A 72,089-nucleotide genomic window follows, 5' to 3' on the forward strand; every position below is an offset into this window, starting at 1 on the left:
ATAATAAGTACTCTTTATTTACGACAGACAGTTTCGGCTTTATCGCCATGTTCAAGTATCTGCAATTACAACTGTTGTGCGAACAGGAATGGATGCCAATTTCATTCATACTAAAGTAGCTGTCTTGTACTCACGTCTAGATTGATATGACGTCCATATTGCGTCTTTATTGGCCTCTTTTGTAACTGTCAGTGGCATCCACACGTGTTCTCACCATAATTGTAATTGCAGGTACTTGAAAATGGCGATAAAGCCGAAACAGTCTGTCGTAAACAAAGAATACTTGTTATAAGCAGCTATTTGGTGTATCTACTCCAATAATCATGTCATTTTCAGAAATATTACCCTGCTGACCCTAAAAAAGAAAAATTCTAATTTATTCGTTCTTATCAATGTTTTTATATAACGGCAGGTTGAAAAAATTTTTTTTTCTTCTCCTCCTACGAATGGCAGGCCTATAACCTCGTGGAATCGGTCAGGGCACGAACAAGTTTACCAAGTGCGTTACGATTATATTTATATCCCTGGAGTACACCAGACCTTTCTTTAAATATTTTTGCATAGCTAAATAAACCACTCGATGTACTTCACACTAATGACTAAATATGTAGACGCTTCAGCCTTCCGTTTTATCTCCTCCTCAATACGGCAACAGTAGCTTGTTCTGGTAGCTGTTTAACAGGGAACAACAGGGTGACGGATGAAAATCTTGCTCAAATTCAGGATTATTTTCCTCATTACTTGAATGTAGCAGACAAGTGAGGTTTGCTGGAATGAATAAAGTATACATACTTTTTATTGGTATTTTTTATCGAAAATATTAATATCTTCATTGTTCAATTGGGATTTTCCCAAGGCCGCTCTGAAAGGAAGTAGATAGATGGTTGCCGTTGTAACTCCGTATATGATTATCTGAAACCATGAAATTAACATATCACCCTCATTCTTATAGATGTAATTTTAGTTCACTGTAGGGATTTGAAGGAAAAAAAAAATACGAACATCGCTAAGTTATAGATACCAGTATTTGGGAACAATGGCCATTTTTGGACCACTCTTTTTTGACCAAAAAAGAAATCGGCTTTGATGAACTGAAGAAAATTCAATTTTCTTAAAGGGAGACCAAAAATCATTCAAATTGGATGGAAATTGTAGTGTGGGCGACGACAGGCCTACCGAAAAGCACTTTTAAGAAAAATCTGTTTGAAGTTTGACAAGAATTTATCATATAAAAAAGGGCGAAGCTTAAAACCTACGGGATATCATCGATGCCTGGTCCATAGTAACTATCGCCCCGGCTAGTGGATGGCCACTTTCTGCTACTTTGACCTGATAAGGCCTCATTTTCGTCCTCAGAGCCCTTTTCATCACTGAGCGGATCGCAGAATCGGCGCATTTCATCGCCGATTTTGATTTGAAGGGCATTCAACACATGCATTAATGCAGTACGGCCCACATTGAATAGACAGAGGCCAAATTTGAAGCAATGTAGACAATTCCCCTACGGCTGGACGCTATTTTCGGAGTGTATCTTCAAGTGATACTATTGAAACTTTCGTTCACATTTTGAGTAAAACTGTCCAAACAAAGCTCCAGCAAATCAGGTTTACTCAGATCGGTATAAATAGGGGTGATGGCATCGATGATGACTTCTGGCAATGGCGTTTCACGCTTATAACTTTGAAATTCACCATTTGCTTTAACTTCAAACGCTCACAGAACCGTTACTTTTAGGAGTTCCCACATAATATTTTGGGGAATAATGCTTCAATGTACATACATTTGAATTCCGTAATTTAAAAAAATTCGAGTTTTTCCGACCGTCACCCTGTCGTTCCCCTTAACGATGCATTTTAACTCTCTGCCTAACATTTCGATTTTCAGGCTTTGATAGTATTTGCCATGTTCTATGTTCACTTTAACAAATCTATCTCCACCTTTATAGGCTACTATTAATCACTAACAGGCATTTCCCCTGAGAGACGTTGACTGTTGCATTCCTATCTATTATGCAGTCCACACTCAAGTTAATTTACCAGCAGCATCGTGCATGGAATCTTTACATTCCCTAGCCTTATTGGAAGGCAGGATTGACTACTTTCCAAGACCTGGTGCCTAATGTTCCCAGTATTCTGCAGTTACTAACCAGTAAGATAGGTACATGAATCTCAGGTTCACTTTCACAAGTCCCCCTGTTTCCAAATAACTTTTGTTAAGGCATTATCTACGTACAGGTTCATAATAGATTATGTCATAGTTATGTGCCTCATATAACACTTGATGCCATCATAGCACAAATCATCCCTAATGTTGGTATCTTTACCTCTCCTCCTCCATTACGGGATCTATACTGTTGTGGTTCGATTTCATGAGTGGATGTAGAAGACTCCTTTATGTCCCCTACTACATCTATATCAGGCTCTGAACCCACCAGTTCTGATTAGCCTAGATATTCTGTGGCGAGTTTTGGCTATTATGAATGATCTAACCAAGGTTATATCTCACATCCTCTTTGATTAAGTGTATTTAATCCGAGACGGATAAAAATTCCTACAAATGCAAATATGAAACAGACAGATTTCTTTTGGATGTGCATTTGCAAATTCAGCTTCAATATTCACAACACATCTCGGTTCGACATTGTATTAGGTTTGTACCTAGTTCTGTAACTCTTTTTCACTAACATAAACATGGAAGCGGCACAGCCTTAAGCTACACAATGTATCACGCAATCATGTACAAGGGATGTTCAGTAGATAAAACACTTTTTTGCTGAAAGAAGCTTGGTTTTATTCAAGATTCCAATACACCATATTATTCCCCGCTCTTTCGGCTACAAAACCTTATTTTTAAACATAATCTCTGTGCAATGTGACTGCCTTACGCCATCTTACTGGGAAGGTCAGCATCATGCATGGTACTACACTACCGGTCGATGTAGGAGCCGCCATCTTACTGCGTCAGTAACGTCCCCATCATCCACATACTGTTTCCTGTAGAGTGCAGCCTTCATTAAGCCATACAGTTGGAAGTCAGTAGGTACAAGGTCGGGCCTGCAGCATGGATGAGGAAGAACAATCCAATGAATTCTGTCAGCTCCTGTCTGTTGTGCAGACTTGTGTTTGCCTCGCATTGTCATGAAGAAGAAGTTTGTTTGAATTGTTGTGGTGGCAAACATGCTTAAGTTGTTTTTTCACTTTCCTGAGAGTAGCACAGTGCACTTCAGACTTGATTGTTATACACCATGAGGGAAGACATCAAACAGTGTGTCACCAATACAAATAGACACACCCTGTTGTGCAACAAGCTGTTAATAGTGATCAGTCGATCACCCCAAATGAAAAGTGTCTGCACATTCCAACACTGCTGAAGTTGCAGCTGTGTGCAACCACCCAGCACATCGGATATTGGATAGGTTTGCATAACCCTGTCAGTCAGCAGCTGCTGGTCCACCAACTTCTTTGAAGTGTAGTACATGGACAGCGGTTCCAGCTCCATGTCCATTATTAGAGGCTGCGATAACCATGCCAGAACCAGAAAGAGTGTCATCTTGCCAGCCAGCAGTGACTTGGTAGCTTCAACACCTGAAACGAGGTCCCACAGATGGTATTCTAGCTGCCCCTGTTCAGGCTGATGTTGACATCCATGCATTCTTTCAGCCATCTGTCTCTATTGTCATATGCTTGGCGTGTGTCAACGAAGCAGCTATTTTTCTTCAATGATACAATGTCGAGATGACATTTAGTTTGTATCTGGGTTACCAACTCAGACATATGGCGTGGTCCCCTTCTCTATAATCGGCTATAATCATCTGAAAATGATTGAAACAGGTTAGTTAAATTCAAATCTTATGCAGGATTATTCCAGAAATTATGAAATTCAACTATCATAAATTTTCTTTCGCTTATTGAATCATACACATTTGATTATAACATTAAAAAATCGTGTTTCTTCACAAATCAATTATTTTTGGTTCATAATTCCATCAGTTCATATGAATCAGTTTTCACTTTTGATTTCCTTTCCAGAAACCAAGCCTGATGCTGATAAGACTCTCTGGCAGTAAGGAATACCATTTTATTCTCAGTGAAATAATAAGTTGTTTGAGGGACAGCTGTCATCAGCTAATGGCGCTGCGATACTGAATGCTGACTGGTGCTGCTGGGGAAATGTGGCGCAGTAAGGAAAATAAGTACGAGTATGCAGGACAGAGGCAAATGGGGAATCAATCCATCGAGGATACAAGCTACAATATGGACAATTAACTGATAGGTGGTTTTCACAAACAGTACATTGTTATGGCTCAGCATGTGGGAATGAGGAATCTCTGAATCAGTGAAACTGGTTAGTTGTTCATTTTCTACTGTTCTATTTATGTGAAGTGGTTGAGAGACAGTGAAAACCTATCGAACAATGGCATTGCCGCTACGTCCATACTGTGCAATAAGAAGCGATGCTGCGAGTATTAAATGTTCCTTATGCCTGTTCTGTGGCTCCTTGACCACTCCCTTTTTCCCACAACAGGAAAAGTCACCCAATTTCTCCTTGTATGAGATAACGAGGCATTTCTGGCTCACAAAGTAACCAATTGTATGCTTCAGAAAAGAAGAGTCTATGTAATGCAGAAAGATAAAGAGTGCCACGGAAAACCAAAAGAATGGACAAACTCAAGACACTGCACTGTCACTAATTTCCCTACAACTTCTATATGGATGATCCGTCTGTTCTTCCAGATACAAATGTGACAGTCTAATGGAGAAACTTTGAGGAAGCTGAAGTCAAAGTAAGGACCACACATGAAAATTTGGGAGAGTATTATGGTATGAAACACCAAGCCCACTCCAATATGTGCTTTCCACTTTAAAATGTAGACGCTAAAATAACAGTATTAAGTGGAGAGGATCAGAAATTCACCACGCTGATACCGTAAAATACCTGGGATTACTCTGCACCACACTGTGTTTTACAACGAAGAGGTTACAAAGAAAAAGTCAGCAGTAGAGGAAATATCTTAAGAAATCTGACAGGTTTTGTGTGGGGAGCACACCCCTAAATTCTCCAGTCAGATATATTGGGACTCTTAATTCTGTACGACAGTATGGAGCACCATTCTGAGGTGCATTGGTCCACACTAGGTAGGTGAATATGGCCTTAAACGAGGCAGTCCGCTTAGTTATGGGGTGCCTTAGACCAACTCCATTCCCAAAGGTCTACACCTTGGCCAGCATTGCATCTCCACCCATAAGATGCAGAGTGGCGGCGGAAATTCAATGGAAGGAGGAGACTGAAAACGCAAAACACTTGATATCCAATTAGATGCCTGCAGCATGTCTCCTTAATTCCAGGTTTTTCTCCTTTTTTTGCAGCAAAAACATTAACATTTGACGTCAAACCGGATGTTAAGACATGTTTTCATATAGCGAAGATCTCCTAAGCAAAGAGGCTATCACTCCAAGGCAAGGCATTAGCTGCAGTTACCACCTACCCTATAGTACTTGGATAAGCTTTAATAGATTAAGAAGTTTCAAGATGTAGAACAAACGAAGTCTCATGAGTGTGAGCAGGACGTTACTTGCAGCTGTGAAGCAATTCTGACAGTTACCTACCAGTACGCCAAAACACGAATTAATGATGTAATCAATAAGATTTTTTAAATATCACTGTAAAGGAATTGTGGAGAAGAAAAGTGTGATGTCTTCCTTCATACGAAGTCTCTGCTGTATACTTCCAAGAACCCCCTCTCTTTGCCGAAATGTTTACAAATATATGCAACCATTTCGGCAAAGAGAGGAATTCTCAGAAGGTTTCTTGTGATCCCGTTGAGAGCACTGATGGTTGGGATGCTTCCCCTCGGCCGGTGGTGTGTGAAGAAATATTCTGGATCCCATTTACTGAAAAGCTCCAGAGGGTCTGCTGAAACATCAGTTCAAGCCTCCAAGAGACGCACAGGTGCTGCCCTTGTCATCACCAGGATCTTGCCCTGGTTTGGTGACAGCAGAGGCAACACCTCAAGAAACTTGTTTACGTAATATGGACACACTTAATCGAAGTCATCGACAAGAGAGAGAACTCGTGGGGACTGTAGCAAGGTGTGGTGATACACAGCGTATTCCAGGCTGCCCGGTTCGTCCTTGTTGAAGACTGTCCCCCATAAGATGCCTTCTGAAGCACTCACACCACTGTCTCTATCACAGAAAACTGTATAAAACAGCAGATTAACTCTTAACAGACAGCTAGTATACTCCATTTATTGTACTTGCTTCCCCATGTCACAGCATCTTCGACTTGCTCACTCCCGGTCTCCCTTCGTAGTTGCTAAATTACTGGCGGTGTGTAATGCTTCAAGCCGCTCTTCCACCTGCTCTCTTGCCTACTCTAGTTCGTATCTGCGGGTATGCAAGAGAGCAGGAGAGAAAGCAGCTCAAGAATTCGTCTGTCAGCAGCCACTGGTCCGCATGTTTCCTGGGCATGAAGTACGTGAGCAGAGGTTCCAGCTACTGGAAAACATAAGAAGGGGCAGGATGATAGGACATGTGTTAAGGTATTAGAGAATGACTTCCCTGATACTAAAGGGAGCTGTGGAGGATAAAAGGTGTAGTGGAAGAAGAGATTGGAATAAGTCTTAGAAAAAAAAAACACACCATTAAGAGGGAATTACCCAAATGATATGTGATTTACATGTACAGACAAACAAATGATTACAATTTCATAAAAAACTGATCATCTACACAAGAGAAAAGGCTTCACAAACTGAGCAAGGCCTTATGCAAGTAGTTATTGAGCTTGGAATTGATTGATAAAAGTTGCTGGATGTCCTCCTGAGATATATTGTGCCACATTCTGTCCAATTGAAGCGTTCGATCGTTAATATACCGAGTTGGTGGAAGGCCCCGACCATAATGCTCCAAACGTTATCAAGTGGGTTGAGATCTGGTGACCATTTTCTTGCTGAAATGAAAGCCCATGTTGGCTTGCCATGAAGGACAACAGAAGGGGGATAGAATGTAATGTTTTGCTGTACAGGTGCTGTGCATCACAACCTACAGAGTCCTGCTATGAAAGGAAATGGGACAGCAGACCATTACTCCTGGTTGTCGAGCCATACGGCAGGCGACACCTCGGTCCGCAGCATCTCCAGACACATCTTTGCTGGTAACTGGAGCTCGGTTGGATGTGCAAATCATCATTGAAGATAGTTCTACTCTAGTCAATGAGATTCCAGGTCGAAGACGTGTCTGGGGCTCCCCAGACAGCGGTAGGGTACCAGCCTGATGCTCGCCCGCCATATGGCCTGAAAGCCAGGAGTGATGATCTGGGATGCCATTTCTTTCCATAGCAGAACCACTTCAGTTCTCATTTACAGTGGCATCCTTGCAGCACAGTGGTACGTTGACAATAGTCTACACTGTTTTGTTGCTTTTCATGGCAAGCCCCCCCCTCACAAGGCGAGAGTTTCCACTACTTTTCTTCATGCTTTCCCAACAAAACTTGGCCAGCAAGTTCGCCAGACCTGTCCCCAATCGTGAACAATTGGAGCATTATGGGCAGGGCCCTCTAACCAATCGGTATTGTAATGATTCAACCTGCCAATCTGACAGAATTTGGCACAACATCCCTCTGGAGGACATCCAACAACTCAATCAATGTCAAGAAGAATAACTGCTTGCTTAAGGGCTAGAGCTGGACCAACACATTACTGACTTGCTAAATTTGCGGAACTCTTCCTCTCTCGAATAAATAATCCAATTTTTTGAAATTGTAATCATATACATCATGTACATCTCATCTACTGATTTCCGTCGTATGTGGATAATTCCATCATTGTGCATATTTTTTATGTATTAAGAGTCTATTTTATGTGACTATCACAGAAAAGATTAAATGTACACTAAAAAAAATTAATCTCTTTCAAACTGCCAACACTCTAAAACGTACCAGCCCTCAGCAAAATGGCCCCAACAGAGGAGGATCTGATACCGCAGCTCTCTGAACCTGTCCACAGTGACCATGATGTACGTTTCACGTGTCAGCGCTTGGTGGATCTTTGTAGCAGAGACTGCCACTGTTGCCCTTTCTTGAGGACTCAGCCGCGCCAGGTTGCAGCACTACATGTAGCCCCCAACACCTCTGCCTGGTGGTCTCCATCGCCACTCTGCACAACGAAATCAGTAGAAAGAAATTACATTCAAAATATTTATTTAACATTTGTAATCGTGTCTCATATTGCACAATGAATTTAAATATAAGAACGATTAATGTTATCCATCAATGAATCATCCGCTCACGCAGACAACACAACAATACATCAAGCAACTACAGGGTCACAACTTCAGTATCACTCAGGGTGGCAATAATATCAAACAGAACACTCGACACGAGGTGTTCTGAATGATGGTGGGCAATTTATTGCGCCCTTACTATACCTGGTGTATTAGGGACTCATACGATACTAATTTATGTAATTATCAAAATAAAAAGACGATTGGTACATACACAGCCACCGAGGTGGCACCCTGCAGTGTCAGTATTGGCTCTTGATCAAGAAAGCCACTGTCCTAGAGGAAGTAAGCAGATCCTTAAACTGGGGAAATGGAGAGGGGATAGGTATTAAAGGAACACAGCAGATCATCAGCTACATTGTACTCCGCAAGCCACCTAATGGTGTGTGGCGGAGGGTAATTCTGGTACCACCAACTGATCTCTCCCCCCCCCCCCCCCCGTTCCACTTGCGAATGGCGCATGGGAAGAGTGATTGTCGATAGGCCTCTGTATTGGCTCTAACATTTCGAATATTCTCGTGTTGGTCATTTCGCGAGACGGATTTGGGAAGACGTAGTATGTTGTCCGACTCTTCCTGAAGAGTGCTCTCTCGAAATTTCTCCACAATGCACGACGCCTCTCTTGTCACATCTGCCAAAGGAGTTTGTTGAGCACCTCGGTAACATATTCGAGCCGACTAAACGATCCCTTGACGAAACGCGCCACTCCTCATTGGAATTTCTTTATATCCTTCCTACCTGGTGGGGATCGCATGTTGACGAACAGTACCCAAGAATCGGTTGAACAAGAGCTTTATAAGCCACTTTTTTCGGGGTGAGTTACATTTCCTTTTCTTCCTATGAATCTCAGTATGGCATCTGCTTTTCCTACTATTTGTTTTATATGATCATTCGATTTAATGTCGCTCCAGATACTTACTCCTTGATATTTTACAACAGATACTGTTTTAAACAGTTTCTCATTATTAGCATAGTTTTACTGTAGTGGCTTTCTTTTCCTACATACGGACAATATGTTACATTTGTCTACGTTCAGGGTCAACTTCCACAGCCTGTATCATCCTCAATCCTCATGCAGGTCGTTCTGCAAATCCATATTATCTTCAGTCTTAAAGAGCATCTGACGCTTTCTACTAGATCATTTATACATCTTTTAAACAATAACTGTCCTACGTCACTTCCTTGCGTTACTCCGGAGATTACCTTCACATCTGTCGATTTTCTTCCGTTAACAACGACGTGTTGAGTTCTATCTGCAAGGACATCTTGAATTCAGTAGCAGATCTGGTCCGATACTCGATAAGCTGATTTTTTCACTAAACGGCACTGCGTTCCTGAAGTCAAGAAACAAGGACGGCATCATCCTACAGCGCTGTGGACGTCATTGAGTAACAGAGCGAGCTGAACTTCGCAAGATCTCCGTGTGCTGAATCCATGTTGATTTTTATTCTGGAAGTTTAGTTCTCCAAAAACGTAATAATTCTTGAGCTAAAACATGTTGCATAATTCTACAACAGCTTGACGCCAAGGATATACGTCTATAATTGTGTGCACCTGTCCTATGGCCCTTCCTGAAAACGGGAATGACCTGCTGTTTTTCCGGTAACTAGGAAGCCTTCCCTGCTCCGACGATCTACGATAAACTGCTGCTGGAATAGAAGCAAGTTCTTTAGTATTATTTACATTTTCCTGATGAAATATTGAAATTAAGACAACATCAATCGAAGTTATGGCATGAGGCCAACATATCGCAGTAGGCAGAGTTGATGATGTAGAAGAATCAGATAAATATCTATAACTGCTTAAAAAGAAAAATCACCTCAGGTGAACAACGTTCAGCCGACATAAAAGAGCAGAGCTACACCGGCAAGGGCAGCCTCTTACAAGAAAAAAGTGCCGCTTACAACAAGGAACCTAAATTCAGAGCCTGAACGGAGATATTCATTCATTAGAGCTGCTTCTACGGGGTGGCCTTGCATGATTGAGAAATGTGGACTGCTTGCGCGCGGCAAGAGGCGTCTGGAGGTGCTGGATGTGGGTGGAAAAGATCTAGTCGGCAGCAAAGCTTGCAAACAGAAGAAATTCTTAGAACAGCAGCTTAAAAAGATCCATGCTACTAGCACTATGGAAAAGAATATGTTTTTTATTTATTATTTTATTCCTATTTTATGGCCAACATTTGACCACATTAATCAGTATTATGAGTTAGGTTCTTCTGTTTTTTTGCAGACACAAACTTTTTTCATTCTTTCAGATCATGCCCTTCTCTCCTCATCCGAAATCACGCTTTCCACTCTGTCTTTGTTAATTTTTGTTGGCTGCGTGATATGTCTGTACTGAAGTATCTTGAGTGTGTGTGTCTCGCATTTCAAATCCTCCACTGTAATCTGTAATTTCATCACGTCCTCCTTGATCTCTGTGGTCCATCTAATGCCGTTCTTACTACTCTATAACTTCGCAATTATTCTCCTGCTAATTCTATTTTCTGTTGGTCTCATCAAATGTCCTAGGAAAGTGATCAGTTTCTTTTTCACTGTACTTGTCACTGGTTCTACTTCTTTATAAACTGTTTCATTTGAAGCTGTTTTCCAGAGTCCGTCTTTTTGGTATTTTTTTATTTATACATGTTCTGACTATCCGTCTTTCTATTCTGAGTAGTCTCTCTGTTGCCACAGTGTTGGTTGTTTTAAATATAGTTTCGCTAGCATATGTTATTTGCGTCTGTGTGACTTTTGTAGTGTTTCAGTTTTGTGGACACTCAGAGTAATTTTTTGTTACATGCGTTGTTGATAACATGACGTGCTTTAATCAATTTGTTTGTTCTACTCTGCCATGATGGTTTCTCATTCAGGTTGTTTGTTATTATTTCTCCCAAGTATTTAAAGTTCTCAATCATTTTTATGTCGTGTTCTCCAATTCTAATTTTGTTTGTCAGTGGCGGTTCCGTTAGCATTATTTCTGGCTTTTTTCCAAAAGATATTTTAATGTCAATATTTTGGACTATTCCCTCTAATGATTGTATTTGTTATTTGGTTTCCTGAATGTTGTTGGCGAGAAGAGCGAGGTCATCAGCAAATCCTAAACAGTTCAACTTCATGTCATCTTTTTGTGTTCCAAACTTAATGTCCTTTGGCTTGTCCTTATACCATTCCCTCACTATGTATTCGAGGGTACAATTAAAGAGAAGTGGTGACAGACCGCCACACTGCCTTAAACCAGTTTTTAACAAGAATTATTCAGAAAGTTGCCCTCTGAACATAATTTTCGAATTTGTATTTGTTAAGGTAAGTGCTATCAGTTTAAATAATACTGGGTGGAGTCTGAAATGTCTCAAAATTTTTAATAGTGAGGCTCTGTGGATATAATCTTATGCTTTCTTACAATCTATGAATGTAATTGAGAGAGGCTTGCTTCGTTTGCGGTAACAAGCCATGATTAATTTCAGAGTAATTATTTGTTTGACACACCTTCTCGATGGTCTGAAGCCTCCTTGGTATTCCCCAAGTTCTTTAACCAGTTGTTCTTTGATCCTATTGTGTAAAGTCCTGGAAAAATCTTGTAGATACAGTCCAAGGGCGAAATTCCTCTGGATCACTTTTGTCTCCTTTCTTACGAAGTGGGTTCATTATAGCTGTGGTCCATAATCAAAGAGAGATTTGTAAGTGCATGTATTTCCCTTATCTGTCAATAACTAGGCTTCTATGAATGCATGGTGTCTGTTCTTTTGGACATAGACGGCGCTCTGTGGGAATGTGTGTCAGTCGTGAACCGTGCCGAGATAGTTCGCACAGTTGCGATATCACTGTGTCCCGGATGGCGCAGAGGCTAACGCACCTGCCTAGTAAGCAAGAGATCCCAGGTTCGAATCTTAGTCCGGTATACGTTTTCACTCGTCGCCGCCGATTCCTGATTCCGCGTAATGTCCTGATGCAGCTTCCCTTCACGCCCTCCCCCCTCCATCTTAAATTTACACATAACTGGGCTTCTACCACACAGTTACACATGTAAGAACTTTCTGTATCACTTTATATAATTGTTTAAGAAACCGTTTTTGCTTCACCGGCAAAATTTAACAAAACGGAGTTGCGACGTTTTCACTGCCTACCATCGCCTAAACTAGCGGAAGAAACCCGGCGTTGTCTAGGAATTTATTTTTAGCTGTGCGTCTGTACCCATACCACGCAGCATCTGGCCTTGGGCTTAATGTTTATCGAGTCGTATCTCCCGAAATACATGTCGTACAATAATGAAATTGTGTTGGTATATTCAACGGCAAATGTGGATAATATCTGCGAAATGTATTGCGAATAGAATAAGTAGCAAAGAAGTAATAAATTGAAACATGCATGATGCGGCAGTTTTTCGCGCATCTCATTGTTTATGATGTCATCTCTCCTGCACTACGTGTCGTACAACAATATAACTTTGCACTTACATTCAGGTATATGTGTGCATACTGTCTCGAATACAGTTAGTACAAGGCTGGACTGAAAAGTAATGCCTCCACCTTCGTAACTCTTCAACAGTTGGCAGCATTGGTATGTGGCAGGTACTGACTTTTTCCGTAGCCTGTTCTCTAGAGCTCCAGTTGGGGGAAGCCTTAGCATTTAACGGTTGTGTTGTTAAGGTGTAAAGTGTGGAACCCTGCGCAGACGGTCGGTCAGTGCGATTTAGGCAACGTGCAGTCATTGAATTCCTGAGAGCAAAAGGTGTCACCCCAAAGGAGATCAGAGAATGAAAGCAGTCTATGGTGATTGTGTTGATGTGAGTACTGTGAGTCGTTGGATAAGTAAGTTTAAAGATGTTGAGGCGTGACAAACAAAGAGTTGGACGTCCTGTGACAGCAACCACCAAGTTTCACAAGCAAAATATTGACATACTGATTCAGGACGAACGTCTTATCACTCAGAGAGAAATTGCAAGCAAATCGGCATTTCACAAGAACGTGTGGGTCACATTATTGCTTTGCTTGGCTATCGGAAGATCTGTGCACGATGGGTACCCCGGATGCTTACACCTGAAATGAAAGCGCACAGACTTGAACTTTGCCAGTAACTCCTCTCGCGTTACGAGAATTATGTGACGCCTTTCTACAATCAATTGTGACAGGAGACGAAACGTGGGTACACCATTACGACCCGGAGACGAAACGTCAGTCTATGGAATATCGACACTCGCCCCAGAAAAAGAAATTCAAGGCGTAGCCCTCAGCTGGAAAAATCATGGCCACATTGTTCTGAGACACAGATGGTGTCATCCATGATAATTTCCTTGATCGTGGAACAAGAATAAAATCAGAGGTTTACATCACAACGCTGCGATCTCTGAAACGACGGCAGCATGACAGTGACAAACCACACACTTCACGTGCCACCACAGCAGAACTTCAGAGACTGAATTTCACCATCGTACAGCATCCTCCTTACAGTCCAGATGCCGAGCGGTTCTAGGCGCTTCAGTCTGGAACCGCGCGACTGCTACGGTCGCAGGTTCGAACCCTGCCTCGGACATGGGTGTGTGTGATGTCCTTAGGTTGGTTAGGTTTAAGTAGTTCTAAGTTCTAGGGGACTGATGACCTCAGATGTTAAGTCCCATAGTGCTCAGAGCCATTTGAACCATTTTTTACAGTCCAGATTTAACACCGTCCGACTTCCATCTGTTGGTTGGTTGGTTTGGGGGATTAAAGGGACCAGACTGCTACGGTCATCGGTCCCTTCTTCCATCTGTCCCCGATAATGAAAGACGATCGGCGGGGACATCATTATGCTTCTGATGAAGAAGTTGAGAGAACTGTGAGACTGTGGTTGCGGAAACGGAGTCTTGACTTCTTCCATGACGGCTTCATCGTAGGCAGAAATGTATCCAATTGGCTGGTGATTATGTGGAAAAGTGAAAATTGTTAATTAAAGATCACATTCTAAGGATTATTTCTGCGTTTGATTTATTAAAATATTCCCATAAAACCCAATTAACGAAGGTGTAGGCATTACTTTTCGTTCAACCCTCGTAGTAAAGAAGTAATCAATTATACCATCATGCGTGTTGCGCTGCTTTTACTGCATAAACAGAGGGCAAGCAGAAAGAGATAAACTTTTTTTCCTTTCTTCGTTTTGCTACGCTTCTTTTTCACCCCTCCCCTTTCGGCTCTCATAGGTCTGGATTTCTTACCCCCACAACGATTGTTGCTCGACAGTTAGGTGCATGTGTACGAACTATGATTGAAATCAGTCCGTTAGATTAAGAGGAGATGTGGAACACACACACATTTTTATAATATGTATGGATTACATACCGGTCAGTCACTGGCGAACTTTGGTTGAAATCAGTCTGTTGGGTTAAGAGGAGATGTGGAAAACACAAAAAAATGGCTCTGAGCACAATGGAACTTAACATCTGAGGTCATCAGTCCCCTAGACTTAGAACTACTTAAACCTAACTGACCTAAGCACATGACACACATCCATGCCCAAGGCAGGATTCGAACCTGCGACCGTAGCGGTCGCGCGGTTCCAGACAGTAGCGCCTACAACCGTTCGGCCACTCTGGCCGGCTGGAAAACACACACACACACACACACACACACACACACACACACACATTTTTGTAATATGTGTGGGTTACATATTGGTCACTCACTGGCGCACTGTCAATATACATCATTACCACTGTTAATAGTTTGACATAGACATTGTTAAAATAGTTTCTCAGTCAATAAACTGTTTCCTTCGATTTGGTTGTGTTGTGTAGGTTTTCGTGCTGTTTCGTGAGAGGGAGAGACTTGAGATTCTAAAATACAGAAAACCAACACTATACTGTATCGTAAAACGCAACAGAAAAATTGTGTGGAAGAGAGATCCTGTTTTTGATCTGGAATCAAAAAAACTGTTTTTCCGCTAAATGTGTAGCTGAATATACGTACCGATGTAAGTATATTAAATAATAATTTCGTTCAAGATAAAGTTATCTATTGGGTCGTATGTGCTTACAACAAAGATCCGGCTGTTACGTTCGTCAAATCGTGTTTTTCAAAACTCTAGTACGAGGTGTTCAAAAAGTCTCTCAGCAGTGCCGTATGATTGTTAGCTGCGCGTGCCGTATGCCGCCGTGAATACACCGAAATGAAACTCAGAGAAGTACAAGTTATTAATTTATTGAATATTTATTTTTACTTACAAATCTTCACATGAAATGTTGAAAGAGCCCCCCGTCCCTGTAACCCAGGCAGGCGAACAATCATACGGCACGCGCGGCTAACAATCATACGGCACTGCGGAGAGACTTTTTGAACACCCCGTATAAATGCAGTATGAGTCGGGCATGACTCCATAACTTGGCAGTTTCGCCGACAGAGAATAATGTAGCTAAAAGTATGGATTTTGATGACGCACTTGTACAAAATTTGCGGCAAGAAAAGCTACAACGAAGAGATTCTAAGCTACATGTTAAAGTCACCTATCACTAAAAATATATGTGGTTATTTGTACTGATTTATTAATAATCAGTTAAACTGTGCTATTTATAAAAGCGCGTTTTAGTTATTTACATCCATTGACAAAAACTGTTTACAAGGCAGTTAACATTCTCCTTTGTCAACTCGCCCACTTGTCTCAGAGAATAAAACAATTAATGTAGATGTAATGCAATTTCGAGAATACATTTTTCTAGGTAACATACCAGGGTCACCCCAAAAGAAATGCACTTTTTTTTTTAATCCATCTTTTCTTCTACATGTTTGAAAGTTTTACAGTGTGTAGATACATCCTTTAGGAACAATATTTTCATTTCTCCACATAATTTCCATCCCTCTCAGCTGCCTTCAACATCTCGGAATCAGCGCCTGTATACGCGCACGGTAAAATTCTGGACCAACCTGTTGGAGCCACTGCTGGCAGCGTGCACAAGGATAGTTGGCAGTGACTTCAATCTACCTTCTGTATGTTGACAAAAATACATTTTCAGGCCCTATTGTAGATAGAAAACAACTTCCGTAATTGTTTTAAGTGCTTCCTTTAAATTATTGTGAACAATTAGTTCACGAGGCCATTCAAATAGTAAATGGTTACGAAAGCACACTTGACCTCTTATCCACAAATAATCCTGAGCATCACGACGGATACAGGGATTACAGTCGTAGCGAGGCTCAATTCCGTAACAAAGGAATTCACCAAAACTAAATGCAAAATATATATATTTATAAAAGCAGCTAAAAATTCGGTTGGCGTCTTTCTAAAAGGCAGTCTCCAATCGTTCCAAACTATGTAAGTGAGGACCGAATGTGGCTTAAGTTCAAAGAAATAGTATCAACAGCACTCGAGAGATTCATACCAAATAAATTAATGAGAGACGGAACTGATCCCCCACGGTACACAAAACACGACAGAAAGCTGCTGCAGGAGCACCGAAAAAGGCAAGTATAATTTAGACGAACGCAAAGTCTCCAAGATTGACGAAGTTTTAATGAGGCTCGAAATTTGGTGCGGATTTCAGTGCGAGATGCATTTAATAGTTTCCACAACGAAACTCTCTCTAGAAATGTGGCGGAAAAACCAAAAAGAATCTGGTTCGATGTTAAGTAAACCAGCGGAAAGGCTCAGTAAGCGATGAGGAGGAGGAGGAGGGAGGAGGAGGAGGGAGGAGGAGGATTTTTTTTTTTTTGGTTGGGTTTAAGGGCGCTCAACTGCTGAGGTCATTAGCGCCCAGTCACTGTTGTTAGAGCACATGGAATCTGGCAAAACTCAAGGGGATGGAGGGGACACCAGAAGGACCCGACAAAGATGCAGACAAAATAAGTAAAAAGATTAAATGTCTTTGGACAAGCCAGTTAAAGTTATTAAACGCAGAATACGAGCAGCTGCTCGAGCGTCATCAGCTAAAACATCCGGTAAAGTAGATGGCAGGGACAGGACAACACGAAATTGACTAAAACGGGGACACGACAATAAAACATGGCGCACTGTTAATGCCTGACCACAAGGGCACTGCGGGGCTGGGTCACCGGAGAGCAGGTAGCGGTGGCTAAACTGGCAATGCCCAATCCGCAACCTGGTCAGAAGGACCTCCTCGCGCCGAGATGGTCGGGAGGATGTTTTCCAAGCAGTTGGTAGCGGTTTTACTGCCCGGAGCTTGTTTCCTTGGAGGGATGACCAAGCATCCCACCACAACGACACAAGCCTCTTACAGACATCCCCACGAACGTCGGATGACGGGACACAATGGGAGGCTCGCCGAGGCAGGAGGACTGCAGCCTTGGCTGCAGCATCCGCAGCCTCATTCCCAGGCACTCCCACATGTCCGGGAACCCACAGAAAGCTGACAGAACCACCGTTATCAGCGAAAGAATGGAGGGACTGCTGTATCCGTTGAATCAAGGGATGGACCGGATAGGGAGCTCCAAGGCTCTGAAGAGCACTGAGTGAGTCAGAGCAGAGTACATATGATGAATGGTGGTGGCGGCGGGCATACTGAACGGCCTGATGGAGAGCAAAAAGCTCGGCCGTAAAGCTGGAACATTGGTCGAGGAGCCGGTATTTAAATGTGGCGGCCCCGACGACAAAGGCACAGCCGACACCATCGTCAGTTTTGGAGCCATCGGTGTAAATAAAGGTGTGACCGGCAAGTCGAGCACGAAGTTCGGCAAACCGTGAGCAATACATTGCAGCCGGAGTACCATCCTTCGGGAGTGAGCTGAGGTCGAGATAAATATGAACCGGAGCCTGGAGCCAAGGTGGTGTCGGGCTCTCACCCTCTCTGAAGGTGGTAGGGAGGGCAAAATCCAATTGTCGAAGCAGGCGACGGAAGCGGACTCCGGGGGGCAGCAGGGCAGACACATACAACCCGTACTGACGGTCGAGAGAATCGGCGAAGAAGGACTTGTAAGAGGGGTGGTCGGGCATAGACGACAGCCGGCAGGCATACCGACACAGCAGTACGTCGCGCTGGTAGGTCAACGGTAACTCGGCAGCTTCAGCATAAAGACTCTCGACAGGACTAGTGTAGAAGGCTCCGGTCGCAAGACGTATCCCCCGATGGTGGACGGAGTTGAGCCGGCGTAAGAGGGACGGCCGAGCGGACGAGTAGACAAAGCTCCCATAATCCAGCTTCGATCGGACTATGGACCGATACAAGCGAAGCAGGACAGTGCGATCCGCTCCCCAAGATGAACCGCTAAGAACTCTGAGGACATTAAGGGAACGTGTACAACGGGCTGCCAAATAAGAGACATGTGGAGACCAACACAGTTTCCTGTCCAACGTGAGCCCTAGAAACTTAGTTGTGTCCACGAATGGGAGAACAACGGGACCGAGATGTAAGGATGGCGGAAGGAACGCTTTATATCGCCAAAAGTTGATACAAACCGTCTTTTCTTCAGAGAACCGGAAGCCATTTGCCACGATCCATGAGTAGAGGCTGTCTAGACAACGCTGAAGGCAGTGCTCCAGGAGGCATGTTCTCTGGGCACTGCAGTAGATCGCGAAGTCATCGACAAAGAGAGAGCCTGAGACATTAGGTGGAATGCAATCCATAATTGGATTGATCGCGATGGCAAAAAGGGCTACGCTCAAGACGGAGCCCTGAGGCACTCCGTTCTCCTGGAGGAAGACGTCGGACAATACGGAGCCCACACGTACCCTAAACTTTCGATCCATTAAAAAGGAATCAATAAAAAGGGGCAGGCGACCGCGGAGGCCCCACCTGTGCATAGTGCGGAGGATACCTCCTCTCCAACAGGTGTCATAAGCCTTCTCCAAGTCGAAGAACACGGCTACCGTTTGGCGCCTTCGCAAAAAGTTGTTCATGATGAATGTCGACAAGGTCACGAGGTGGTCAACAGCGGAGCGGCGGCGACGAAAGCCGCATTGGACATTAGTAAGTAGCCGTCGAGATTCAAGAATCCAGACTAACCGAGCATTAACCATGCGCTCCATCACCTTACAGACACAGCTTGTAAGAGAAATAGGGCGGTAACTAGAAGGAAGGTGTCTATCCTTCCCGGGTTTGGGTATAGGAACAACAACGGCGTCACGCCAACGCATGGGGACTTGACCTTCGGTCCAGACGCGATTGTAGGTACGGAGAAGGAAGCTTTTGCCCGCCGGAGAAAGGTGTGCCAGCATCTGAACGTGAATGGCATCCGGCCCCGGAGCAGAGGACCGGGACAGTGCAAGCGCACGTTCGAGTTCCCGCATAGTAAAGGGGGCATTATAGGTTTCCAGATTCAGCGAGTGGAAGGAAGGTCGCCGAGCCTCTTCTGCCTCTTTCCTGGGAAGGAAGGCAGGATGGTAATGGGCGGAGCTTGAAACCTCCTCGAAAAAGCGGCCAAAGGCGTTGGAGACAGCCACCGGATCAACAAGGACCGCATTACCTGAGGTCAGGCCAGGTACCGAGGAGTGGGCCTTAATGCCCGACAGCCGGCGCAGGCTACCCCAAACGACGGAAGAGGGAGTAAAACTGTTAAAGGAGCCGGTGAAAGAGGCCCAACAAGCTTTTTTGCTGTCTTTGATGACTCTACGGCATTGCGCTCGGAGTCGTTTGTATTCAATACAATTCGCCAACGTAGGATGGCGGCGAAAGGTGCGTAAAGCACGTCGTCGAGCACGGATAGCGTCCCTACAAGCCTCGTTCCACCAGGGGACGGAAACGCGACGTGAAGAAGTAGTACGAGGAATGGAACGTTCGGCAGCATGGATGATAACAGCCGTGAGGTATTCGACCTGACTGTCACAACTGGGAAAATCGTGATCCGGAAAGGTCGCCAGGGATGAGTAAAGGCCCCAGTCAGCTTTCAGTATGTTCCAGCTCGAAGGACGTGGGGATGGGGTGTGGTGCAGGAGACGAACGACACAGGGGAAGTGGTCGCTCGAATAGGTGTCAGAAAGGACATACCACTCGAACCGACGGGCAAGAGTGGTAGAACATATCGAGAGGTCCAAGTGGGAGTAGGTATGAGTGGAGTCCGAGAGGAAAGTCGGGGCGCCGGTATTGAGGCAGACAAGATTGAGATGGTTGAAGACATCTGCCAAGAGTGAGCCTCTTGGACAGGATGCAGGAGAGCCCCAAAGGGGATGATGGGCATTGAAGTCGCCAAACAATAAAAACGGCGGGGGAAGCTGAACGATCAGGTGCATCATGTCAGCCCGACTAACAGCAGACGACGGTGGAGTGTAGATGGTAAAAAGTAAAAGCAGAAAGAGTAATGCGGACAGCTATTGCTTGGAGTGGGGTGGTCAATGGGATGGGATGGTAATAGACGTCGTCCCGAATGAGCAACATGACCCCACCATGAGCTGGGACACCGTCCACAGGGGTGAGGTCATACCGCTCCGAGGTATAGTGGGTAAAGGCAATACGGTCAGTCGGGCGCAACTTGGTTTCCTGGAGTCCAAGGACAAGCGGACAGTGCAGGCGGAGGAGCAGTTGTAATTCCTCCCGATGAGATCGAATACCTCTTATGTTCCAATGAAACAACGCCATCGCTAGTCAAAAAGTTGGGGGAACGAGACGGGGGAAGAGCTGGTCACCTCGACGGCCGCGGAGGGCCAGGTTGCGAGGGAACAACGCTACAACCGACGGGAGGCGGATCCGGTTCCATCGACTGGTCGCCAGCTGCGGCCGCTGTCCCTGGTTGTGTAGGAGGGGCAGCATCATTTGCCGACGAAAGGCCAGCTGAGCGCCTGGCAGCAGAGCGTCCTGGCGAAACTGAGGACGGCCGGGAGCGGCGACTCACGGATGGAGCGTCAGTCGAAACGCGCCGGGGTGGAGAGGGGGATAGAGACTTCTTCTTGGAGGCCTCCTTGGAAGGCCGAGGAGGCACAGGGATCGTGGGCTGGACCCGAAGAAGGTCCTCACGCGCGGGGTCCGTTTTGGAACGCCGGACCTCGGAAGCCGGGGTCCGGAACGTTTCCCCGATGGACGCCTGAGAAGAGGATCGCTTCTCAGGTGGCGTGTGGGGAGAAGGAGGAGGAAGGGCGGCCCCTGGGGCAGAGGGGGTGGGGGCCACGGGGGAGGAGGATTTGGAAGGGAGGGATTTGGGAGGCGGAGGCAGAGCCCCCTGATGGGCGGAGGAGGCGGAGGGGGGACAGGAGAGGGGTGAGGATACCGCGGAAGGAGTGGACACAACTGAGGCAAACGAAGTGGTCAATGGCACGGGATGGAGGCGGTCGTACTTCTTCCTGGCCTCAGAATAAGACAGCCGATCCAAAGTTTTGATTTCTTGTATCTTCTTCTCCTTCTGATATGCGGGGCAGTCTGAGGATCTAGGCGAGTGGACGCCAGGACAATTAACGCACCGAGGTGGTGGGGTGCATGTATGTTCCTCACGAAGAGGACGTCCACAATCGCCACAGAGGGGCTCAGCCTCACACCGTGACGACATGTGCCCAAAGCGCAAACACCTACAACAGCGCATAGGAGGCGGAACGCAGGGTCGCACGTCACACCGGTAGCACATTACCTTTACCTTCTCCGGGAGAACGTCCCCCTCGAAGGCGAGGATAAAGGCCCCAGTGTCGATGCGACGGTCTTTGGGGCCGCGCTGGACTCGCCGGACGAAATGCACACCTCGGCGCTCCAGGTTGGCCCTGAGCTCCTCATCAGATTGTAGCAGGAGGTCACGATGAAAAATAACCCCCTGCGTCCTATTGAGTGCCAGATGTGGGACAATGGAGACTGGGATGTCCCCTAGGCGGTCGCACGCCTGGAGCGCCGCCGACTGTGTGGCGGACGTGGTCTTGATAAGAACGGACCCTGAACGCATCTTGCTGAGAGCCTCGATTTCCCTGAAGATGTCCTCAATGTGCTGAACAAAGAACATGGGCTTGAAGGTGGCGAATGTCCCCCCATCGGTTCGAGAACAGACCAAATAGCGGGGGAAGTACTTCGCTCCAAGCCGGCGGGCCTGTCCCTCCTCCCATGGAGTGGCCAAGGGGGAAGGGGCAGGAGAACCAGAACTAGAACTAGAAACGGTACCTTTTCTTTTGAAAGACTCGGCCGCAGAGCGACCCGATACGTGGTGACGTTTCATCTGCGAAACGTCCGCCCCGATACCACCCACTCCGACCAGGGGCTCTCCCCACGGGCGCCACCCAGCCGCAGCAAGGGCCACCTGGCAGGATGACCATTGCCTGGAGTCCTGATGCCCCAAGGAGACGGGCATCTACTCCTTGGCCGACGTGGGGAGGGTGCAGCTCAGGTATCGGCAGTACGATCCCTGTGTTGTCAGGGGGCTACAACCTAGAGGGTACATGACGACCCCACCACAACGGGCTGGCTACCGTGCTGGATTTCTGGTGCCATGGAAAGTCCATCATGATCGCTGGTGCAGATGGAGACGCACTATGGGCGTAACTGGGACAACCCAAAAGGCGTTTAGGCCCAATTTGAGTAATAGTGGGTATGGTTACAACGCCGGTGCAATGCTGAGTGCCAAGGTCTGAGTGCACTAAGGACCAGTGGTACACCACGTAAGGTGTCCTTCCCCAAAAGGCTCGTACTTCTGTAGAAATTTAGAAAAATGGAGGTCAAACCCCAAGGGGGACCATCACATGGAAGGCCGAAACGGTTGAAACTCCTTTTAGTCGCCTCGTACGACAGGCAGGAATACCTCGGGCCTATTCTTACCCCGGACCCGCAGGGGGGGGGGAGGAGGAGGAGGAGGAGGAGGAGGAGGAGGAGGAGGAGGAGGAAGAGGAGGAGGGGGAGACAAGGGACCCAACCATTCGGAGCAGGTGACATCGTGGCAAATGTCCGCTCACCCATAAGTCCAGGTGTCGGTCCACTGTGTCTTGCACGCAGGTTGGTCGCAGGCCGTCAACTGGCACGCTCCTAACCAACACTCGGCCATTACCGGCACTGAGACAGTACCAGCTTTCATCAGAAAGCACAACAGACGTCCAGCCTACCCTCCACTGATCTCTCGCTTGACACTACTGAAGTTGTAAATAGCGCTGATTTGGAATCCACGCTATAGGGCGTCTGGCTCGTAGCTGTGCTTGAAGTAATCGATTTGTAATAGTTCGTTGTGTCCCTATGGCCCCAACTGCTGCTCAAATTGCTGCTGGAGATGCAGTACGATGCGCCAGAGCCATACGACAAAGACGATGCTCTTAATGTCAATGTTGTTGTGGTCTTCAGTCCTGAGACTGGTTTGATGCAGCTCTCCATGCTACTCTATTCTGTGCAAGCTTCTTCATCTCCCAGTACGTACTGCAGCCTGCATCCTTCTGAATTTGCTTAGTGTATTCATCTCTTGGTCTCCCTCTACGACTTTTACCCTCCACGCTGCCCTCCAATACTAAATTGGTGATCCCTTGATGCCTCAAAACATGTCCTACCAACCGATCACTTCTTCTAGTCAAGTTGTGCCACAAACTTCTCTTCTCCCCAATCCTATTCAATACTTCCTCGTTAGTTATGTGATCTACCCATCTAATCTTCAGCATTCTTCTGTAGCACACATTTCGAAAGCATCTATTCTCTTCTTCTCCAAACTATTTATCGTCCACGTTTCACTTCCATACATGGCTACACTCCATACAAATACTTTCAGAAACGACTTCCTGACACTTAAATCTATACTCGATGGTAACAAATTTCTCTTCTTCAGAAACGCTTTCCTTGCTATTGCCAGACTACATTTTATATCCTCTCTACTTCGACCATCAACAGTTATTTTTCTCCCCAAACAGCAAAACTCCTTTACTACTTTAAGTGTCTCATTTCCTAATCTAATTCCCTGAGCATCACCCGATTTAATTCGACTACTTTCCATTATCCTCGTTTTGCTTTTGTTGATGTTCATCTTATACCCTCCTTTCAAGACACTGCCCATTCCGTTCAACTGCTCTTCCAAGTCCTTTGCTGTCTGACAGATTTACAATGCCATCAGCGAACCTCAACTATTTTATTTCTTCTCCATGGACTTTAATACCTACTCCGATTTTTTCTTTTGTTTCCTTTACAATATACAGATTGAATAACATCGGGGAGAGGCTACAACCCTGTCTCACTCCCTTCCCAACCGCTGCTTCCCTATCATGCCCCTCGACTCTTATAACTGCGATCTGGTTTCTGTACTAATTGTAAATAGCATTTCGCTCCCTGTATTTTACCCCTGCCACCTTCAGAATTTGAAAGAGAGTATTCCAGTCAACACTGCCAAACGCTTTCTAAGTCTACAAATGCTAAAAATGTAGGTTTGCCTTTCCTTAATCTATTTTCTAAGATAAGTCGTACGGTCAGTATTCCCTCACGTGTTACAACATTTCTGCGGAATCCAAACTGATCTTCGCCGAGGTCGGCTTCTACCAGTTTTTCCATTCGTCTGTAAAGAATTTGCGTTACTATTTTGCATCTGTGACTTATTAAACTGATAGTTCGGTAATTTTCACATCTGTAGACACCTGCTTTCTTTGGGATTGGAATTATTATATTCTTCTTGACATCTGAGGGTATTTCGCCTGTCTCATACATCTTGCTCACCAGATGGTAGAGTTTTGTCAGGACTGGCTCTCCCAAGGCCGTCAGTAGTTGCAATGGAATGTTGTCTACTCCTGGGGCCTTGTTTCGACTCAGGTCTTTCAGTGCTCTGTCAAACTCTTCACGCAGTATCATATCTCCCATTTCATCTGCATCTACATCCTCCTCCATTTCCACAATATTGTCCTCAAGTACATCGCCCTTGTATAGACCCTCTATACACTCCTTCCACCTTTCTGCTTTCCCTGCTTTGTTTAGAACTGGGTTTCCATCTGAGCTCTTGATATTCATAGAAGTGGCTCGCTTTTCTCCAAAGGTCTCTTTAATTTTCCTGTAGGCAGCACCTATCTTACCCCGCGTGAGATAAGCCTCTACATCCTTACATTTGTCCTCTAGCCATCCCTGCTTAGCCATTTTGCACTTCCTGTCGATCTCATTCTTGAGACGTTTGTATTCCTGTTTGTCTGCTTCACTTACTGAGTTTTTGTATTTTCTCCTATCATGAGTTCAGTATCTCTTCTGTTACCCAAGGATTTCTACTAGCCCTCGTCATTTTACCTACTTGATCCTCTGCTGCCTTCACTATTTCATTCTTTAAAGCTACCCATTCTGCTTCTACTGTATTTCTTTCCCCCATTCCTGTCAATTGTTCCCTTATGCTCTCCCTGAAACTCTATACAACCTCTGGTTCTTTCAGTTTATCCAGGTTCCATCTCCTTAAATTCCCACCTTTTTGCAGTTTCTTCAGTTTTAATCTGCAGTTCATAACCAATAGATTGTGGTCAGAGTCCACATCTGCCCCTGGAAATGTCTTCCAAGTTTTCATTTCTTCTCCATGGTTTTAATACCTACTCCAAATTTTTCTTTTGTTTCCTTCACTGATTGCTCAATATAGAGATTGAATAACATCGGGGAGAGGCTACAACCCTGTCTCACTCCTTTCCCAACCACTGCTTCCCTTTTATGTCCCTCGACTCTTATGACTGCCATCTGGTTTCTGTACAAATTGTAAATAGCTTTTCGCTCCCTGTATTTTACCCCTGCCGCCATCAGAATGTGAAAGACTGTATGAGAAAATAAAAAGCCTACAGGGCCCGATTAAATAAGGTGTGCACTGTGTAATTCAACAGAAGTGTTTACGTCCTGAGAATGCCACTTTGAAAAGTGTAATGAGTATTACTGTGGTAAAGCACGCGAACAGATGCACCGAACATGGACGCTCTAGCAAAAGGGAAAAAGACCAAGACCATCGATAGCGAGGGAGTTAATTAAATATCGTTACGTTCAAATGGCTCAAATGGCTCTGAGCACTATGGGACTACACACCTGAGGTCATCAGTCCCCTAGACTTAGAATTACTTAAACCTAACTAACGTAAGGACATCACACACATCCATGCCCGAGGCAGGTATCGAACTTGCGACCGTAGTGGTCGCGCGGTTCCAGACTGTAGCGCCTAGAACCGCTAGGCCAACCCCGCCGGCTCATCATTACGTGTCTAATGTCTTATTAGTAAAACGAGAAATACATAAAGACCCTTTAAATGAGCAACAGACTATTTTTCGATGTTTTAAATACGTTTATATGAAAGAGATAAGGGGAAAAGAAAGGGAAAAGAGAGGTGGAAATTCGTGACTTGCAAGCGCACATGGCATTGTGGTAATGCAGTGGCGAAAGTTGAAAACTTTCTGTGGGAAAATCTGAGAGACGCTGTCTGCAAGGACACGCCAAACTACACCCGATGATCTGCAACGTCGTACTACTGCAGCCTGCTCGGACATCTCCACTGAAATGCTAGCACGTGTGTAGTAGTCGTTCCATACCAGACTGGAAGCGTGTGTTGCCGCTGCTGGCGGTCATTTTGAACTCAACCTGTGATGGTTAGTTGTCTCGTTACTGGTCAGAATCCACATAACCAATGTATGCTCTTCTGGTGTTCCTTAGTGTGTGCTACCACAGGTACTGTGCAAGTGTCGATGTGTGAACTTTTCAAAATACCGTATCTCGTAAACTACTCTCACTAGAATCCTGCAACAAACACCGGTGACATTCTCATTTACCTTACCTTTAGTCTGTTAATGTCAATAGATATCTCTCCATTTAGAAAGCTGTATGTTCACACAAAATATACACTACTGGCCATTAAAATTGCTACACCAAGGAGAAATGCAGATGATAAACGGGTATTCATTGGAAAAATATATTACACTAAAACTGACATGTGATTACATTTTCACGCAATTTGGGTGCATAGATCGTGAGAAATCAGTACCCAGAACAACCACCTCTGGCTGTAATAACGGCCTTGATACGCCTGGGCATTGAGCCAAACAGAGCTTGGATGGCGTGTACAGGTACAGCTGCCCATGCAGCTTCAACACGATACCACAGTTCATCGAGAGTAGTCACTGGCGTATTGTGATGAGCCAGTTGCTCCGCCACCATTGACCAGACGTTTTCAGTTGGTGAGAGATCTGGAGAATGTGCTGGCCAGGGCAGCAAACGAACATTTTCTCTATCCAGAAAGGCCCGTACAGGACCTGCAACATGCGGTCGTGCATTATCCTGCTGAAATGTAGGGTTTCGCAGGGATCGAATGAAGGGTAGAACCACGGGTCGTAACACATCTGAAATGTAACGTCCACTGTTCGAAATGCCGCCAATGTGAACAAGAGGTGACCAATGGCACCCCATACCATCAAGGCGGGTGAGACGCCAGTATGGCGATGACGAATGCATGCTTCCAATGTGCGATCACCGCGAGGTCGCCAAACACGGATGCGACCATCATGATGCTATAAACAGAACCTGGTTTCATCCGAAAAAATGACGTTTTGCCATTCGTGCACCCAGGTTCGTCGTTGAGTACACCATCGCATGCACTCCTGTCTGTGATGCAGAGTCAATGGTAACCGCAGCCACGGTCTCCGAGCCTATAGTCCATACTGCTGCATACGTAGTCGAACTGTTCGTGCAGATGGTTGTTGTCTTGCAAACGTCTCCATCTGTTGACTCAGGGATGGAGACGTGGCTGCACGATCCGTTACAGACCAGGCAACGCCGGTCAACTGCTGTGTGTGTATGAGAAATCGGTTGTAAACTTTCCTCATGACAGGACGTTGTAGGTGTCGCCACCGGCGCCAACCTTGTGTGAATGCTCTGAAAAGCTAATCATTTCATATGACAGCATCTTCTTCCTGTCGGTTAAATTTCGCGTCTGTAGCACGTCATCTTCGTGGTGTAGCAATTTTAACGGCCAGTAGTGTACATTTTATAAGTATTATGACAACCTGTTGATTGGTTAACATTACGAGCTCCTGATTACCGACCCATTATGTGAAAACCGTAGTATCTGCTGTCCAAGTTTTAGGTGTCTGCAGCCCTTGCCTGGTCGCTCCAGTAGAGTGTTAACAAATAGTAGTGAGACACAGTCCACTGCTGGAAACAACTGGTTATTGAATGTAAACGTTTTTCTACACCCAGAGTCTCATCGCAGCATGAATTTAAATTAAGTATGACACTTCAAATATTTTTATCATTTAGGTTCAAGAACTGTACCTACATGTGCTACATTTTCAGTGTTATGGCAAAAATTGTGAAAACAATGCTAACTACTACTGTTAAGGGCCATCAAAGTAGCAAAATGCTCTTGCTATTTCTATTGATCATCCTTTCATTAATATGCTGCCGCTGAACCATTTCTTATCTCCTGCAAATTTTACGCATACCGCATACTATGTGGTTAAACTTTTTTCTTTTAAGACTCGATGGTTCACTTTTAGCATCTCATTCACTGACGTAAGGAAGTAACGCCCACGGTTGGCTTCGTGGCGCGAAAAGTAATGTCGAACAACATTAAATCGTCGATTTAAACATTTTTTTTAAATTGCTCATACTGAGCGATATTGGGCGATGTGTAATTATTCAACTTGCATGAAGACAACTTCTCGGTCAATATAACATTTGTCTAACCTTTGCACGTCATACCTGTGACTATATTCCTATTGTATCTCTTTTAGGGACTCAGTGAGTTTTCCTCGTCACTGCTGCCATATTATTATTTCCGTTTTGGGATTTCATTGTTTTCCGTTTGTAGTGGTCGCTGATAGTCCACAAACATACGCAGACCTCGGACTACGTATCACTTTGTATACATTACAAGTTTTTTTCGCTCAGATGAGCTCCTGTAACGCGTTCACCGCTACAAGTATATACCGAAGACAATGATGCTGAATGTATTTAACGAAGGCTTGCCTCTACGTCACCTTAATGAGCTACTTCGACTACTAGGTTTCTACTATGCAAACATATTGTCGATAAATGTTACGGGGCGATTATGTTGTCTTGTATCTGGAATTGGACGTTGAATTAGACTTAGGTTGCAGTCTCAATGACATTTCCTTTCTCTCGACTTAGAACTTTACCTCTACATGGCTTCGTATGCTCTTTGTGCCTAGAAAATATTTTAGCTTTTACCTGATACAAAGAAATAGTCCTGCACGTGTTACGAAATATCTATTGAAATTACATATTTACATTTGCTACTGACATAGGATGCAGTCTTAACATGTCTTTTTTTGACATTTTACGTCTGTATGGTTGCATATACTCTTGCTATTCTAGAAAATCTATTACGTTCTACCAGCTACAAAATTTTTTTGCATTTTACACCGGTTACCACATTTTTATTAGTATCACATATTTATATTTTCAACTAACAATGGTTTGGTCGTTCTGTTGTAGAAATATTTTAGCTTTTGCTTTTAGAAAGTTTTATAATTGTATACCTGATACCATAATTTGCAACTGAAGAATTTACGAACGGCCTCTAGCGGCACTGAATGCCAAGATGTTATCTAGCAACTTTCCCCACACGAGAGCTCAGTGCCGATCTTCTATCAGTGACGTACTCTGTTACTTGTAGTATGGAACAGATACAATTGGCGAAACATATTGTACATACTGGTTTTACCTTTGACATACCAATGCATCTTACATCAACTATACGGCTAAGTAAGATATGGAGCACATTTATATCGCAAATTGGACGCTTGTATTAACCTTTACCGAGATTATGTAATATTAATTGACTCTATGCAATATATTTATGACATTCTACGCAGTTTTTCATAATCTAACATCTCTCTCTGCCGGAGCAGGTCTAGGAAGAACCAACGTCACCGACCGGCCGCCGTGTCATCCTCTCACCCCAGGGGCGTCACTGGATGCGGCTACGGAGTGGCGTGCGGTCAGCACACCGCTCTCCCAGCAGTATGCCAGTTTACGAGACCGGAGCCGCTGCTTCTCAGACAAGTAGCTCCTCAGTTTGCCTCACAAGGGCAGAGTGCACATCGCTTGCCGACAGCGTTCGGCAGACAGAACGGCCACCCATCAAAGTGCTAGCCCAGCCCGACAATGGTTAACTGCGGTGATCTGACGGGGACCCGTGTTTACTACTGCGGCAAGGCTGTTGGCATAATCTAACATGCTTTACACTTTTCGTACACTATTCACAGATTAGATTATGGCAACGCTATTTACCAAAACCGGTCATCGTAAACAAAGGTTTTACAAAGGCGATCATGGCTGAGAAGCTGCCTACCTCCAAGTTGGTTAAACATTTTTTTACGTACAAACATCAAGGTTCTTGATCATAGTTGTGTACAAAAAAAAAAAGAAACAGAAGCTTACTGTGGTGTCACCGCCAGACACCACACTTGCTAGGTGGTAGCCTTTAAATCGGCCGCGGTCCGTTAGCATACGTCGGACCCGCGTGTCGCCACTATCAGTGATTGCAGACCGAGCGCCGCCACACGGCAGGTCTAGTCTACAGAGACTCCCTAGCACTCGCCCCAGCTAGAGTCGTGCAACACGATTCTTTTTCCTGATTCGATTCCTACGATTCAATCTCACATTGCGAATCGATTCCTACGATTCGTTCACGATTCTTTCACGATTCATTCTAGTCTGCGATGGCACGATTCTTACGGAATGCAAAAAGTTCTTCATCTTACTCACAGATGGCAGGACAGGTCTAAAATTGTCAAAGGGGTTAGAATCGAACTGATAAGATATGCCAGAAATAGTTTATTTATGAATAAACATGCATATGACGTTACAAGTGCGATTCTCGATTTATACGTATAATGCCTTAATTGTTGAAAGGTCACGTTTGATTTGATTGCATCTATTGTTTTATTTCAGTATGCCAGGAGAGAGGAGTCGATTTGTGCGGAAGGTGGTGCAAAATTACGTGGTATGCCAGTTTGGTTGTGTGGCTTGAACGCGCCTAACTGCAGACGTCTGTTTTATAATAAAATCTAGCAGTGAGGCAGACGTGGTTTGGCTCATATCATTCTAAGTTTTCCTGTGCTAAGATGTCTTTCCAAGTCCACATCACCCTTGTAATTCATAACGCAGCTGACAGCCCTCCCACACAGGAAATTTAGCTTAACTTTCATTTCTTCTAAATACAAAGCATAGGTATTTGGCTTTTAATTTGTCTGAGAACTTGCCTCCGTCACTACTGTTTACGTGAGAAGACGACATACTTCTACACAATAGGATTCAGTCGTATACGTCGACATTACTTCACTAAAATTTAATATGAATGTGAACAGGATAACATTTTAAAACTAGAACTGGAAATTATTACTTAAAAAGCTTTAGTTTAAAGACGGTATGTAGGCTCTGTAATATTGGTCTAGTGCGACAGCCATTTAGTGGCGGGACTGGTGGAACTAACAGAATTAGCAAATTAGCAGTGAAGTAATGTCGCTGTATACGATTGTGTCCTACACTTTAGAAGTATGTCGTCTTCTCACGTAAATAGTAGTGGCAGAAGCAAGTTCTCAGACAAATTAAAAGCAAAATACCTATGCTTTGTATTTCGACGAAACAAAAGTTAAGCTAAATTTGCAGTGTGTGAGGGCTGACAGTTGCTTTATTGTGAAATATAAGGTGCTGTGGAATTGGAAAGAGCACAGAAAAACGTAGGATGATACGAATCCGCGTATGTGCACTATGTAGGGACAGTAAATGGGAAATGCCTTTACGCTCGTTCCCATCAGCCACCGCCAAGTGTCAGCTTGGTTTTCATGTCGAGTAATATTACGGCCCACGAACTTCGTTTGTTCCTTCCGAGCTTCCTTTGTTCACACGCATCCTCCACTTGACTGCCATCTGGCGGTCGTAATCATTCGGCACGACTCGGCATGATTCCGGAAGATGCCTTCGAAGCATAGCGTACTAAGAATCGATGAATCGTTGGAACTTGGAATCGTCACGACTCGGAAACACGCAATCGTTCTTACGATTCTTTTGAACGACGATTCGTCCGTATCACGATTCGATTCTTACGATTCTTTATTTAGAGTCGTTCAAATGAACGACTCATTCACGAATCGCCACAACTCTAGCCCCAGCTGTACACCCGGCTTTGCTAGCGATGGTTCAACTGTCTACATACGCTCTTATTTGCCGAGACGACAGTTTAGCATAGCCTTCAGCTACGTCATTTGCTACGACCTAGCAAGGCGCCATATTCAGTTACTATGTCTTCTGAACAGATAATAATGCCACTCATGTACCGTCAAGAGCGACGTTCGTCGTTGATAGATTAAAGTTAAGTATCAAACTAATTACGTCCGCTTTCTGAATTCTAATTCCTTGTAATGTTACAGACCTCACGTCAGCATAGTTCTTCCCTCCTCACGCCAGCCTGCGTGAGCTAAAACGCGTGCATTTCGGCCTCCTCTAGTAACACAGCAACAGAGTAACAGAGACAGCAAAGGACTTGGAAGAGCAGTTGAACGGAATGGACGGTGTCTTGAAAGGAGGGTATAAGATGAACATCAACAAAAGCAAAACGAGGATAATGGAATGTAGTCGAATCAAGTCGGGGGATGTTGAGGGTATTAGATTAGGAAATGAGACACTTAAAGTAGTAAAGGAGTTTTGCTATTTGGGGAGCAAAATAACTGATGATGGTCGAAGTAGAGAGGATATAAAATGTAGACTGGCAATGGCAAGGAAAGCGTTTCTGAAGAAGAGAAATTTGTTAACATCGAGTATAGATTTAAGTGTCAGGAAGTCGTTTCTGAAAGTATTTGTATGGAGTGTAGCCATGTATGGAAGTGAAACATGGACGGTAAATAGTTTGGACAAGAAGAGAATAGAAGCTTTCGAAATGTGGTGCTACAGAAGAATGCTGAAGATTAGATGGGTAGATCGCATAACTAATGAGGAAGTATCGAATAGGATTGGGGAGAAGAGAAGTTTGTGGCACAACTTGACCAGAAGAAGGGATCGGTTGATAGGACATGTTCTGAGGCATCAAGGGATCACCAATTTAGTATTGGAGGGCAGTGTGGAGGGTAAAAATCGTAGGGGGAGACCAAGAGATGAATACTCTAAGCAGATTCAGAAGGATGTAGGTTGCAGTAGGTCCTGGGAGATGAAGAAGCTTGCACAGGATAGAGTAGCATGGAGAGCTGCATCAAAACAGTCTCAGGACTGAAGACCACAACAACAACTAGTAACACCGTGTTGGCACTTCTACCAACACAACACAAAAAGAAAAGAAACAAATACTTATCTCCTACTCCTCAATGAAAACGCGATTTTTCAGTATTCTTCCTTTTCTAAATTCTGAAGAAACTCAATAGAAATGTAGCCAGTGTAATAAACTAGAATCTAAAACAGAACAGCAGCCACAGTAATACCTAAAATGATAACCTGGGTGGTACGGCATTGTTGAGGAGGAGAGTATAAGGGAATATATCGCCTAAGACGATCAGCGAAATAACTATGCCTTTTCGAAGTCTGAGAGCGGGTAAATGTGCAACAGCCGATGCTTCGTGTAAATGGTGGAAGAGACGGTGATCCTTCGACTGCTGACAAGCGAGCGGTAGTTCGCGCTGAGGCTCTGGCCGCACCTGGCGATTTGAGGTGGAAGGGGGGGGGGGGGGGGCTCCATGGAGGGGAACGGCTGGCGAGCCACGCTTCGCCACGCGTGTCGCCTCTCGTGTTGGCAGAAGTGATAACCTCTAGCGGAAGCAGAGGGCACTGTGTTATCAGGAGCCGACGGAAGGCACCACGCTATTCTATATAACTCGGCGGAATAACTGTTATAACTTGAAAAGAATACACTGAGATACTCGGCAGAATAACTGTTAAAACTTGGAAAAGAATACACTGAGATGCCAAGGATAAAGTATTTACTGGACATAGGCCACAAAAATGAGCAATTATAAAAAAAAAGACTATTTCTTGATTGTTTATGAGAATGAATTAATCCATTAATGACTAGCGTTCATTAATGGCACTAGTGACAGGACTGGCCTTTTATTGATGTTTTGACAACAATGAACAGTTTTGTTGTACTTATTTAAGGATTGTCGTATATCTATTATTGTGTTAGTATTGTCAGACGCAGTCCACTGCTGGGAACAACTGGCAGTTGAATTTAAACATTTTTTTTCTACACCCAGAGTCATCACAGCGTGAATTTAGAATAAGTACAACAATTAATGTATTTTATCATACAGGTTCAAAAACTAAATAGTTCCTGAATAAATCCTCAATCCCAAGCCATTTATTAAAATTTATGCAATAAAACTTGTATCATAGGTACATGTGCTCCATTTTCAGCGTTATGAAAAACAATGGTAACCACTAATGAGAGCAGTGGAATAATTTTTACTTCTATAACATTTTGAGACTGGCAGTTACAAGGAGAGCATTTCTGAAGAAGAGAAATGTATTAACATCGAGTATAGATTTAAGTGCCAGGAAGTCGTTTCTGAAAGTATTTGTATGGAGTGTAGCCATGTATGGAAGTGAAACGTGGAAGACAAATAGTTTGGACAAGAAGAGAATAGAAGCTTTCGAAATGTGGTGCCACAGAAGAATGCTGAAAATTAGGTGGGTAGATCACATAACTAATGAGGAGGTACTGAATAGAATTGGAGAGAAGACAAATTTGTGGCACAACTTGACTAGGAGAAGGGATCGGTTGGTGGGGCATATGCTGAGGCATCAAGGGATCAATTTAGTATTGGGGGGCAGCGTGGACGGTAAAAATCGTAGAGGGACACCAAGAGATGAATACACTAAACAGATCAGAAGGATGTAGGTTGCAGTAGGTACTAGGAGATGAAGCAGCTTGCACAGGATAGAGTATCATGGAGAGCTGCATGAAACCAGTCTCAGGACTGAAGACAACAACAACAATATTTTGACAAGATTTAATCTGTTGATTTTTCCTTTAGAACAAAGTTTTGGAGGTACGGATTGAGAGAGAAAATCATATGCCCCAAAATTTCCCCTCTTCCAAAGAACAAGGCAATGGAGAAAAATGAAAGAGGTACTGATTATTCTGCCATACAAAAGAAGAGTCGCAAGTTTCTGTGTAAATGGCATCAAATACAACTGGCATGATCCACATGGCTAAAGTTGAAAGATATTCTCATTAGTCAAGGCACAACATCAATGTTCTTTGACCTTCCATCCTGACAATGCAACAAGCATGTGGGTGGCACTGATAAAATGGACCAGAATATGAATGAGCACAGGATAAATATCCATAACAGGAAATGGTACGCGGCTGTTTTCAGTTGATAATTGGATGTCATTGCACAGGGTGCTTGGATATTCTCCCACAAAAACAGAAATACAATCCCTCATGTAAATTTTCAAAGACAGAATATGCAGGTGTGCTGGGGAAGGTATGTGACGTCACCGGAAGCATCTGGTCTTACCTTGCACACCAGTATTGCAGCAAGCGAGCAATAAACTGTATGCTGACATCAGCCCATACACAGTGCAAGAAATGTAATGTGACACTGTGTGTTTAATGTTCTGCTGCTTATCATAACAAGTAATTTGTTTCTTGTTTTCGTTTTCTAATTTGTACTCGAATTTATTTCATTCAATACAAAAATATGTAACCTTTCCATACAAACTATGTTTTGCTCTCAGTAGTGCTTAGCGTTACATATTGTTAAAACTAAAAAGGTAAAAAATTGCGTTTTCACTTTAAATGCTTCTTTTTCAATGTTAAAAACCAGGTAAAAGTAATAAATGTAAAAAAAATAAATAAGAATTAACTTAGGCACTAATGAGTGAATGTCGACACACTCTCTGGTGTAATATTATGTTAAAGGTGCGTAGTTACCCTTAGTAATCGTGTTTTAAGGAAAGTATAAAACAAAGGACTGAGTTTGCATGTTTAAATTGATCCTATGCACGCCTTATAATGTTCGTTATGCTATTGCAATATACAGTGTAGGAAGTAGCCTAGAAATATAAGTGAAGCAAAACTTTTTTTTTTCATTCTAAGTAGAATGCGATTCTAGAATTATTTTCTGCCATCATTTTGCAGGCGTTATTTCAATAATGAATAATATGTGTTAGATATCAGTGAGAAAGATAAAAATACTCCGATAGAGGCAGGATTACATTTTAGCAGTGCGCGGTTTACTTTTCTTGTGAAAGTGACGCCGTTCAGCTTTATTAGCAAACAAATAAAGGAATAAATAACTTTTCCACATTTCACATTGATGGTAACTGATCGATCCCAATGCAATAAAACACTTCACTGGCACAGAACGAAGGCATACGGTTTTTTAAAAGTTCTCTCTCCATGTTGCAGGCAGAGCCGCACGCGAATACGTATACAAACATTGTTTCTCTTTTACTCCACTGTCATTTACAAGACATTTTGGTTTGGAGTCGAGCCGGAAAAGTGCAGTCTGATGTCATCAACTGTTATTCGTAACGCAGATGTAGTTACACAGGTAAATGAAATGAGAGTCCTATTAAACAATGACGTATTCATCCAGTGAAAGATAAGAGGTACGTATGTTCATTAGCATTATTTTTCTTTCTACTGAGGCTTTCTCTGTACACCTTTTGTGGTGGCCGCCTCTCAGATTTCGTAATATCCTGCTGCTTGTTGTTTAGGCGACAAGTCTCTGATCATTAAATCTGCGATTCAGTTTACGAGTACTCTTTAGACGTATAAGCAGGCACATAAGGACATAGAATGAAGTAAAACTCATGTTGCATGCAGCGTACTTACATTTTGGTGAGAAGCCGGTCTTGCCATGTGGCACTGACGCCGCAGACTCACGCTATTCCTGTTCGAGATAGCGTCAACGGAAACACTCTGCGCATGCGCGGCGTCGTTCACTCTTGCGTGGCCGCAAGCTGAAGGTCAGTTAACGAACGACTGCTGGCTCATTGCGTCATATTAGCTTAGAGCGAGGCCCACGTGACAGATAGGCCGCAGCCAGAGCTCTTATATAACATGCTGAATCGTCCGCCACGTGTTCCCCATCTCTGAGGAATCGGCAGTGTTTACCTTGTACTGGTTAACCTATTAACGCAACCTTTTACCGTATTTGTTACTAAATATTTGATACTGCAAGTATGAAGTGAACCAAAAAGTAATTCAGGTTTATAGAAATATTTAGAATGCCCTTTTCATACAACAGAAAAATTGAGATGTATTATTACATGGCTACACAAGTGTTGGCGCGGAACTAGCGTTGTTGTTGTTGTTGTCTTCAGTCCTGAGACTGGTTTGATGCAGCTCTCCATGCTACTCTATCCTATGCAAGCTTATTCATCTCCCAGTGCTTACTGCAACCTACATCCTTCTGAATCTGCTTAGTGTATTCATCTCTTGGTCTCCATCTACGATTTTTACCCTCCACACTGCCCTCCAATACTAAATTTGTGATACCTTGATGCCTCAGAACATGTCCTACCAACCGGTCTCTTCTTCTTGTCAAGTTGTGCCACAAACTCCTCCTCAATTCTATTCAATACCTCCTCATTAGTTATGTGATCTATCCATCTCATCTCCAGCATTCTTCTGTAGCACCACATTTCGAAAGCTTCTATTTTCTTCTTGTCCAAACTATTTATCGTCCATGTTTCACTTCCATATATGGTACACTGCATACAAATACTTTCAGAAACGACTCCTTGACACTAAAATCTATACTCGATATTAACCAATTTCTCTTCTTCAGAAACGCTTTCCTTGCCATTGCCAGTCTACATTTTATATCCTCTCTACTTCGACCATCATCAGTTATTTTCCTCTCCAAATAGCAAAACTCCTTTACTACTTTAAGTGTCTCATTTCCTAATCTAATTCCCTGAGCATCGCCTGACTTAATTCGACTACATTCCATTATCCTTGTTTTACTTTTGTTGATGTTCATCTTATATCCTCCTTTCAAGACACTGTCCATTCCATTCAACAGCTCTTCCAAGTCCTTTGCTGTTTCTGACAGAATTACAATGTCATTGGCGAACCTCAAAGTTTTTATTTCTTCTCCATGGATTTTAATTCCTACTCCGAATTTTTCTTTTGTTTCCTTTACTGTTTACTCAATATACAGATTGAATAACATCGGGGAAAGGCTACAACCCTGTCTCACTCCCTTCCCGACCACTGCTTCCCTTTCATGTCCCTCGACTCTTATAACTGCCATCTGGTTTCTGTACAAATTGTAAATAGCCTTTCGCTCCCTGTATTTTACCCCTGCCACCTTCAGAATCTGAAAGAGAGTATTCCAGTCAACATCTTCAAAAGCTTTCTCTAAGTCTACAAATGCTAGATGCGTAGGTTTGCCTTTCCATAATCTATCTCCTAAGGTAAGTCGTAGGACCAGTATTGCCTCACGTGTTCCAACATTTCAATGGAATTCAAACTGATCTTCCCCGAGGTCACCTTCTACCAGTTTTTCCATTCGTCTGCAAAGAATTCGAGTTAGTATTTTGCAGCCGTGGCTTATTAAACTGACAGTTCGGTAATTTTGACATCTGTCAACACCTGCTTTCTTTGGGATTGGAATTATTACATTCTTCTTGAAGTCTGAGGGTATTTCGCCTGTCTCATACATCTTGCTCACCAGATGGTAGAGTTTTGTCAGGACTGGCTCTCCCAAGGCTGTCATTAGTTGTAATGGAATGTTGTCTACTCCCAGAGCCTTGTTTCGACTTAGGTCTTTCAGTGCTCTGTCAACCTCTTCGCGCAGTATCATATCTCCCATTTCATATTTATCTACATCCTCTTACATTTCCATAATATTCTCCTCAAGTTCGTCGCCCTTTTATAGGACATTTGACCTCTAGCCATCCCTGCTTAGCCATTTTGTACTTCCTGTCGATCTCATTTTTGTGATTTTTACCGTATTTGTTACTAAATATTTGATACTGCATGTATAAAGTGAACCAAAAAGTAATTAAGGTTTATAGAGATATTTAGAATGCCCTTTTCATATAACAGAAAAATTGAAATGTAATATTACATGGCTACAGAAGTGTTGGCTCGGAACTAGCGTTGTAGTTTGTAAGTATTAAATGTAATGAGTTAAGAACCTCCCACTAGTGTCTTCAAATATGGTTGTTATGCAGTAACAACCCCTGTGGCTGTTTATTAGTTTTGCCTGTATGCAGGGTGTTTCTGTAGTGACGGTCAATACTGAGGGATGACAAGAACGGTCACTAGAAACAATAAAGTGAAGTAAACAAGGACTCTAAGATGCGTACCTTAAGGGCTGTGAGCAATTCTTGATCTTCGACTCTGTGAAACAAATCTCTTCTACTGCAAGCTCTTTGCTTTCCATATTTTGGGAAGTGGTAGTGTGGACCAAAATAAGAGAAATGTCCAGTAAATATGTACTCTAAAACACATACCTTAAGAGCATTTGTTCATCTTCGCTACTTTGAAATACAGTTCTTCTAATGAACAATGGCTCATAACTTTTAAGGTATGCATTTTAGAGCACATTTTTACTAGATCTTTTTCTTGTTTTGGTCCATACTACCACTTCCGAAAATATGGAGAGCAAAAAGCTTGCAGTATAAGAGATTTGTTTCAGAGTATCGAAGATCAAGAATTGCTCAGAGGTCTTAAGGTAATGTTTACTTGATTTTTTTGCTTCAAATCCCCGTCATGTCCCTGAATGTTGACCATCACTTCTGAAACACCCTGTATAGCCACTTGTAAAAGATCTTTGAATTTTTCTCCAGTCAGTTGACAGGTTTTGGTTGGACAGATGACACCACAGTTACAGGTAGTCTGCGTAAACCAGTAATGTTGGCCACTGATGCGTCGTCCTATGTATTATTCGTGATAACTAAGGCCTGAAGATAATGCACTGAAGAGCCGAAACTGGTAGCTACACAATAAATGACATCTTAAGGGGAGGTTTACCATCTTTGGCCCGAAAAAAGCATGTTCTTTGAGAAATTTTTTCTCCGGATGTGTTATAGATATCAATGTCAATTTGGTCAAAATATTTATTGATATTTCCTCTACGAACTGAAATTTTTACGACCGAAAATGTCGAAGAGCAAAGGCGGAAGTGCCGTCGGAACGAAACAAAATTTCGATGCAGACCTCCACGTGCGGTATGTCACAGGTCAGCCGGTTCGTCTGAAATCAAAATTGAGTTGACGTTAACGAAGCATATAAGATTCTTTAGGAGTTGTACCTCGCATAAGTTATTTGGACGGTAGGTAATAAAATGGCGGCCATCTGACAAAAATAGGGTTTTCTTCATTAAAAATGTTCAAATGTGTATGAAATCTTGTGGGACTAAACTGCTAAGGTCATCAGTCCCTAAGCTTACACTCTACTTAACCTAAATTATCCTAAGGACAAACACACACACCCATGCCCGAGGGATGACTCGAACCTCCGCCGGGACCAGCCGCACAGTCCACGACTGCAGCGCCATAAACCGCTCGGCTAATCCCGCGCGGCTTTTTTTTTTTTCATCGATTTTTCACTTCATCGGCCAAGTAAAAATATTTATAGTTGATGGATCGGAATAAAAGTGGTACAACGTCTAGACAATTTAGTTAGCTTCGTCGGAAACAAAGAATCATGCCCATCGGTTCAGTAGATTTGAAGTTACCATACCGCGCGATAAAAAAAAAAAGTCATTTCGAGATAACGCGTCTGAAGTTTTGACTACATATAAATGCAATATTATGCATTTACGTTCAATCTGCTATTCCGGGTCCATAAACTAGTCCTTCCTCTTCCTCATAGGGGGCGTTCTGCTCGATCTGGGCCATCCTGCGCTGCTCCAGAGCCGCTCGTACGGCCGGTGACAAGCGGTTTTCGGCCGCTTGAATCCGGAGGCCGTCCGAATGCTTGGCGAACTGCGTCGAGTAGAGTCCCAGAGTCCATCGTTGTCATGGTCTTCAGAATTGCTGAATACCCTTCGTTGAAGCTGCTCAGTGCCAGGACAGTCGCAATCTCCACAGTCTTCACACCAGAATGCAAATGCTTGGGGGCTAACTTCCAAACACACTCGCTCAGACTTTCATTTGAATTTTGTGTGTTTCCTCCCAAGCACCGGTACAAAAACTCGTCCTCCGAAAGTAAAAAACTGGTGCGTGAAAAAGGCCGATTTCAAGCAGGTGCATTTTTTTGTTCAACCGCGAATAGCAAACATTTCCGTTCAGTATTCGGAAAAACCGTTTCAGTGATAGAGTCTAAACACTTTTATGGATCCAAAAATGGAATTAAAAAATCGATTTTTCAAGCAAAAGATAGTAAATCTCCCCTCAAGGACGACTGTAAGTGTTTAATTTTCTTACACTTATGAAAGAGGTGTTTATTTTGCATTCAAAATGAGGTACTTTAAGAAATAGCACTTTCTCACTGTAGAGAAGTGGGGGAAAGTATAGTTTCATCTTACAGTGAAACGAGTTTTTATGAATAGTTTCATCTATCATTTAACCACTATTCATTTTATGTACTTCATGACCAATGTTACTTGTTGATTTTTTTTTTTTTTCTTTATTGTATTTCAATTCCCCATCGGGGCGGGCTGGAAGCAGCATATACGCTGCTCTTCAGCCGAAAGACATAGAACAAACAATAGAAGACAGTGAAAAATATACAAAGGAGAGAATATGGGGAACATAGATATAAAAAAGGGGGAACATCATGGAAGGCAATAGACAAAAAAGGGGCGACTGTAAAATGGAGATAAAAAACTGTTTAAAAGTAGTGCACATAAAAAGCCACACACTGCGACAATTAAAAGAACCCAAGGCACAGTATGACTTGAGCATAAAAAGTATCGATGGATGGCGTAGCACATAACAAACACTGACGGCGAACCTCAAGGCAGTACACAATTAAAATCACACCTCTTGACGCACAGGAAAAACAGCACTAAACGCAACAGTGACGTGGCAAACTGACGATGATCAAAACGGAGGATCTGCCAGGCGCAAGGAGATGAGGGAGACCGGAAGAAGGGAGGGGAAGAGAGAGGGGAGATGGGCGGCGGGTGCGCTGAAGAGGGCCAGGTAGGGAGGGATGTGGGAAGGAAAGAGGCAAGGATGGGGTGCAGGGTCTCAGGGGGGGGGGGTAGGAGGAAAATCCGCTGGGAGAAGGAGGGGAGAGGAAAAAGGGGGCCCTGGGGAGGGGGAGGGGAACAAGGCCAGGTTATAGTTGAAAGGAAGGGTAGATGTCACAGCGAAGTTCGTCATCCGGGAGGGGGAGGCGCTGTAAATTGCCCTAATGAAGGAGATGGATGGTGTGGAGGTGGAGAGAGGGAGGGATACAGCGATAGAGGCGCAGCAACGGGTGGGGGGGGGGTGGAGAGGAAGGAGGAAACCAGAGGGTGGGGGGGGGGATCAAGCCTGCAGACAATGTAAAGGATGCGGAGATGTTTGAGGAACAGGAGGAGGTGGGGGATCAGTTCATACAGGAGCCGTATGGGGTAAGGAAGGCGGGTACGGAAGGCAAGGCGGAGCGCATGGCGTTCAAGGATTTGGAGGGCCTTGTAAAAGCGAGTGGGGGCAGAGATCCAGGCAACGCTGGCATAACAGAGGATAGGACGGATCAGGGATTTGTAGGTTGAAACGTCCCCTTAGAATAATTTTACACGACTGTGCTTAAACTGACACACAATATTTTTAGCGCAACGCAATCTGACTGTCAATAATCCCTACAAAACAATGGCCCTGACTAACTTTAACCTATACCTTTCACAAATCACTTACCTCACAAAAATCTTCGTTACTCGAACTACTGCAATACAGCGAGCGCCACTACTGCCAGCTAAATAAAGGATTCAAACTACAGAAGGCACTAACTACTGATAGGGATAGTTAGCAAATGAAAGATATTAATAGAGAACAAACAATGTATTTACCTTAATAGTCATCTTATATATAGCAGTTCATGACAAAATACAAAACTCCGCCATCTCTCTCCCCACATCCAACACTGCTGGCGGCTCACCTCCAACTGCCCAACGCTACGCGCTGTTCACATCCAGCTGCCGCTGCGCAACACTACAATGGCAGACAACAATGCAAACTAGCCACAGACTGCACACAGCACAGCCAGTGATTTTCATATAGAGCGCTATGTAACGTTGCCAATAAGAAAATATAAACAGCCTACTTACATAGCCCCCATGCTCCCCACAAAAAATTTTACAAAATATTTTTGGGCAGTGGCCAATAATGATTTGAAAAAATTTTTCATAATTACAATAACAAAGATATCAAATGCACACACTTATTTATACAATGTTGGTCAAAAGCTAAAATTTTCTCACAGTTCATAAAGATAGTCCCGATCATTCATCATAATAGGAATTACAGTTTTTTTTCACAAAGTCTCATTAGTAAAAAAAATTGCACACAGAAGTAGTGGATTTCCATGCAGTCTTGAAGAAGTAGTGTTGTCCTTCCAACGGAAAGACAGTGCTGACTCTTGACATGCTGACAGGTAATGGGCCACAACAGAGCAAACCCACAGCAGAGTCATTCGACGGTTTGAAGAAGATTGGTAGGGGACCCCTTGTCAGAACATCGAATGGATTTTCGTACGTTCTAGTCGCTGTTGAACTTACTTCAAAATTTGTTTCTTTCACTCCGTTACGTAAAGCCACTGGACGGTCTGTATCCAACGCCTTCGTTAAAAATTTCTTACGTGAAGTTGGACACGTTAGTAAAGTCATTTCAGATAACGGACCGCAATTCAGATCTGCTGTTTGGTCACGCATGCTTCGGAATCATAAAATCAAACTTGTTTTTATTTCATTGTACTCACCACATTGTAACCCGTCTGAACGGATTATGAAAGAAATCAATAATCTTTGCAGACTTTATTGTCACAGAAATCATCAGCATTGGGACAGATATTTACACTTATTTCAAAATGTGCTGAATGAAATGCCTCATGATTCCACTGCTTTACCACCTACTCTTGTACTAAAGAATGAAGAACCACCGAACAGAATCAGAGAGCTTGTACCTTTCCCGAAGACACGTAAACTTCGACACAAAGACATAATTGATTTGGCTCTTAAAAATATAAAATCTGCAGCAGACAAAAGGAGAAAACTACTCGGTAAAGCAAATGCAAAGAAATTATATATTGGTCAGAAAGTTCTCATTAAAGCTCATTCATTGTCACATAAGAAGAAACACTTGAGTCACAAATTCTTTCTAGTTTACAATGGACCTTACAGAATCCGACGTATACCACATGATAATTGCGTTGAAGTTGAAACTCTGCGTACTAGGAAGAGTAAAGGTTTACACCACATTTCACATGTAAAACCGTTTATTGAAAGATAATCTGCTTTTTAACTTTGTCTTTGCCATAAAATTTTTCACTTCACATTATTAGTACTCTTTGTCACACTTACAAACTGTTAACATGCAACTATGTTTTAAAGCTAACTAACTATCCAGTCAAGAACATAGGTAACTTAGACAAGTAATTGCGAATGTATTGTTATTGCGAACAGACGACACAGTGTTGTTATTTATACATTCCTCCTTGTTAGTTGCACGATTACGTAACGAATATACGGCTTACATACTTAGAACATATACCAGCACTGCTAATGAGATTTTCATGCAACATTTTGGTTTACTTGAAAATACATTCTGGATTCAAAGTACTTTTTGTGAGATACCAGATGAGACAGTGGTTAGTTTATGTGACAGCTACACGATTTTATCACGACGCTACTAATGAGTGACAATTTACTATGTTGCTTTTGCGGTGTATCTGTTTTATATCTGCACGGTTTTTCTGAATTCTTCTGGAAAGCAAAACATGTTTTAGTAGTAACTTTTGTGGTATAGCTACAAGGAGACAGCATTTTCTGTAGCACAACAATACATTACAGCACAGTACTTTCTTCATCACGGCAATAAGCGTAATAAGTAAGATATCTATACGCAAAGCATTTCACTTTTGTTTATCATGAGGTAAGTACATTGACTTCTGCAGAACTTAGCTTTCGGAGGACGATAACTACGACACTTCCACAGAGATTATCTTACAGCAAGACGCATATTTAGCGCTACAGGACACGTATTTGAGTGATTAATTTTGTACTTAAAACATTTATTTTTAAAGATTTTTGAATTACAAAGAAAGTTTTTCGTGATTCATTTCATTCCATTGCTGTAATCTGTAACACCTGAGGGTATAATTACAATAATCCTCAGGGGGGTACACGCTTACTTTGTGTACCATGTGTTTGGCAAGCACAAGGAGCCCTAGCTAATATGGTATTTGCTTATATAACTTTACACATCGGTACCATATTTCTCTAAAACACAAATTACACAGCTATCTGATCATTTAACTGAGAGATAAACATTTTTTTTACTACGTCAGTGACACATGTTTACGTAATTACACCGTTGGATAACTTCACACTTACGAAATTGTATTTTGTCTGTACTGTGTGAACTGTTCATATTTTTTCGGAACCATTGTGATACTATGAGAGCTTTGAATGATGTATTTGGTAAGGGAGCATGATTTTAAAGTACGTTTGAGGCAGATGACACTTTTGACATGAGCAGAGAATTTTTTTAGGTTTTGAAATTATTGGAGGAAGCTACGACGATTTTGAGATCTGACTGAGGTGTTATGATGTTATTATTACAATGACGATGCGTATTACGCTGTTGAGGTATGTTTATGATCAATAAGCTGAGAGTCGTACTTTAAGAGTTATGAAATGTATGTAAATGCGTGAATGTATCACAATTAAGGCGAAAATTTTTTGGACAATGTTATATTCATAGGATTTTGTTTCTACACATTTGCAACGTAAATTCTTGACCTGTGAAATATTTTTATATGACACTGTCACTGTAGCGGAAACTGCTGTCGTAAATATTTCCGTAAGAAAGTTAAGTGACCACCTGCACATAATGCGTCGTGGGCACCCAGGTGTGTCAGACGCCTGGAGAACAAGCCATTAGTGTGAGTGCCTCGTCAGAAGCACAGGTAGAAAAAAAAGAAAGGGGAGGCCATTGTCCGCGCTACTGACATTTCCTTGTTGAAAGCATACTGTGGAGCTCGTAATTTATGATATTTACTGAAATGCCTAATGAAACGATGAGAAACATTTCACAGCTATTGTCTTGCTAGTTGAGAAAAATGCCATATGGCTTGCTTTATGTATTTATTTACACATTTTGTTTAATATCAAGTTTCTAGCTGCACTGCAGCATTGGTTAAAATAAAATTTAATATATGTACTAATATAGTTATTTTATGCCTACAGATCCAGTCAATAAGAAATTTATGATCTACTTCCAAGAAAACGAGGGCACATAAATAGACATTTCCCTTCACAGGAATTGCATAAATAATTTCTTTACGATTTGGTAACTTATCTGCTAGTGTAAGTTCTCGTGATGCATCACTCTAGTGTTAAAATGTGACATAGGTATTAGACACGGCCATTTTAGTGTAATATTTTTTCTGCTTGAGCTTTGTCATGTATAGATATAAGTTTTATATTTTTTATATTTTTTATATTTGCTGCTGATGTTTGCCAGGCATAGTGTTACTGAATTTGACTTTGTGTTACTCTTCTAAGCTAGTTTTTCTTGTTTCCTGCACAGTGCCTTATATTAGTTGTAATTTATGCTGCTTGCTTTGCCATTTCTATTTTTTGTCATTGATGTTTGTATTAATTGTTTTATGTGATGCTGCATTGCCTACCCTTAGTTTAGCATCTGAGCTCAGTAGATTTAAGTTAGCTTAATAGGGGGTAGACTATATAAGAAACTAACTATGATGGATTGGAAGAAATGCATTGAGAAGCTAAAAAAAATGGTTTGGCCAAAAAAGTAGTGTACAGTGGAAAAAACTATTTTTGACAGAGGATGTGAACAGAATACAGAAAGTAGGCTTAGATAGGACTTTTGGGAATAATGATGAATGAAGGGAGATCTCCAAGAAGCAAAGAAAGTTTTGTTTGCAAAATACTGCAATGAAACAAACCCTGTCCTTTCCTTTTGTGTTATCCCACTACGTGTTTGGGTACCCGTGTTTAATTATGTTCTTCCTGTCTTTATATGTTTATCTGATAAGACTTATGTTGTAGAATTTTTCTAATACTAAGCTACATTCACTATGATGAGGAATACTGTTATCCTCAAATATAATTGGCATTAATAATATGTTATTTACCCTGTAAAGATGCTTAGACATTATTTATTCTGTTTTGTTTTAATGCTCATGTGTAAAGTTGATGTTTCAAAAGTTATTCTGATCGTTTATGTATCTACTTATCTCATAATTCCTGTAACATTGATGTATATGTTTATTTCTATTCTGTTGTAAATCCTGTACTACAAATGTTATCTGTATTGTTATGTTCTTTAATGATGTATTTTGTACCTCATTTTGTATTCTCATGTTATAAAATTGTAATTGACACCAGTTCATCTAATTAAGTAACTTGTACGTTACATTTCACTGCACACGTTTCTGTTGGTCATAGTATATGGACAATATGTGAGAAGTTGGAACTGTTAGTGTTTGCACGTGTGTTGATAATTCAGCAAGGGACTGGATAACAGCATTGCTGGTTCTAAGGACAATTCCAAAAACTTTGTGAGTGCACAAGTGGTGGTTTATGGACTTACTATATTCTCCGCAAGACTCTTCGATGGTGAATCTGCACCTGCACAGTCGCAAAAGATGGCTGCTGGCCGTCTCTACAAGGACTACAGTGGGTCTACACCTTTGATGACTCACCAATACCATTATTTCTACAAGGACTGCAGTGGGTCTACACCTCTGGTGGCCCACCAATACCGTAATCTCTACCAGGACTACAGTAGGTCTACTCTGTGAGGACCTACCTACCAATCTTCTTCAAAACGTCGAACGACTCTGCTGTGGGTTTGCTCTGTTGTGGCCCATTACCTGTCTGCATGTCAAGAGTCAGCACAGTCTTTCCGTTGGAAGGACAACACTACTTCTTCACGACTGCATGGATATCCACTACTTCCGTGTGCATTGTCTTTTACTGCTCAGACTTTGAGAAAACAAACTGCAGGTTTACTATTATGATGAATGATCAGGACTATCTTTATGAACTGTGAGAAAATTTTAGCTTTTGACCAACATTGTATCAATAAGTGTGTGCATTGGATATCTTTGTTAGTGTAATTATGAAAAATTTTTTCAAATCATTATTGGCCACTGCCCAAAAATATTTTGTAAAATTTTTTGTGGGGAGCATGGGGGCTATGTAAGTAGGCTGTTTATGTTTTCTTATTGGCAACGTTACGTAGCGCTCTGTGTGCTAGTTTGCATTGTTGTCTGCCATTGTAGTGTTGCGCAGCGGCAGCTGGATGTTAACAGCACATAGCGTTGGGCAGTTGGAGGTGAGCCGCCAGCAGTGGTGGATGTGGGGAGAGAGATGGCGGAGTTTTGTAATTTGTCATGAACTACTATATATATTATGACTATTAAGGTAAATACATTGTTTGTTCTCTATTAATATCTTTCATTTGCTAAATATCTCTATCAGTAGTTAGTTCCTTCCGTAGTTTGAATCTTTTATTTAGCTGGCAGTAGTGGCGCTCGCTGTATTGCAGTAGTTCGAGTAATGAAGATTTTTGTGAGGTAAGTGATTTCTGAAAGGTATAGTTTAATGTTACACAGGGCCATTCTTTTGCAGGGATCTTTGATAGTCAAATTGCGTTGCGCTAAAAAATATTGTATGTCAGTTTAAGCACAGTCGTGTATAAAATGTGTTCTAAGGGGACGTTTCAAGGTGTGGAGGATGGTAGAAGGATGCAATCCCCATGTCCGGCCAGACAGGAGTTTCAGAAGGCGGAGGCGGGAATGGGCTTTCTGCTGGACGGTCTGGAGATGAGGGGTCCAGGTAAGGTGTCGGTCGAGGGTGAGGCCAGGGTATCTCAGGGTGGGGGTGAGCTGGATGGGACGACCATAAAGAGTGAGGTAGAAATCACGGAGGCGAAAGCAGCGAGTGGTGTGGCCTCTGATGATTGCCTGGGTTTTGGAGGGGTTGAGACGGAGGAACCAATGTTTACACCAAGTGGTGAACTGGTTAAGGTGAGTCTGGAGGGTACATTGGGACTGTTGAAGGGTAGGATAGAGAGCCAGGAAGGCGGTGTCATCAGCATACTGGAGAAGGTGGACTGGTGTGGGTGGCTTGGGCATATCAGCCATATACAAGAGATAAAGGAGAGGGGAGAGGACAGAACTCTGGGGGACGCCAGCCATGGGATAAAAGATACGGGAGTTGGTGTTGTGGAGGGTGACATAGGAAGGACGGTGCGAGAGGAAGGAAGAGACCAGACAGACAAAATTGATAGGCAAGGCGTAGGTTTGGAGTTTAAAGAGGAGACCGGGATGCCATACACGGACATAGGCATTTTGGAGGTCAAGGGAAACAAAAATGGCGGAGCGACGAGAATTGAGCTGGAGGGACAGAAGGTGAACGAGGTTTAGGAGTTGGTCTTCAGCGGAGAAGGAGGGTCAGAAGCCACACTGGGTAAGGGGGAGGAGGTGGTGTTGAGTAAGGTGCTGATGGATACGGTGGGAGAGGATGGATTCAAAGACCTTACTGAAGACGTAGGTGAGGCAGATGGGACGATAGGAAGAGGCGGCAGAAGGGGGGTTTGAGGAATAAGAGGACGTGGGAGGTCTTCCACAGGTCAGGGTAGAAGCCAGTAGAGAGGATGACATTATAGAGATGGGCGAGGACAGTCAGGAAGGAATAGGAGCTTTCTCGAAGGTGGCGGTAGGTGACACAGTCGTGACCAGGGGCCGTGTTGTGTTTGGACCGGAGGATAAGTTTAATGTCTTGTGGTGTGATGGGAGTGTTTATGTCGGAGGGGGGCAACTGCCCCAAGTACTGGAGACTAGGAGCAAGTGGAGCGACCGAGGTATCGGCACGTTCCATGACGGTGGGGAAAAGAGAATAATCAAAGTGGGGATCATCTGGGATGGAGAAGACCTCAGAAAGGTGGGAAGCGAAGTGATTGGCCTTACTGACGTTGTCAGGAAGGGGGCAGTCGTTATGGAGAAGGGGTTGCTTGTTGAGTTGTGGTAGAAACTTAATTCTTTGAAGGTTGCGTTACTTGTGCGGGTTCTCTCACAATGACCAATCTGCTATAAAAATATCTTGAGAACGAAGTCTTTCGCGACGGCACTTATATGTAAAACATTCTCGTTTTTCTTGTCACGTCAATTCGGGATAAAATCTCAAGCTTTCGACGATAGCCTCCATCGTCGAGAAACTGCTTTCACTGCTGCTGTGGTGGCGTTTTTAGCCTGTGGACGGCTTCTGATTGGTCGGCATGTGATTGGTTGGCTTATGATTGGTCGGGGATTACGTACTGCTGTCGCAGACGGTGTCAATGTGTGCGCCGGTGGCGCCATCGCTTCCGTTGGAACGTAAGCCTTGGAAGGAACGTCTCTGCTGCTTCTCTGCATCGAGCGTTCGTTTCCACGCACCGCTCAGATAGTACCCGCTATCACGGTTAAAGTTCTTCTCGCTCATTCTTATTCCAACAGCCTTCTTAATAACTGAATCCCAGTGTGTGGAGGCGTGGGACAGAATTTTTGTTTCATCGAACAGTATTTTATGTCCGTTCGTGGGGCTGTGCTCCGCAGTTGCCGATTTCTCTAGTTCTCTATTTTTTATATGGCGTTGGTGTTCTGCACAGCGGTCGGAAACGGTACGAATTGTCTGACCTATATAATTGCATCCACACTCACAAGGGATATTGTAAATTCCAGGGACTGTCCTTAACAGAGCGCATCATCTCCTTAATTTTCTTAGCAGGACGAAAAATCGGTCTTACACCCCGTTTACCCAGGACTCTTCCTACTTTGTTAGAATAGCGCCACAAAACGGAAGAACCGCAATGGGTGTTTCATCCTGAGAGTTTTATTTATTTATTTATTGTTCCGTGGGACCAAATTAAGGAGAAGTCTCCATGGTCATGGAACGAGTCAATACATGAAATTATAACACGATATTAGAAACGGATAAAATGAAATATAAAAAAACATATTCAGGTGACAAGTCGTAAGTTTAAATGAAGAAAATCAACAATGTAACACTGGAATTTGCTTAATTTTTTAGCTCTTCCAGGAGCTCCTCGACAGAATAGAAGGAGTGAGCCATGAGGAAACTCTTCAGTTTAGACTTAAAAGAGTTTGGGCTACTGCTAAGATTTTTGAGTTCTTGTGGTAGCTTATTGAAAATGGATGCAGCAGAATACTGCACTCCTTTCTGCACAAGAGTCAAGGAAGTGCATTCTACATGCAGATTTCATTTCTGCCTAGTATTAACTGAGTGAAAGCTGCTAACTCTTGGGAATAGGCTAATATTGCTAACAACAAACGACATTAAAGAAAATATATACTGTGAGGGCAATGTCAGAATTCCCAGATTTTTGAATAGGGGTCGACAAGAGGTTCTCGAACTTACACCACATATAGCTCGAACAGCCAGTTTTTGAGCCAAAAATACCCTTTTTGAATCAGAAGACTTACCCCAAAAAATAATACCATACGACATAAGCGTATGAAAATATGCGAAGTAGACTACTTTTCATGTTGAAGTGTCACTTATTTCAGATACTGTTCTAATGGTAAATAAAGCAGCATTTAGCTTCTGAACAAGATCCTGGACATGAGCTTTCCACAACAGCTTACTATCTATCCGAACGCCTAGGTACTTGAACTGTTCCGTCTCGCTTATAATATGCCTATTCTGTCTGATCAAAATATCGGTTCTTGTTGAATTGTGAGTTAGAAACTGTAAAAACTGATCTTACTGTGATTTAGCATCAAATTATTTTCCACAAGCCACGAACTTATTTCATGAACTACATTATTTGTTACTGTTTCAATATTACACACAAGATCCTTCACTATCAAGCTGGTGTCATGAAACTGTAAAAACTGATCTTACTGTGATTTAGCATCAAATTATTTTCCACAAGCCACGAACTTATTTCATGAACTACATTATTTGTTACTGTTTCAATATTACACACAAGATCCTTCACTATCAAGCTGGTGTCATCAGCAAACAGAAATATTTTTGAATCAGCTGTAATACTAGAAGGCATATCATTTATTTAAATAAGAAACAGCAGTGGCCCCAGCACCGACCCTTGGGGAACGCCCCACTTAACAGTGCCCCATTGGGACTGAACATCACTACCACTCTCAATATTGCGGAGAATTACCCTCTGCTTTCTGTTCTTAAAGTAAGAGGCGAACCAATTGTAAGGTACTCCCCTTACTCCATAATGGTCCAACTTCTGCAGTAATATTTTGCGGTCAACACAGTCAAAAGCCTTTGTTAAATCAAAGAAAACACCTAGCGTTCGGAACCTTCTATTTAATCCGTCCAAAACCTCACAAAGAAAAGAGAATATAGCATTTTCAGTTGTTAAACCATTTCTAAAACCAAACTGAACGTTTGACAGCAAATTATGTGAATTTAAATGCTCCAGTAACCTTGTATATACAACCTTCTCGATAACTTTAGCAAACACCGATGGCATAGAAATAGGTCTAAAATTGTCAACATTATCAATGTCTCCCTTTTTATAAAGTGGCTTCACTACCGAGTACTTTAATCGGTCAGGAAACCGACCACTCCTAAAGGAAAAGTTACAGATATGGCTGAGAACTGGGCTAACATACATAGAACAATACTTCAGTATTCTGCTAGATACCCCGTCATATCCATGAGAGTTCTTGGTCTTTAGTGATTTAATTATTAACTCAATCTCCCTCTTGTCAGTATCGTGGAGGAGCATTTCAGGTAACAGTCTCGGAAAACTTTTTTCTAAGAGCGTTATATGACTCCCTGTTGGGACTAGGTTTCTATTTAGTTCACCTGCTATATTCAGAAAGTGGTTATTAAATACTGTACATATATGCGACTTATCAGTAACACGGACATTCCCACTACGCACTGATTCTATATCCTCGACCTGTCTCTGCAGACCAGCAACTTCCTTTACGACTGACCATATGGTTTTAATTTTATCCTGAGACTTAGCTATTCTATCTGCATACCACATACTTTTTGCCTTCCTAATAACATTTTTAAGCACCTTACAATACTGTTTGTCATGGGCTGCTGCATTTAGATTTTGACTGTTTCTAACGTTTTGATATAATTGCCACTTTGTTCTACAAGATATTCTTATCCCTCTAGTCAGTCACCCAGGCAACATTTTCACGTTTCCTTTTTTTGGAGAACGCAGCCGTTATATCGCGTGCGCCATAGCCATTCTTTCGGAACATGTACTTCAGATGGTTAATTTCGGACTTCAAGTGCTCCTCGTTTTTGCTCTACGTACCAACGTGTTCAAAACGGCTCTCTTCTGAGCAGGATGATGGAAACTCTGTGCATTCAGGTAAAAACCGGTATGCGTCAGCCTACTGAACCGCCGAGCAGACTGGATCAGATTACCCACTTTTTCAGTGTTTTCATCCGTTTTTGATGTTGAATGACGTCCCAGGCGTGAGTCATCATCAATGTCTTCTCGGCGATCTTGGAAGCGCATCAACCATTCAAAAACTTGCGTACGTTATAAACAGTCTTCCCCATACGTTTCTTTTAGCAAAAGGTAGGTTTAAGTAGCAGTTCCACGTGGGACGTCACAAGAACTCGTTACTCTATTGTTACACATAACAAAATAACAGCTCTTACACAAAAGAAGGCCACGCCCACAATGTTTTGTCTACAAACACGAAAGATGCTGCATTGGACTGAGAAGGTTTCACGTTTCACAGCTATTGGTGGTTCATCTTTGGCACATGCATACTTATTCTATGACAGCATCAGTCCCATCATTTTATAAGCACACCTCATTTGTGCTTGCTGGTTACAGCCAAATAAAATATACCAGTCCATTCCTGCAGAATAATGTCTTTCGGTCTTTCTTTTGTAACACCCCACCCGTTGTTTGTCCGATTTTTGCGTGTGTTCGCGCCTGACAAACAACTTACAGTGAAATTGGGAGTGGAACTGTACGCAAAAATGGATAACGCTAGATTTAAATGTGGCCCTATCACCCCTTATTAATCTGCGGTGGTAGTGTTGACGATAAGTCACACCTATTTTCTTACTTCCAAACATGAACGATCACGAACATTTAGGGTGAAACTTCCTGGCAGATTAAAACTGTGTTTCTCATTCTGGAAACATTTAGGGTGTTCAATGACATCAAACACATACACAAAAATAAAATAAAGCAAAAGCGTGAATTCAGGATCAACTACTGAAAGTAAAGGCTCTACTGAATCACAATAATTTTATTATAACCTTCAGATCAATGCTGAATAAAACACAAAGAACAATTTACATATTAACCTCCTAACTGGCATTGGCAGTGACTGTGTTAAAATCGGTCCAAAACGCGATCTCTTATAACATATACAGGGTGTTACAAAAAGGTACGGCCAAACTTTCAGGAAACATTCCTCACACACAAATAAAGAAAAGATGTTATGTGGACATGTGTCTGGAAACGCTTAATTTCCATGTTAGAGCTCGTTTTAGTTTCCTCAGTATGTACTGTACTTCCTCGATTCATCGCCATGATTTCATACGGGATACTCTACCTGTGCTGCTAGAACATGTCGCTTTACAAGTACGACACAACATGTGGTTCATGCACGATGGAGCTCCTGCACATTTCAGTCGAAGTGTTCGTACGCTTCTCAACAACAGATTCGGTGACCGATGGATTGGAAGAGACGGACCAATTCCCTGGCCTCCACGCTCTCCTGACCTCAACCCTCTTGACTTTCATTTATGAGGGCATTTGAAAGCTCTTGTGTCCGCAACCCCGGTATCAAATGTAGAGACTCTTCGTGCTCGTATTGTGGACGGCTGTGATACAATACGCCATTCTCCAGGGCTGCATCAGCGCATCAGGGATTCCATGCGACGGAGGGTGGATGCATGTATCCTCGCTAACGGAGGACATTTTGAATATTTCCTGTAACAAAGTGTTTGAAGTCACGCTCGTACCTTCTGTTGCTGTGTGTTTCCATTCCATGATTAATGTGATTTGAAGAGAAGTAATAAAATGAGCTCTAACATGGAAAGTAAGCGTTTCCGGACACATGTCCACATAACATATTTTCTTTCTTTGTGTGTGAGGAATGTTTCCTGAAAGTTCAGCCGTACCTTTTTGTAACACCCTGTATACGAAGAACCACTACACTCCAAACTACAGTGAAACCTCTGTGGAAACAGCAATTGCAATTGATCCAACTATTTAACGTTACTCCTAACACAGGCCGAAGCGGGAGCGATCTCACCGTAACATTCCTGTTGTAGCGGCGGTCTCCGACGGCGACGGCGCGGCCGTGCGGTCGGCGTGCGGCGCCTCGGAAAGTACAATCCTACAGTATTCGAACACCAGACTGCTGTCCGTAAACTTCTCTAATTTGCGACGATGTTTCCGTCAGCAATGAGCTGGCGCGGCTAACGTCCTCTCAGAACGAAAGACCAAGAGGGGAGACGACTTGGCCAAGTCCTCTCAGCACGAGAGCCCAGAACGGAAGACCTCGACCGAGAGTCCAGCAAGATCGCTCTTCACCTTTGTTTTCTCACCTCAACTTTCACCGAACGAATCACATCACTAGAAGCTCTCAAAAAACCCAGTTTGCCAGTGTCGACCAATGTACGGACTGGGAATAGAACTCTTTCCCACAATTCTTTTATTTCTACAAAATTTCACTCCACCCTCGCCAGCTGGGAAGAACCACAGCTGTGGGCAATAACACGTTTACTGGAAGTTTTCTCCCAAGGGACCACTCGAAATTCCTCGTCGTAGCGAACACAGATTCTTGCCTTGAATGTTTGTTATTCGGAACTCCTGGCCTGCCCCACTTGAGTTACTCGAAGGCGAGAGCACGCACAGGAAAGCCCGTCCAGCTATCCACTGCTCTGTTTTGGTAAACACTCGAACACCTGCAGCCGCGCGTCCCTCAGAGGCTGGCGGCCGCTGTGGCCTCTCTAAACGGATTACAGAAATCCCCCAGTTCACCATTCATACAGTCAGGCTGTGGCGTTCGGCGGCTAGGCGGGGACGTAGCCGAGCTCTGTCTCGCGTACTGCCTTTCCGCAAAAATCTTATAATTACAAAATCGCGGAATTCTCGCGTGCCGATGCGTTTCCACATACAGGGTGTTTCAAACATGACCGGTATATTTGAAACGGCAATACAAACTAAACGAGCAGCGATAGAAATACACCGTTTGTTGCAATATGCTTGGGACAACAGTACATTTTCAGGCAGACAAACTTTCGAAATTACAGTAGTTAGAATTGTCAACAACAGATGGCGCTGCGGTCTGGGAAGCTCTATAGTACGATATTTTCCACATATCCACCATGCGTAGCAATAATATGGCGTAGTCTCTGAATGAAATTACCCGAAACCTTTGACAACGTGTCTGGCGCAATGGCTTCACATGCAGGTGAGATGTACTGCTTCAGATGTTCAATTGTTTCTGGATTCTGGCGGTACACCTGGTCTTTCACGTGTCCCCACAGAAAGAAGTCACAGGGGTTCATGTCTGGCGAATAGGGAGGCCAATCCACGCCGCCTCCTGTATGTTTCGAATAGCCCAAAGCAATCACACGATCGTCGAAATATTCATTCAGGAAATTAAAGACGTCGGCCGTGCGATGTGGCCGGGCACCATCTTGCATAAACCACGAGGTGTTCGCAGTGTCGTCTAAGGCAGTTTGTACCGCCACAAATTCACGAAGAATGTCCAGACAGCGAGATGCAGTAATCGTTTCGGATCTGAAAAATGGACCAATGATTCCTTTGGAAGAAATGGCGGCCCAGACCAGTACTTTTTGAGGATGCAGGGACGATGGGACTGCAACATGGGGCTTTTCGGTTCCCCATATGCGCCAGTTCTGTTTATTGACGAAGCCGTCCAGGTAAAAATAAGCTTCGTCAGTAAACCAAATGCTGCCCACATGCATATCGCCATCATCAATCCTGTGCACTATATCGTTAGCGAATGTCTCTCGTGCAGCAATGGCAGCGGCGCTGAGGGGTTGCCGCGTTTGAATTTTGTATGGATAGAGGTGTAAACTCTGGCACATGAGACGATACGTGGACGTCGGCGTCATTTGGACCGCAGCTGCAACACGGCGAACGGAAACCCGAGGCCGCTGTCGGATCACCTGCTGCACTAGCTGCGCGTTGCCCTCTGTGGTTGCCGTACGCAGTCGCCCTACCTTTCCAGCATGTTCATCCGTCACGTTCCCAGTCCGTTGAAATTTTTCAAACAGATCCTTTATTGTATCGCTTTTCGGTCCTTTGGTTACATTAAACCTCCGTTGAAAACTTCGTCTTGTTGCAACAACACTGTGTTCTAGGCGGTGGAATTCCAACCCCAGAAAAATCCTCTGTTCTAAGGAATAAACCGTGTTGTCCACAGCACACTTGCACGTTGTGAACAGCACACGCTTACAGCAGAAAGACGACGTACGGAATGGCGCACCCACAGACTGCGTTGTCTTCTATATCTTTCACATCACTTGCAGCGCCATCTGTTGTTGAAAATTGTAACTACTGTAATTTCGAAAGTCTGTCCGCCTGAAAATGTACTGTTGTCCCAAGCATATTGCAACAAACGGTGTATTTCTATCGCTGCTCGTTTAGTTTTTATTGCCGTTTCAAATATACCGGTCATTTTTGAAACACCCTGTATATTTCCTACACCGTAATTTAGAGTATTACTCCAACAAAACCTAAAGTGTCACGTTAAATGCACTCATGTAAGGTGCAAGGCCGTTGCCACCTTACACTTTAGTTGTGGTGTGTTTTTTTTTTTCCTGATCTTATCTTTAGTTACTGTGAGATGCTCTCAATCGGGTTCCAGTTTGGCCACTGAGTTGATGTTTTGAGTCTGTTTAGTGTTTTGTTGGCAATCCTTAACCTAGCCGCTGCAGAGGTATGCTTAGATTAGAATATATCAGATTAGATTCAGTTTTCGTTCCACAGACCCAAAAATGAGATGATTCTCGTGGATATGGAACATGCCAGACAATATAACATAAAAACATAAAATATATGAATATAATACACACTACCCAGATCATTTGTCAGGAAATTATCAAAATACGTGAATACATTACAGTACACTGGAACAGCTAATATTTACAAAATTCAGGTTACCTTCTATTCGGAAAGTGTGTGCACTCAGAGACTGTTATAAATTATAATTTTTAGATTTTATCACGGAAATCCAGATTTTGGCTAGTAGCTAGCCATTCTCAATGCACTACTTTCTATTCTCAATGCATGTAAGTCCCTCATGCATTGAGAATAAAAAATAGTGCATTGAGAATGGCTAGCTACTAGCCGGAAGCTGGATTTGCGTAATAAAATCTAAAAAAGGACGACTGATTGCTACACCCTATAATTTATAAATTTACAAAATTAATACATTGTCAGAATGAAACGTAGTTACGCATTTCTAATAAATTTATCATACACAAAATACCTACGCTTGACTTGTGCCCAAGTGCTGTCAAATCTGAAATTTAAAAGACATTTTTACTTAAGCTGGTCTAACAGTCCCTGTATGGAGTAGGAGGAGTTGCGTAACAAAAAGTCTTTCAAACTCTGTTTAAGCTGTGCTTTATCTGAAAGCAAGTTTTTAATGGCTGCTGGCAATCTATTGAAAAATAAATTTATTGAATATTGGACCCCTTTATGGATCAAGGTAAGTGATTTTAGCTGTTTATGTACACTGTTCTTACTCGTAGTATTGATAGTATGTATTGATCTAATGCTTGGAAATAGTGGTGTATCACTAGCAACAAATTTCATTAAGGAATGAATGTACTGAGCAGCAGTGGTTAGAACACAAAGTTATTTGAACAGGTTTCTACATGGTGTTCCTCAATTTACACCATTAATGATTGTTATTAAACACTTTTGCAAGATAAACACTTTTGCACATTTTGACGAGCTATCCCATAATATGATCCCAGATGACATAATATAACGAAAGCGCTTTTTTTTCCAGTGGTGGGACATTCTGCTTTGTTCCAGACTCAAGAAGAATAACAGAACACTGCAGAAACAGTCCTCAATATCTTCTGTGTCTATTTCTCGTACAGCCCTTAGGGCCCTGCCGCACTGGAATGTCACGGCAGGTCTGCTGTCAGAGATGCCAGGCAGAAGCGTGGGACGCAATGGATTCTCCCGCTCCTGGCATCTACACTATGTGATCGAAAGTATCCGGACACCTGGCTGAAAATTACTTACAAGTTCGTGGCGCCCTCTATCGGTAAGGCTCCAATTCAATGTGGTGTTGGCCCACCCGTAGCCTTGATGACAGCTTCCACTCTCGCCAGCATGAGTTAAATCAGGTACTGGAAGGTTTCTTGGGGAATGGCAGCCCATTCTTCACGGAGCCCTGCATTGAGGAGAGGTATCGATGTCGGTTGATGAGGCCTGGCACCAAGTCGGCGTTCCAAAACATCCCAAAGGTGTTCTGTATGATTCAGGTGAGGACTCTGTGCAGGTCAGACCACTGCAGGGATGTTATTGTCGTGTAACCACTCCGCCACAGGCCGTGCATTACGAACAGGTGCTCGATCGTGTCGAAAGATGTAGTCGCCATCCCCGAATTGCTCTTCAACAGGGGGAAGCAAGAAGGTACTTAAAACATCAATGTAGGCCTGTGGTGTGATAGTGCCATGCAAAACAACAGCTGGTGCAAGCTCCCTCCATGAAAAACACGACCACACAATAACACCACCGCCTCGGTATTTTGCTGTTGGCACTACACACGCTGGCAGATGACGTTCACCAGGCATTCGCCGTACCCACTCTCTGCCATCGGATCGCCACACTGTGTACCGTGATTCGTTACTCCACCACACAACTCCACTGTTCAATCGTCCAATGTTTACGCCCCCTACACCAAGCGAGGCGTCGTTTGGCATATACAGGGTTATTACAAATGATTGAAGCGATTTCACAGCTCTACAATAACTTTATTATTTGAGATATTTTCACAATGCTTTTCACACACATACGAAAACTCAAAAAGTTTTTTTAGGCATTCACAAATGTTCGATATGTGCCCCTTTAGTGATTCGGCAGACATCAAGCTGATAATCAAGTTCCTCCCACACTCGGCGCAGCATGTCCCCATCAATGAGTTCGAAAGCATAGTTGATGCGAGCTCGCCTCGCAGTTCTGGCACGTTTCTTGGTAGAGGAGGTTTAAACACTGAATCTTTCACATAACCCCACAGAAAGAAATCGCATGGGATTAAGTCGGGAGAGCGTGGAGGCCATGACATGAATTGCGGATCATGATCTCCACCACGACCGATCCATCGGTTTTCCAGTCTCCTGTTTAAGAAATGCCGAACATCATGATGGAAGTGCGGTGGAGCACCATCCTGTTGAAAGATGAAGTCGGCGCTGTCGGTCTCCAGCTCTGGCATGAGCCAATTTTCCGCGGGCTACGCGCGAAACTTGCCCGCACGCGTTCAACCGTTTCTTCGCTCACTGCAGGCCGACCCGTTGATTTCCCCTTACAGAGGCATCCAGGAGCTTTAAACTGCGCATACCATCGCCGAATGGAGTTAGCAGTTGGTGGATCTTTGTTGAACTTCGTCCTGAAGTGTCGTTGCACTGTTATGACTGACTGATGTGAGTGCATTTCAAGCACGACATACGCTTTCTCGGCTCCTGTCGCCATTTTGTCTCACTGCGCTCTGGAGCGCTCTGACGGCAGAACCCTGAAGTGCGGCTTCAGCCGAACAAAAATTTATGAGTTTTTCTACGTATCTGTAGTGTGTCGTGACCATATGTCAATGAATGGAGCTACAGTGAATTTATGAAATCGCTTCAATCATTTGTAATAGCCCTGTACAGGCGTGATGTGTGGCTTATGAGCAGCCGCTCGGTCATGAAATCCAAGTTTTCTTACTTCCTGTCTAACTGTCATAGTACCTGCAGTGCATTATGATACAGTTTGGAATTCGTGTCTGATGGCCTGGATGGATGTCTGCATATTACACATTACGACCCTCTTCTACTATCGGTAGTCTCTTGTCAGTCAACAGACGAGGTCGGCCCGTACACTTTTGTACTGTACGTGTCCTTTCAGGTTTCCACTTCACTATCAGGTCGCAAACAGTGGACCTAGGGATGTTTAGGAGTGTGGAAATCTCGCTTACAGACGCATGAGACAAGTGAAACCCAATCACCTGACCACGTTCGAAGTTCGTGAGTTCCGCAGAGCGCCCCATACCGCTCTCTCACGACGTTTAATTACTGAGGTCCCTGATGCGGAGTATCTGGCAGCACGTGGCAGCACAATACACCTAATATGAGAAACGTATGTTTTTTGGTGGATGTCCGGATATTTTTCATCACGTAGTGTGGCAGCTCTGCCAGCAGAGCGGCCGCCGAGAGGTTCAGCCGGCAGGCGTGACAACGTGGCGGCGTTGCCAGTGGGACACGGGCCGACTTACGGCAACGCCACCTGGAGAGAAGGCCTGTGCACTGAGCAAAGACTTTGTAAAAATAACTAGACTCACTTAGGCTCGTTTCACACTGGGACACTTGTGACGGTCACCGGTGACGGTCACTGATAGAGATACCTTCGTTTGAATTGGAGCATTCACACCGGGACACTGCACTGAGTCACCGAGTCACGGTGGCCCAGCAGTGACTCACCCTCGCCACATGTGACGGACACCGACACTGTGTTCGCTGCGGTCACCGCCGGACATGCATTAGCCTGTATTGGAGTGTTCACACTGGGACGCCGATCACAGACACGGCATTGCAGAGTTGCCAACAGACAGGCAGCCGTTGCTGAGCCCAGTGGTTCTCCACACAGTGCAGCCATGAGTTTAGAGTTCATCAACACAGAAGATTTTATAAGTGAAGTGGAAAGTCGTCCCGTTATTTGGGATATGAAAAGCGATGACTACAGTAACAAAGTCATGAAAATAAAAGCGTGGCAAGAAATTATTACGAAGCTTGTGCCTGATTTCGATGAAAAGAGCATAGATAAAAGAAACAAAATTGGTAAGTTCTATATTCTTTTTTCACTTTATACCGTATTTTTCGGACCACAAGAATAGCGAAATATATTTTCTATCCCTGTACGAGGCTAGGAGGTTAATAACCTACAAGGAGAATACTAGTAGTTCATCAAATGAAGTTTTTGACATTCGAAAATACTGAAAAAACTTCTTCTCAGATTGTCTCAGATCGTCATAAAGGGTGTAATACAATCCTTTCTCCAGCCGATCACATAGCAGTGGATGTATGTGTACTGAACGTTTTGTCTTCATTCTCCTCCTCCTCCTCATTACAAGTACTAACAACAGTTCCTCCTCGCTCGAGTCCATTTCACCAACTAATCAGTTGGCAACAGCAGCAGTGTGGGACACCAGTGGCCCAGGAGTGTTCGCCACAGTCACCGGTGACCGTCACAAGTGTCCCAGTGTGAAACGAGCCTTATGGCGCTGCAGTCGCGGGATAATTTGAACCTTCGGCTAGACGCCATTATAATGGTTGTAGTCTGATGTGTTGTGTAGTGTTGTTGTTTATGAAGACCCCGATTCACTGATTCAACGTTGTACATTTGTTGGGGCGCACATACAGTATTTGTTACTCGTAATTCTACTGTCTGTACGTTCCAATCACAAGAAGTACAATGGTGAAGAGTTGTGCAGCGATTAATTGTACAAATAAATTCGAGAAAGGAACGAATATTACATTTCACAGGTATGTGGATATTTTAAGTTGTTTTGTATGTCAGTGCACTTGCTTAATAAATGTTTTTGTAACACGGTATTAGCATAATGTCTGTGAATCTATTTGCAGGTTTCCTTTCTCAAAACCACAGCTGTTACGAAAATGGTTACACGCTGTCAGGACGCAATATTTCCGACCGACAGAATACCATTTTATATGTTCTGTACATTTTGAAGAAAGTTGGCTGATCTGTAGTGTTTTCATGGTCTAGGTTAGGTTGAAACTTGATAATTTGGTCGTGAGTTGCCAAAGCACTATGCCATATATAACGCACTTCTCGTCATAAAATCTAAAGCAAGTTAGAGTCAGAAAATATCTATTAATATAGTGGGCAAATCTTTGAGTATTGTGATGAATGTTGCGTACATCTGTCGTAAATGAACTACGAAAAATGCTAGGGGTCCAGTACATAACTTTTAGCAATGGCAGATTCCATGTAGTACGTAAGATAAATTCATAAACAGTGACTAGTTGGTGTTTGTTCATAAATTAAAAAGTATATTGTAGTAACGTATTTAAATGAGGCATTATGTTTGTGACCTAACTCAAGGGAAGGCATTTTATAACCAAAAGCGATGTATAAACATTCGAACTCCGCGCGTCAGTTTACCACTCTAATGGCCGCCGCCCAGCTATTCAACTTGTCCGCTCTTCACAGTCGACCACTCGTGCGGTTGTGGGGGCCTCGCACTGAGCAGCCCGCCAACCAAGTTCCATTATTCAAAGGGCACGCTGGAATCCCTATTCCTTTTTTGCAAATATTTTGAGCATTGTGATTACCACAGTGTTTCTCAGAGCAGTTCATTCATAAAAACCAACCCCATAAAATTTAACATGGAAAATAATAAGTTAACCTGCTCGAGCAAGTAAGAACTGTAGATAGACTGGTCTTGCTCATAACAAAGAGCATCGGAGTGTAGCGAAAAAGAGACACTAAAAACAAATGAACAGAATAGGCACAGTGCAATCACCGTATCTCCGTGCAGCATAAATGAAGTAATTTTGTTACTTATAAATCTGCAGTCCTTAAGTAGTAAAGTTACTGAACTGCGATACAGGTTGGATGAAATCATGTACAGTTCTCTATGTGTGAATAAACATTGGAATAGAAGCACAGAAATAAGCTTGTTTGAACAGTATGGTTGTTCACTGCCAACAAGTTACGCTTCCGAAGCCTCTGCTAACGCACTACGCACTCGGAAAATTCTTGTTGTATCTGTTCATTAAATGCCAGCTTCTGTCGAAGAAACGTATGCAGAGAAGGGGGGTCATAGGGGGTATTAACCCAGAAATAAGAGAAAAAATGTGATGTGTTTCCTAAATGTGTTAAGATCAATGAATTTCTATTGCTGAAATGAAAAACTGACTAGGAACGGAGTACGCCTTGACAATTAGCAATGTGAATAGAAATTAAGTAGAATGTGATAGCACCAAATTAGGAGTATCTGACCAGTGTGGCATAGTGCTGAAAACTGGAAACCTGCCTACTCCTACTTTTCAATGAAGGGAACACTGAAGAATGAGAAATGACTTTAAACTAATTAAGTTGTCCAATATACAAACCAATGACAAAGATATTAATGAATGCTTCTTCACATTTCTTTCATCACGAAATAAACAGTAGACAGAAACTGCCATCTTTTTTCTAAAAGACGCAAAACTTGGAACAGTCATAAACCACAACATACAAAAAATGGTGCAGACTGCAATACAGTAAAATCTGGATATTTTACTCATGCTGAAGGACATAGCTGCTGACAGTTCTGAGAATAATAAAAACTCTATGAGCTTAACAAAAACCTTCATTTATGAAATAAAGCAGCAAGAATCAGAGCTAATGAGGAGCACATTTTGAAGTCGAAAAACAATGGAGTGTGGGAAAAAGTGAAAAAAAAAAACATGCGAAAGAAGGAAATCATTATCCCAGTCAACTGTAAGACTCCAAACAAGTATTTTGTGAATTATATGTAATGTGTGGGCCTTCCTTTTGCAGTCACAGAGTAAAACAAATAAAACATTCACTTGGAGAAGAATTACTGGTACAGACCTTATCTGTTCAGTAAAATTGCTGAACAGCTGCAGAACAGGGGACTGTCATGAGCTCAACAACAAACTTCTAAAATGTATAATTGTGGAAATTGGAATGCCAATGCTCTATCTCATTAATAAAATTATTGGTGATAGTACTTTCCATGAATGTTTTAAAATTACAGTTTACAAGCCAACTGCATGGTAAACATGCCGAAAAGCTAACAGGCCTACATATCTAAAACTGCTGAACGCGATGCCTTGTTGGATTTCCACGAGCAGCTCGGTTCACATAGTAACAAATCTAAATCAGTAACATACTGACAAAACATTAACACAGTAAGTGTTACGTGAGTAGTGGGACAACCTATGCGTCAAGACACTCTGCATTGTTGCCAAATTTATTCAAGATGGCGGCGATGACGTCATCCAAGATGGCGGCATGTAGACTTATCAACATAGCATGCCGTCATCAAATATGGCGGCTTTTCGCGGGAAAATAGGCCAATTATGCTACGTCCACTAATCTAACCTGCAGAAAAAATGGCGGGAATTTTGAATTTTGCCAGGAAAATAGCCCAATTGTGCTATGTCCACTAACCTAAGCCTCCAGAAGAAAAAATGACGAGAAGTTTGAAATCCAACAGGATAATGCATGCAAAAACCGTACTTGTCTTTATTATTATTGATTATCATTTATTAACATTCATTATCATTTATTATTATTTATTATTATTTATATCATGCACATGTGTATGCAATCCAACTGTGTTAATTCATACCCTCGCCACCAGAGAGCACCACCGTGACGTCATTAAAGATGATTGATTTTGGCGGGAAGAAAGCCAATTGTGCTACCTCCACTGAACTACCATTACCGTTCTCCTGCACATTCAGTCTTTGCTGAGCTAATAATGATAATAATAATACATGATAATGAATGATAATAAATGATAATGAATGATAATAAATGACAATGAATGATTATAAATAATAATGAATAATAATAAACAAAAGTAAGGTTTTGCATCCATTATCATGCTGGAATTTGAATTTGGAGGGAATTTTCTAGTGGAGGCAGGTCAATAATAATAAATGATGATAAATGATAAAGGATGATAATGAATGTTATAATAATAATAAAGACAAGTACGGTCTTTGCATGCATTACCCTGTAGGAATCGAACACATGGCAATGACAGCTCAGCAAAGACTGAATGTGCAGGAGAACGGTAATGGTAGTTCAATGGAGGTAGCACAATTGGCTTTCTTCCCGCCAAAATCAACCATATTTAATGACATCACGGTGGCGCTCTCTGGTGGAAAGGGTATGGACTAACACTACTTACGTGTTCCGTAAATTTGAGGTTATGCTTCACGTTATTAAGGAATTTTAATGACTTACTTTTGTTGATTGTCAAATTTTACCTGGGAATAGCCCGCTTCCATGTTTATAACAATTGTTGTTCCTTTGGAAGTGAAAAAACTTGCACTTTCGGGCCTGTAGAGTAATTACCTTTACACAGAGTCACACAAAATCTGTAAGGTGTTCTGTCTCTCACTAACACAAACTGACACTAGTACCACAGAAATAAAGTTAAAAACATTATACACACATCAAAAAAAGTTTTGTATCACCTCCGTTCCGTTGCTCAACCCTCAACACTGTCTCCTCAGAAATTGAGAAATTGACGGTCTCCCGCTCCTTTGTTCGTCGTGAATTTCGTTCCGACCAGCTGCAAACTCTCCACACCACTTACGAACATGTTTGACGTCCTTGCACGAATCACCATACAATTCTGTCAGTTGACGATGGATTTCAATCGGCGCAGTGCCCTTTGCGCTCAAAAACCGAATAACTTACCGCAATTCGCACTTGGCGGTAACATCCAACGGGAGCTCCATTCTCAACGGCTGCCAAGCCAAGACTGAAAAAGAGTTCTGTACTTACAAAAAACAGGAACCTTCAATTTCGGGATTACCCTAGTAGAATGTTCGACTGACAATAGCTTGAGAATTCTTTATAACGCCCCTAAGGGATTACTGCTTAATACCCCTGATGAGACGGAAATTATGCACATTTTAAAATAAACCATTACCGTTGTTTAATAAACAGGATGATTTTAGGGAAAGAGAGCCGACCACTGTGGCCGAGCGATTCTAGGCGCTTCAGTCCGGAACCGTGCTGCTGCTGCGTTCGCAGGTTCGAATACTGCCTCGGGCATGGATGTGTGTGATGTCCTTAGGTTAGTTAGGTTTAAGTAGTTCTAAGTCTAGGGGACTGATGACCTCGAATGTTAAGTACCATAACGCTTAGAGCCATTTGAACCATTTTTTAGGAAAAGAGTCGATTTATTGTAAGACTGTTGCGGCCTTACCAGCATACTTTTATACTAAAGAAATTACGAGCTCCATGCATTATCAGTTACCATTGAAACTAACAGTATTAGTTACGCATATTGTGGTGTCACCGCCAGACACCACACTTGCTAGGTGGTAGCCTTTAAATCGGCCGCGGTCCGTTAGTATACGTCGGACCCGCGTGTCGCCACTATCAGTGATTGCAGACCGAGCGCCGCCACACGGCAGGTCTAGAGAGACTTCCTAGCACTCGCCCCAGTTGTACAACCGACTTTGCTAGCGATGGTTCACTGACAAAATATGCTCTCATTTGCCGAGACGATAGTTAGCATAGCCTTCAGCTACGTCATTTGCTACGACCTAGCAAGACGCCATTACCAGTTACTATTGATATTGTGAATCATGTACCGTCAAGAGAGACGTTCACCATTAATGGATTTAAGTTAAGTATTCCACCAACTACGTCCGTTTTTTCTAAATTCTAATTTCCTTGTCCTGTTCCAGACCTCACGCCAGCCTGCGTGAGCTAAAACGCGTGCCTTTCGGCTTCCTCTAGTAACACGGTGTTGGCTCTCCTGCCAACCACAACACATATTATTGTTGTAAACTTTTTTTCTAAATTCTAATTTCCTTGTCCTGTTCCAGACCTCACGCCAGCCTGCGTGAGCTAAAACGCGTGCCTTTCGGCTTCCTCTAGTAACACGGTGTTGGCTCTCCTGCCAACCACAACACATATTATCGTTGTAAGCGTTATCGCACTATAGTTATACTCATAGATGGCCACTTACCTCTCTTTTAACCAAATATTTTAGGATTTTAATAATTTTAATGTAAATACTAAATGGTTCACAAATTGTTCTCTATAACATTCATTTGTTACTGATGTAACTAATGCACATTTTATGTACCAGTACACTAAACCTGCTTCCTCTTAAATGGCTGACAAACTATTCTCTATAACAGTCAGTCATTTTTCCTTTTTTTTTTTTTTTTACTGATGTAACTAACGCATATTTTACGCATGCTGAATGTGCTTCCTTCAGTACTTGATTTTCTGTAGCCAGTAAACGTGGGGACGGTGTTATATTTTGTTTTTGTTGCTTAAACTTTTGGAGGACCTAACAGAATTTGTTTATCAGGCCATTGTCCTGTTATCCTTTTATATTATAAGAAACAATTCGTTTAATGCCAAATAGTACGTAAGGATTTTCAAGCCAGCGCTTGTCAAAGTTTTATAACCATCTTCTCTGATAGCAGTGTGTCCGCTTCAACTGTTTCTCCTGATCACTGAGGCCGAATTGTGGCAGTCAATTTACGATCAAGTTGCAAGCAATCGGATATCCGCCGCCTCCTCAGAATTCCGTCATTTACCACACTGTCTTTGGAGGGACCTTGCTGGAGCGCAGCTATCGATATAGGCAAGCCATTGCCATGGTAACCAATACGGCCATCTGCTATGAACACTTTCAGCGAGTTCACACAAATGGGCGTAGAGGGCAGTTTACACACAAAACTGATCAAATCATGTCTCCCACTGCATCACTTCGTTTAAAAAAAAAAATGTTTGAAAGGATTTGTTGTGAAGTATTACGTAAGTAATTTTTGTATACATTTTTGTATATTTCTTCTTGTCGATTTTAACCATACCGTTTAATGTAGCTCATCTCACGTAGTAAGTACATTATTGGTTATCCATTATATAAAGCCGTAAGCGATGGGCGAGGCTTAGGGACTATTCTTGAGTAATGCTGCCTTACGCAGCAGTTGTACGTGTTATGGATCTTTCTCCGTCCACTGCCACCCACATCATGGTTACAGCATTTTATTTTGTTATTACTGTAACATTTATTCTAAAGTCATTAACGAAACAAACATGTTTTCTGCCTCGTTTCACAAATTTGATTGTGGTTCTGCACAACCTAGGTTTGGGGTTATAGCCGATTTTCAAGTGCATCATTGCTTCCAAAGATGGGAAAGCAAAGAGAAAGCTTTTGATAAGGCAAAGGTAAACATCTCAATTTCCTAATGTATCGATCTTTGGCTTAATGTAAAATTAATTCAATGAAAATTTCTTTGACAAATTACGTATGGAATTACACAATTTAGCAATTACACTCACGTAAGTAAACATACTTAGGAGTAATGCGTCAGCTTAGAACTTTTTATCTATTCATGGACTGAGGCCCAAACTCTTACTTCTATGTAGGAGTTGTGATGTCATTTGAAAGAGATGAATAATTGAATTGGGTTTGTTCATTTAATAATAAGTGTGGGCCTATACTCAACTGTTTTTCAATTTCTAGAATTTCTAACTGGCTGAATTTTGCCCTCTTTCCCTCTGTGTGTAAGACTTCTACATCTTTTACGTATTTGTGGTTTCTGTTAAAACAATGTTGCGTAAAGGCTGAATCAGGCTTCTCTAGTTTCTATGATGTTCTTTGAGTCTGCTTACCGATTGACCTCGCAGTTTGTCCAGTGTAGCAAGATTGACACTCCTAGCATATGGTCTTATAAATCCCACTTTTTGTGATGATTGGTTGTTTGTCTTTTGCATTGAACAAGGAACTATCTACTGTCTGAGGGACATATTCGACAACCGGAATAAATTAATAACTGGCTCCTTTTACCGACCCCGGTCTCAGATAAAACAGTTGCTGAACAGTTCAAAGGAAACTTGAGTTCTCATCACAAATAGGTACGCTACTCACACAATTATATTTGGCAGTGACTTCAGTCTACCTTCCGTATGTTGACAAAAATACAAAAAAAATGGTTCAAATGGCTCTGAGCAGTATTGGACTTAAAATCTTACGTCATCAGTCCCCTAGACCTTAGAGCTACTGAAACCTAACTAACCTAAGGACATCACACACATCCATGCCCGAGGCACGATTCGAACCTGCGACCGTAGCATTTCCGCGGCTCCGGACTGCAGCGCCTAGAACCGCACGGCCACCGCGGCCGGCGACAAAAATACATTTGCAGACCCTATTGTAGATATAAAACTACTTCCGTAACTGTTCTAAATGCTTTTTTTAAAATTGTTTTGAACAATTGGTTCACGAGGCCATTCAAATTGTAAATGGTTACGAAAACACACTTGACCACTTATCCACAAATAATCCTGAGCATCACGATGGATACAGGGATTAGTGAACACACAGTCGAGCGAGACTCAGTTCCGTAACAGAGAGATTCACCAAAACTAAACGCGAAATATATCTATTTATAAAAGCAACTAAAAATTCGGTTGACGTCTTTCTAAAAGACAGTCTTCAATCCTTCCAAACTATGTGACGACCATATGTGGCTTAAGTTCATATAAATAGTATCAACAGCACTCGAGAGATTCGTACCAAATAAATTAATAAGAGAGGGAACCGATCCCCCACGGTACACAAAACACGACAGAAAGCTGCTGCAGGAGCACCGAAAAAGGCACGTATAATTTAGTCGAACGCAAAATCTCCAAGATTGGCGAAGTTTTACTGAGACTCGAAATTTGGTGCGGATTTCAATGCGAGATGCATTTAATTGTTTCCACAACGAAACTGTCTCTAGAAATGTGGCGGAAAATCAAAAGAGATTCTGGTTCTATGTTAAGTAAACCAGCGGAAAGGCTCAGTAAGCGATGAGGAGGAGGAGGAGGAGGGGGAGACGAGGGATCCAACCCTTCGGAGCATGTAAAACCGTGGCAAATGTCCGCACACCGCTCGAAACGGCCCTGGCGAGGCCAGCGCCCTCTGGGTTGCTGCTGTAGGTTGTAAAACTCGACCTTCGGGCTAACGCAGGGGCGGGCAGGAATCCTGCACGTGTGCGGTGCACTTGCACGCGTGCAGTTAACAGGTGTTCTGCGTGCACACAGGGGCAAGCTGGCCACCCGCTTATCTCCCCTCCCCACCATACCCTCTGTCCGCTCCTTCCTCTGCAATGCGTTTTGTTTCCTAGCATGCTTTATTGAATGTAGGAATAAGATTAGTAGTAGTAGTGCTTGAAAGATATCGTGGTTTGAAAGAGTACCTATTACCTACGATACGTTTCATTTAATTATCACAGGTGGGGTGAAACAAAATTTCTACATACAGACAAATGCAAGCAGTTACTTAAATTTTCATCACTGAAGTTTGCTCTTAACCGACACTTACTAATTCAGCAAATGGTTTTCCAGCTCTCGCTATATTAAGCTCGTACAGCTGGGCTATTATTGTTGTCGTCCTGAAAAATTGAAAACGGTGCTCCATAAAATGTTAAATCAGTTACATGAGAGACATGACGAAAGGAAGTCGCAGATCTCTTGTAACCACAACAACTACGACAGATTCATCTAGTATCGTCAGATCGCTCTTCTTAAGCTCAGTCAATTTCCCCATCCGCTCAGAATCCGACAATAAATTGTACTCGTCCTTGTGAAATTTGTTATAATGGCCTTCAATACTTAACTATCGCTGACCAGCGAGAATACTGCCACTTATCAAACATTTTGAATTTTCACGTTTTCGCACAAAGAAAACATGATTCTACCATTACTTTTTAAAAGATAGCAAATCTCCACTTCTCCGTTTCCTTGTTTCACTCTGCATTTTCCGGTTCTTGAAATACAACGTTGACTACGTAGTGATCGCTACGTATCAACGTCCGCAGCTTAGCCTGGTACTACACTGCCGCAACCTGCCGGCTGTCGCCACTGCCCCAGTCGACGATTGCACGCGAGCAGCACACGTGCAGCGCTGTGCGCTCATGAGCCGCGTGCAGCGTTTGCCCGCCCCTGGGCTAA

At 42.9% G+C, this 72,089-nt stretch overlaps 1 long non-coding RNA gene across 1 annotated transcript; it reads right to left on the reverse strand.

Annotated features, from left to right (window-relative positions):
- Positions 1-1,009: 1,009 nt before the first annotated feature.
- Positions 1,010-36,962, reverse strand: LOC126106772 (uncharacterized). The gene is made up of 3 exons (XR_007523394.1): positions 36,835-36,962; positions 7,936-8,152; positions 1,010-3,811 (listed from the first exon to the last, which is right to left on the reverse strand). It is a non-coding gene; the product is annotated as an uncharacterized LOC126106772 (long non-coding RNA).
- Between the last annotated feature and the right edge of the window lie 35,127 nt (positions 36,963-72,089).

Source organism: Schistocerca cancellata, chromosome 10 (assembly GCF_023864275.1).
Source record: "Schistocerca cancellata isolate TAMUIC-IGC-003103 chromosome 10, iqSchCanc2.1, whole genome shotgun sequence".
NCBI classification, from domain to species: domain Eukaryota; kingdom Metazoa; phylum Arthropoda; class Insecta; order Orthoptera; family Acrididae; genus Schistocerca; species Schistocerca cancellata.